Source organism: Crassostrea angulata, chromosome 3 (genome assembly GCF_025612915.1).
Source record: "Crassostrea angulata isolate pt1a10 chromosome 3, ASM2561291v2, whole genome shotgun sequence".
Classification (NCBI taxonomy): Eukaryota; Metazoa; Mollusca; class Bivalvia; order Ostreida; family Ostreidae; genus Magallana; species Magallana angulata.
Window position 1 is genome coordinate 37,276,735 of NC_069113.1, and position 70,477 is coordinate 37,347,211.

General features: G+C 33.7%; 9 protein-coding genes and 1 long non-coding RNA gene across 10 annotated transcripts in view; 2 read left to right on the forward strand and 8 right to left on the reverse strand.

Moving 5' to 3' along the window:
• Positions 1-6,965: 6,965 nt before the first annotated feature.
• Positions 6,966-9,560, reverse strand: LOC128176247 (cartilage matrix protein-like). Its single transcript, XM_052842439.1, has 6 exons — positions 9,376-9,560; positions 9,245-9,263; positions 8,537-9,109; positions 8,336-8,407; positions 7,657-8,247; positions 6,966-7,526 (listed from the first exon to the last, which is right to left on the reverse strand). The coding sequence occupies exons 1-6, from the start codon at positions 9,409-9,411 to the stop codon at positions 7,003-7,005; spliced, it is 1,815 nt and encodes a 604-aa protein (XP_052698399.1). The 5' UTR covers positions 9,412-9,560; the 3' UTR covers positions 6,966-7,002.
• Positions 9,561-11,458: 1,898 nt separating this feature from the next.
• On the reverse strand, positions 11,459-12,587 carry LOC128176287 (neurogenic locus protein delta-like). Its single transcript, XM_052842520.1, has 3 exons — positions 12,428-12,587; positions 11,844-12,006; positions 11,459-11,591 (listed from the first exon to the last, which is right to left on the reverse strand). The coding sequence occupies exons 1-3, from the start codon at positions 12,476-12,478 to the stop codon at positions 11,476-11,478; spliced, it is 330 nt and encodes a 109-aa protein (XP_052698480.1). The 5' UTR covers positions 12,479-12,587; the 3' UTR covers positions 11,459-11,475.
• An 822-nt stretch (positions 12,588-13,409) lies between these two features.
• LOC128176286 (universal stress protein YxiE-like) lies at positions 13,410-27,401 on the reverse strand. The gene is made up of 4 exons (XM_052842519.1): positions 27,101-27,401; positions 16,368-16,454; positions 14,500-14,609; positions 13,410-14,148 (listed from the first exon to the last, which is right to left on the reverse strand). The coding sequence occupies exons 1-4, from the start codon at positions 27,174-27,176 to the stop codon at positions 13,957-13,959; spliced, it is 465 nt and encodes a 154-aa protein (XP_052698479.1). The 5' UTR covers positions 27,177-27,401; the 3' UTR covers positions 13,410-13,956.
• Positions 16,799-21,833, forward strand: LOC128176288 (uncharacterized). The gene is made up of 3 exons (XR_008242772.1): positions 16,799-17,297; positions 20,317-20,428; positions 21,696-21,833. It is a non-coding gene; the product is annotated as an uncharacterized LOC128176288 (long non-coding RNA).
• LOC128176285 (uncharacterized) lies at positions 21,726-23,403 on the reverse strand. The gene is made up of 2 exons (XM_052842518.1): positions 23,156-23,403; positions 21,726-22,914 (listed from the first exon to the last, which is right to left on the reverse strand). The coding sequence occupies exons 1-2, from the start codon at positions 23,386-23,388 to the stop codon at positions 21,726-21,728; spliced, it is 1,422 nt and encodes a 473-aa protein (XP_052698478.1). The 5' UTR covers positions 23,389-23,403.
• Positions 27,402-29,956: 2,555 nt separating the features above from the next.
• On the reverse strand, positions 29,957-32,436 carry LOC128177490 (putative universal stress protein SSP1056). The gene is made up of 4 exons (XM_052844209.1): positions 32,269-32,436; positions 32,111-32,194; positions 31,476-31,585; positions 29,957-31,011 (listed from the first exon to the last, which is right to left on the reverse strand). The coding sequence occupies exons 1-4, from the start codon at positions 32,321-32,323 to the stop codon at positions 30,838-30,840; spliced, it is 423 nt and encodes a 140-aa protein (XP_052700169.1). The 5' UTR covers positions 32,324-32,436; the 3' UTR covers positions 29,957-30,837.
• A 619-nt stretch (positions 32,437-33,055) lies between these two features.
• LOC128177845 (universal stress protein Sll1388-like) lies at positions 33,056-35,212 on the reverse strand. Its single transcript, XM_052844732.1, has 4 exons — positions 35,062-35,212; positions 34,770-34,853; positions 33,634-33,743; positions 33,056-33,514 (listed from the first exon to the last, which is right to left on the reverse strand). The coding sequence occupies exons 1-4, from the start codon at positions 35,114-35,116 to the stop codon at positions 33,320-33,322; spliced, it is 444 nt and encodes a 147-aa protein (XP_052700692.1). The 5' UTR covers positions 35,117-35,212; the 3' UTR covers positions 33,056-33,319.
• Positions 35,213-40,648: 5,436 nt separating this feature from the next.
• Positions 40,649-48,992, reverse strand: LOC128178115 (universal stress protein YxiE-like). The gene is made up of 4 exons (XM_052845125.1): positions 48,773-48,992; positions 44,411-44,497; positions 42,005-42,114; positions 40,649-41,447 (listed from the first exon to the last, which is right to left on the reverse strand). Exons 1-4 carry the CDS (start codon positions 48,882-48,884, stop codon positions 41,256-41,258), a joined length of 501 nt encoding a protein of 166 aa, XP_052701085.1. The 5' UTR covers positions 48,885-48,992; the 3' UTR covers positions 40,649-41,255.
• An 8,862-nt stretch (positions 48,993-57,854) lies between these two features.
• Positions 57,855-63,215, reverse strand: LOC128176612 (m7GpppN-mRNA hydrolase-like). Its single transcript, XM_052843056.1, has 9 exons — positions 63,047-63,215; positions 62,713-62,864; positions 62,141-62,268; positions 61,746-61,844; positions 60,971-61,123; positions 60,478-60,587; positions 59,490-59,835; positions 58,850-58,964; positions 57,855-58,602 (listed from the first exon to the last, which is right to left on the reverse strand). The coding sequence occupies exons 1-9, from the start codon at positions 63,124-63,126 to the stop codon at positions 58,406-58,408; spliced, it is 1,380 nt and encodes a 459-aa protein (XP_052699016.1). The 5' UTR covers positions 63,127-63,215; the 3' UTR covers positions 57,855-58,405.
• Positions 63,216-63,302: 87 nt separating this feature from the next.
• LOC128176614 (lysosomal acid glucosylceramidase-like) overlaps positions 63,303-70,477 on the forward strand; it is a 9,683-nt gene continuing 2,508 nt past the window's right edge. The window contains exons 1-8 of the mRNA XM_052843059.1: positions 63,303-63,674; positions 63,885-64,577; positions 65,244-65,275; positions 65,703-65,888; positions 66,088-66,231; positions 66,507-66,640; positions 66,858-67,030; positions 67,197-67,434. Coding sequence (XP_052699019.1) covers positions 63,442-63,674; positions 63,885-64,577; positions 65,244-65,275; positions 65,703-65,888; positions 66,088-66,231; positions 66,507-66,640; positions 66,858-67,030; positions 67,197-67,434 — 1,833 coding nt within the window. The 5' untranslated portion in view covers positions 63,303-63,441. The remainder of the gene's footprint in view (positions 63,675-63,884; positions 64,578-65,243; positions 65,276-65,702; positions 65,889-66,087; positions 66,232-66,506; positions 66,641-66,857; positions 67,031-67,196; positions 67,435-70,477) is intronic.

Sequence of the window (70,477 nt, forward strand, 5' to 3'; positions counted from 1 at the left end):
AGCATTGTAATAAACAGTGTGTACTCATGTGTCATGTCAGGAATTGTGGGGTTTTTTTAAAAACCGAACCCGTTTACAAAACACGTAACCTTTTCTCTAAGATAACTTCTTTATTTAAATATTTGTAAATTTTTGAAGACAATGTGCAATTTAGAATTGTTGCGTGCTGACAAATTTTACAGACCCTGAAACGTACTACTACAACAAAAAAAAGCGTGCGACTTACGTGCGAAAAACGTTTTGTATTAGGCCTAACCGTTTAGCGTTTCGTGTGAATCGTGAAGCGTTTCGTGTAAACCGTTTAGCATTTCGGACAAAGCGTGCAGAATTTCGGACAATGCGTTTAAATCGTTTCGAGCAAAGCGTGCGAGAACCATGTGAAACGTTTATCAGATTTCATTCGGAACTCTCTGACAATTTGTTTCAAAATGGAGCCCGTGTTTTACATTACATGTACTTTAAACTGTTTGTGATTGGCAAAACTCTCTTGTAGGTATTTTCATGAAAAAAAAAATCTAGAAGAAATGATATACTTATCTTTTAACAAAATTGAATTTATTTTTAACAAACAAAAGAAAGGTATATGTATTAAAAGACGACTAGTTACAGAGTACATGTATATATAACGTTTTTATACGATGTTTCAGTACTGGTACAGTTTTACCGGTAACGAATATTTGCCAGTATCGAATAATTTTTAGAAAAATTATCGGTGGAAGACAAAGTTGAGGTTTTAAAAAAATTCTAGCTAGGTGATTATAACACAGAAATAAATATTATAGCAGTGTGTGAAGTTGTTTGCCATTTGCACGATTATTTACCGAATTGTTTACAAATTAAAAATGTGCCCCAGATATGAGCTGCCGGATGTTCAAAGCAGAAAAAACGAAAGTGTGAAAACAATTAAGCCTAACTATGAAAATAAGTTTTTTATTGATCCCTATTTAGTGAATAATTAGTAAATATAATTCATTTAAAAAGATAATACATCATATCAAATAATAATGGAGCTTTGAATGAAATTACGACTTCAAATAGAACCACATGTAGTTTTCCTAGTTACGGTTCATTGCGACAGAAGTATTATTTGGCTGCAAAAATTGATAGATATACGAGAAAAACAAAGGAAAATGGCAACTACTTATCATCAATTACTATTATAAAGTGTTTTTATATGAAAATTCAATATTATAAAGTGACGGAAATGAAAACTGTTCAAGTCCAGTTTCAATTTGACCGGAAAACGGTATGATAAAAATAACGATCATATAATTTGTTTAAATGACATATTCCCACAATCGTTTTTCCTTGTTCATTTATAAGTCCATTAACATGTACCTCTAGTATATTTTTGAAATTAATTCGCCTCAAAATATTCGGTCAGAAGTGATAAAGGGCGCTTAATTCGATACTGGGAAACGAATTCGAAACTAGGAAACTGGAGGGGGTGTTGAAATTACTGTCTCCGTAATTCATCCTTTATATTTTCGGAAGTTTGATACAGTTTAGAAGGACAAAGAAACGCGATTTAAACAAAAAATAAAAACATTTGGAATTTTGATAATAATAATTGCATGCACGAGAAACCGCATACTGATTCGTTACCGGTAAAATGACTGTACAATATTAAAATTGGCTATACATAAAAAATATTAAAGCTGCTTGGTCCGATTTTTTATCAAATTTTATGCACGCTTTTAAACGATGGTTATGCTTAGTATATGTATAATAATAGACATTGCAGTTGTTTTCCCAGTCAATTAAGCCAAATTTCAATGAAGAAAAATACGTACACATTATTGCTAACAAAACAAACGACATAAAAGGGTACCGCGTTATTTCGCCTCATGTTAAATTTCACCCCTGACGACGAGGCGGGTATAGTTGTATTACGACTTTGTCATCGCTTTGAATAAAGGTCGAAATGATCAGACAAATTACAAATAAACATGTGTACGTTTTGTTCGCTAATATTTCTGAAGTTTGTTTTCTTTACAATCGATGCAGAGCATGCGTGTTGAATGACCCCAATCATTCGGGGGACGAAACCAAATGGTTTCTTTTTCTAAACATTCCCGTGATGCATTTTGGTTTGTTTTTTCGTTTGCCCAAAGAGAAATTATTTTTATTTACTTTGAATATTTCTAACTTTGAAAGGAGATTGATTCTGCTGGTGTAAATAGGAGAAAGTCCATAACTTTCTACGATAAATGGTTTGTATGGAAAAAAATTTGATACTGTAATAACAAATAAATCGGACCAAGCAGCTTTAAATACAGTTAGCAAAACATGATTTCTGTTGGAACAAGCCTTAATCAACTTTAACTTACACGAGCATGTTTTGGTAAGTATGTATCTTTTTTAATTTATTTACATCGATAACTCTTATTGAGACCACTCGCGGCACACATAACCTCGGACATCGGGTGAGACCTGCACCTGGCTGAACCTGTCAATCAAACTCTGTGTATTTGTTTTCATTGGATGGTCAAGCGTCTCTTTTTTTGTCAATAGCCAATGGAAAAATTAATGACTTCAAGGTAATTGGAATCAGTATCTGATGAAGCACACAATTTAAATGATAGAAAATTTATTAATTATTTGAACAAAATTAAATGTAAACATAGAAAGAAAACATACTGATCATTTCTATGAATTGCGGGAAGTAAGTTCTTTGGAATCCCGATTATAGATATTTTTACAAGTAATTATTTTAATTACTTAAACCAATGTTAACGGAAAACAAGACGTAATTAACGCACAGGGATTTGCCTACAATGTACACAGTCATGCAATTAATTATTAAGGGAATCTTTACGAATGGAACTTAATTCAAATAGATCATGATAATCTATATACACTGTACGCCGTTATACATGTAAGGAGCGCCGGTAATATATACGAAGATTGAGTCAAAAATTTAAATCATTTTTATTTCTTGTTCTTTTCAATACAATGTTAAATTACTTTGAAAAAAATCCGAAATAGTAATTACAACTTTCTTTTTTGTTTAATCATTTGAATTTTTTCTGAGGTACATGGATATGTACAGAACATATTTATTTACGCGAATGATACGACATAGGAAAAAAATTATCGGATGTTTGTATAACATTGTTTTCTAACGAATGTGACTAATTTAATTTTAAATATTTTTCAACATTATCAATGTAAAAAATATCAGATTTATTTCCTGTTTGTATTTTTACATAGTATTCTCTGAAACCAATAAAAATACTAATGTTAGAAGAAAAATCAAATCCCGCCGAATACTGAAAAACTGATTTCAGTTTGTAATCATACGGATTTTTATTTTTGGTATTGACTATTGAGTTACGGTAACATTTTTTTCTGGATGATTTTTTTATTTATATTTTATGTAGTAAAAGCACCATTCCAACTGTTACTCAATTACATAACAATTGATGACCCGGGGCTATATATGTTCTGAGCTGTGTGCGCTGAAGCGACACAAGATTCTCGGTCGCACGTGGCGATTGAATTAACACAGACTGACCGAATAAACAAACGGTTGGGAAAGTGAAACAAAATGTTACACATAAGAAGAAGCCACCAAAAATGATTTTCGACAGATCTTGATATCGTTTCGCTCAAAAAAAAAAAAAAAATACAGCGCGAGCTCCTGTCAGCGGGGCGGGAGGAGAGGGGGGGGGGGGCAGCAATGAGTTCGCTTCCATAATGAAACGAACATGTAGAAAAACTACAGAAGTGATTAATATGTGACCGACAGAATCTAATCTAAAGTTGTTTAAAACTCCTGTGAATATTCTTTTAAATAATCATCGAATGCCTCAACTCAGGACATTCTTTTATCGTGCTAGCACCTACCGCAAACATGTAACATGGAACTTTGATTATAATTTGATTTGATTTTTAAACTACCTTGTACGCTATCGTATACACCAATGCTTAATCAACTGTACAAGTAAAATAAATTTATCTTTTCATCTTAAACCAATATAATAGTTGAAAACACAATGAAATATAGTTGTGTCCGTGCAAAATGCCAAAATATGAAACATGAACGCGTGATAAGGTACAAGATCACGAACCAACCGCGGATCACTTGTCCAATCGTGCCGGATCTCCTCAGCCATGGGCGGTGGATGATCATCATTTAAATGTTTAATATTTAGGGGGGGGGGGGGGGTTGTTGTTGATTTAAAACATTATTTGTACAGTTTATAAAATATTTTATATAAACAAACCAACCATTAATTTATGTCTGACGATGTTTCGGATTTGGAGTAATATCGTTCATTAATATTCATTTACACTCAAATTTAAGTAAATAAATACAAAATGGACAAACTTTTATAACATAAAATTAAAACAGTTCTTGTATTTACGACTATATTAACTCAAACACGTTCATATGCATGGAAGTGTGCGTCTCGGTGTGCGAATCTTGTGTATAAATAACCGCTATGTAGTGCAGCCGTGGCTGAGATCCTCGGCCGTGGGCGAACGATAGATTACGTAAAGGTACAACGCACAGACCCACACAGCTCAGAACCCAGTAAGCCTTGAAAATTGCAGTATAATGACCTTACTCTATCATATAGAAGTTATTTTTTTTAAACTTAAAACCCACAATTTATCTATATCTATTATTGCTTTAGATTGAGAATGACATTGCTTTTATTATTTAACTGAACGATTTCTTAATTGACACTCAATCGTTTAATCCATAAAAAACATGTGTAATCAAAACGAAAACAATTCTTGGGTTTGCGGATAAATAAACTCATATATGAGAGACGCAACTCTCGTGTATTAGATAACCCCTGACCGCTAGGTAGTCCAGCCGCGACCATGGTGACCGATTTTCTCGGCCGCGGGCGAGGGAGAGCTTACGTAATGGTACACACCAGCTCTGATTCAAGGTAGATTTTAAATGTATGGAGTTAATAACTAAAATGTAATGCATAGATTTTTTTTAATTCCATATTTTGTGGTTTACTAGAAAAGAAAAACAATGATATGTTTTCCAAATCCCGTTTTTAAGGGTTGAGCATTATAAGAACTTAACAACAATGACTTAAACTCCTAAAAAAAAGCACGTATATTCTAAAAAAAAAATTCTTATGAATTAATGCCGTTTGTATAATCCAGCATACTTTCTGCGGTGACTTTATGCCAGTTGTACGCGCAAAGACTTTCGTTAACTTGTCAAATGAAAACAGGTACATGTTAACATGTAAAGCTTTTTACACTCATACTACACAAATCACATACAAAATAACATTGTAACGACCTTTATGAGATCCCAACAAACAACTTTTCCAGCGACAGCCATATCAAAATCCTAACCGTATTTGAGTTATTAAGCAAAATTTTTTAGGGGCCATTGGCCCTTAATTTAAGGGGCCAGTCCTTTCTTATTGGTGTCAAATGAAAGCCCTCTATATTTTGCACAACTTTTATTCTACATGTCTTAACAAAATATTTTTCGTTTAAAAGATATAAAGGAAAATATGTCTAAATTTTCGCACTTTTTTGAATCCTGTTTTTTGACCCCCTACCTTTTCCTAAATAAAAAACGTAATCTAAAAACAAAAACAGATGTGCACAACTACAATGTCTCTGTTATTCAAATTCGTTGGATTCCCATTCCCTGCTATCATAGTCTCGGAGCCTTTGTCTGGAAACAAAAGGCCCTAAAAAATTTTAAAAGGGGAATAACTCTTTAACGGAAAGGGAATTCTAAATTTTATGAATTGCTTCAGATAGTGTTTTATAAAGTACATTTGCCCTGAAAATTTGAGCAAAAACCGTTCAGAAATAAGCAAGATATGAAGCCTCAAAGTTCGCGTCTAGGAAGAAAAAAAAAAAAAAGAAAAATAATCTTTCCCGCACAATAATAGAAAGGTCTTCCGTTGGAAACGGAAGACCTTAAATAGAAGTTTATGCACAGGGGCCTGTGTACAAAACGCAAGTTCATCGGAGAAAAATAACGAGAGGGGACGCCATTTTGGATACCGCCTCGCTTCATTAGCTGTTTTCTTATTGTTAAACTATACGTTCATGTATGCATCGATTTTGTATACATGATTTCTTCATTCATACATGTAGCTCACCTCTGCAGAAATCATAATTTTAGTACGGTAGGTGAGATTTCTGTGAGTTTTATTTTTTGTGGGAGAAGTCATGGATCGAGTTGTCGATATTGATTGTTTACGCGAGAAATAAACAAAGTTTGTTGATATACATTTATACGTAAATGGATAAAAAAAATATGGAGATGGGATCTTACAGAAATAAACAATAATTAAGGAAAACGTTCTTGCCTGTTTTATAATCCAGTGTAATATAGAGTAAACAACCTTAGAAAGTTATGATCAGTTACTGCCGAAGAAACAAACTTCTTGTGCACCACACTTTTACAATAATGAACATTCTGAGTCGTTAGGAACGGCAAAAACCAAGACTGTTGTAGATTTTAATAAATAAACACCTTTAACATATTTTTATTTGAGCTACAATCCTTACTAAGTTGTGTTTACAATGTTTACACGTCGATCAATTTGATCGTCATTGCCGACTTCATCGTCGCTTTTTCGGCAATATCATCGTTTTTCATCCGTACTAGTGGCTGAAACATGTACGACTGAATAATAAGATTCTTTTAATTTAGTCAACATGTAAAAAAAAAACAACTTACATGGTGAATGAATGTCAAAATTTAAAGAAGATAATGCTAATCCTACAATTTGTTTACAATCAGCTGTTCGAAGAAGGTCGCATGTGACGTCACTGTACCACGTGACACGCTATCTAATTAACGTGTTTTTAAAAGATCGGGGCTATAATTTAAATTGATATTATGGCTAATTGCCGCTTTTATACCGTTAACAAACTGTTAGGAGTAATTATTAGATACACAAGGAAGCCAAAAAATGTAAAATGTCGTATACTTTAGAAACATGCGATATGTCCTTTAATCATTAATATCTTGAATCGTTGAGTATTATAGTATGGTCAATCGATATCAAAACACAGCTCGTTTTGGAGATAATTGGAGAGATCTTCAGTTTCATTCATACTTTTCATAAATACTGACTGCGCATTCAGCGAGGAAATGGTAAGTGTGTTTTCTTTTGTATGGTTTTCCCCAAGGTAGATCATGTACAACCTATCAACCATGGTCTTAATTTCAAGAATCTCCAGTTCATCTTCATTTGTCAAGGGGCGGTCTATCAAAAGAACCATTACCCGCACTGCGTTGCTTCTAGCACCATTTTCAAAGGTTTTTGCTCGTTTGAGGAGTGATGCGAATTTGTCAAATGATATCAACAGGTTATCGTTGGGGGGTTGAAAGTGAAAGTCGCCATTTGAAGTGCACGAGTAGGAAACAACTCCAACGTGTATGTCTGCTGCATTTTCAAATCGAAGTTTCTGAAAACTCTGGATTATATTCAAAATTAGTTTGGTGTCCTGATAACCTATTGCTGCCGAATCAAATACAAACAAAATGTCGACAGGTTTCTCCATAATACAGAGCGCTGAAAAAAGAAAATAAAAGTGTGATAAAAAAAAATTTAATTTAATTTGAAATGTCAATCTGAATGCTTTTTAAAATGTCGAATACCAACTGCTGGAATTTAAATTGACATTCTTTCTTAAATGTCGTACCGTAACTATCCATTTGCTTTGCAGCAATTTGACAAGTCCTTTTGGCAAGAAGGTTTTCAACAGATTTCAAAGCATCGTACGTAGATACATCGAAGACAAAATTAAGATCTTCTGTTGGAGAACTTGCCATCGATATCAGTTCCTTTTTGTCGATGAAAGGTCCAACACCAATTGCAAAAATATTGATTCCGATTTCTTTCAGCAAACTTGCTTGTAAAAGAGTGTCAGATGGATCACGTGACAGTCCATCCGTTACAACGATTAAAATATGGGCAACATTAGAGCGAGCTAATCTGATTCCGTACTCTCTGATATTTTTAAGGGCAAATCCAGTGTCGGTGCCGCCTCTGAGATATGGAACATTATCGACTGCACCTAAAATATCCTCTTTAGTTGTGAAGTCGTTGAGGTTGAAGACGAGTCGAAAGTCATCGCTAAAAGTAGAAACCCCAACAGTTGTCTTTTCCGGGCCAATGTCGAACGCACTCACGATTGTTTTCACGAAGTTTAGTTGTTTCTTGAAATCATTGCGATGGATACTGCTGGAAGAATCCAACAAAAACAGAACATCTGCTGGCTTTTCATCACAACCTTAAACATATTGTATTATATTGTAATTAAATACCAAGTCATATTTTTCATCTATTCACATATCTGGCGTTTATATGTGGTTACTTACTTTCGAAAGTGGATGATTCGTTATGAGGCAAATCTTTCTGTACAGCTGGAAGACTTGTTGTAATAAATGTTTCTGTTAAGAAAAAAGTTCCACTAGTTAAGTTAATCGATAAATTTAATGATTAAATTGTTCTTCTCAAAATGGTCTGATTAAATGAGGAGGAAACTGAATAGAATGAAGATATCACCTCTAATTACAAACCTGTGCACGTCTTATTTATCAAAGTCTCTGTTATATCTCTGAGATCTTCAAATTTCAACACTTGGTACACATGTTCCGGATTTCCTGTAATAAGGTTCAATTCTCTCACATTAACGTTGACACCAACGCCGATTGCAAGCACAAAGATACCCAGTTCTCTTGCATTTTGAGCCGATGCTTTGGTTGCAGATTCAGAAAAGCTTTCTCCATCAGTGATGACTATGATGATATCTTTAGCTTCTTCTCTAGCACCACTTTCCTCATTGAACATGGTCTCCAAAGCAAGTTGAATGGCAGCTGCCGTGTTCGTTCCACCAGAAAGGTAGTTGATTCTCCTAATTGCCGCGATCAGTTCTGATCTCTCGGTGTACTGATTTAAAGTAAACTCCAATCGTGGCTCATCGCTAAAAGAAATGACTCCAACCCTCGACTGGTTTTGAAGATGGCCGACATCTAGCGCTCCAGCGATGGTTTCCAGAAACTCCAACTGACGAACATATTCGTTTGGGAAAATGCTAGATGATGAATCGATTATGAACACAAGATCCACCGGGTTTTCGACACATTGTAAATCTGAAAATCATAACAAGAATTAAAATCTTGTTCTTGTCAAAACTACCTTAAACTCTGATAACTTAAGCTTATATACGTAAATGCTTCTATGTTTAGAATGTGCTTGTTGAAAAAAAAATATTGTAAATCACCTACCTCCATAGCTTTTTGAGACCTAAAACATTGAAACGAATATGTAACTCTTGGATGTCGAAATTAAAAGTAGTCATTTTATATAAAACAAAAAAACACCATGATTATTTCTTCCAAAAGGGGGAAATACCTACCAATACAACGGTCCACAAAACTAAGAAAGTCAGCATAATTGTGTTCACATCTGAGAAACCACACGTCCAAATGAAGTTACAGCACGGTCAGCTTTCTGTTTTTAAATTGTTTTAATCAAGTACCTAAGCGGGTCGTTCATCACTCCCGGAAAACGAAATATCACTGTTAAGCAAAACGTGACTTTTTTCGATTTACTTAATACGATAAAATTTCAAATCTCAGTGGAGAGTGCAGTTCAGGAGTAAAGAGGGCTTGTTGGTCACGGCCATTTTATTTTTTTTTTTTTAATGTCCTTCAGAAGAGAAGCTCTGTATGAATATATATAGTAAACATTTTAATTTTATGTAATTTATTTTTTTCTTTTATTACAAAGTTTATAAGTTATAAAAGTAACATTTCATGATTAGGGTCGATCTGACGGGTTATTTATTTACCATACAACCTCCTTAGTTGTTTCGATTGATTTTCGTCAATTTGTAGTTTATGGTAAAATATCTCAATCAAACTTCTTTTTTGTTATTTTATCCGTTCTGGGTTTTCCCTGTTAATAGCAATTTGGCACATTAATCATTTCTGTATTTCTTTTTTACAAGATCATTATTATTGTGAAAGCTGATAAGCTATATCGGTATAGATCTGTTGTGCGTTTCTTGTTTCTTGATTATACACTTTAGTTTATACTTCGTTACCACAAAAAGATACGTTTATGATAATTTGCATTTCACCGCATTTGCAAATTGTCAACTTATGGAGTATAACAGGCTACAAGAAATGTGGGGGTTTTTGGGGGTTTTTTTTTTGGGGGGGGGGGTCTTTAGGGAGGGAGTTTTTGTATTTTGTTTTCATTTTCGTTGTTTGGAGGGGAATTCATTTTTCGATTGTCTTTGTTGTTGGTTTGTAGGTTTTTTAATTTTTGGGTTTTTTTTTCTTCTTTATTTTACGGGGGTGGGTACATGTATTTAAACATGTACCATTGTTTCAATAAATCGTGAACAAGGACGAGAGACACGACAGAGCAAAACGGCCAAATATCGTAACATGCTGTTAAAGAAGTCATCTGCAACATGTTTATTGTCACATTGTCTTGGAATTGCAGCAACTGAATCGAATCATTAAGGGTAACAGAGGTTACCTTCCAAAACCATAATGTTTTCACTAACTATCTGCACGTGCTGAATATTTGTCATTCATTGGTGTACTACGGCAACTTCGTCTGCTCTTTGCTTTACTAGTAGTTAGAGTGAAGGGCTCTGATCACGATATTACAAAATTTTACCATTTTATTTTTTTAAAACTTGCGTGCTAATATTGATCGCAATTTCCTATATAACATTCGTAAATTTTTTTTAAAAAATGAGCTCAGAGATGCATTGTTCAATTCGCATCAAATTTGTAGCTTTCTTGGTTCAGTACTCGGTGACTTTTACTTTTACGGCCTATGACCTTTATGCTGGGTTTTTTTAAATCTGCAGATTTATTTCAATATTTAATTGAAAGATTTCTCCTAAGTGTCACTAGGGACGAACAAATGTGATATTTATAATTTTGAAGAGTGCTTTTTACCGCACAAATTGCATTGGTGGTCTAAAGTTCAGATCACTCGAAAACACCTCCAGTGTTTCATTAAATTCCACGAATGAACTCAGTGTACATCATTTAGCAACCCAAACGCCCTTTTACGTCAGTACATGCTCATAATTTATACGTGACATTATTTAAATAGTTTTGGAAAGTAAAAGTTGAAATTGACACCCAGAGAAAACCATTGTCAATCGACGCAAAGCGGAGGTTAAGAATGGTTTTTAAGGGGTGTCAATTTCAACTCTTACCTTCCTACACAGGCACTATATATTTTATTATACTGAATGTCTTAATTTTAAAGAAATTTATTGCGAACCGTACTCGCATAATTTATGCGCATGTAACAATTCGCTGTGTTACCTGTTGCCAATTGTGTTGTTAACGCTGAGGGTAATAGAATGGAATGTAAACTGCGTCTATACTAATCATATTTCAGTATTTAACATGAAAGTATAATAAGGAATGATAACATATGCATACAAGAAATACAAACAATAACCATTTGGCAAAAACAATTTTTATACAACTATCTGACAAGTTCCATAACCGGTGTGTGTCAAAATCTCTTCCACTTGATGTAGTGCTTGTGCAAGGGATGCGTCGGCTGTTAGATGCATTGGTTGACAGGAGTAGCCTACAGAATTTAACGGAATTGATACACAGTTATTTAAACCGTAGAGGCTATTTTCAAAAGTGTTTTTTAAACATTTTAAATATGAACTTTTATGATATAGTACGATGTATGCATGATTTTAACGATTCAAGCTTATTTGTTCCCCCAATGAAGCATTCTTTAATATATTTGTTTCTCTTGCACTCAGATATTTTATTCAAAAAGCCTTACTACAAACAAAACCACCTTGAATAACAGTACTAATTGTTTTACCTGGAGCACAGTTACAGTGGTAAGTATGAAGAGAATGGCCCGGCAGGTGGCAGGGTTGTGATACGTTCTGGTAGGCGGAGCAATACTTGCCGTGATAGTCCGTCACACAGCAATGAGTGGAGGGACAGTCGGGGTCAGACGAACATTCGTTCCTAAGGGCACCCTACATGGTAATATCTCATTACATTGGTCACAAAAACAAGGAAAATACAGTATCAAGACGGTCTACAGTCCCATGACTGTAGAATTTATTCAAAGACAATGTTAATCACGTGTGTGTAAAAATGTTTTGCGTTATTGTCCAAAGATTATATATATATATATATATATATATATATATATATATATATATATATATATATATATATATATATATATATATATATATATATATATATCACAGATTCACACGTGTTCGATTGAGAATTTCCATTCTATAAATGATAACGTGAATCCGCATATAATTAGTATTAACATGTCAATTTGAACTGATATGGTGTATATTTTTCTGCAAAAAAATGGTTAATTGTAAAAATGTTTAAAAGAAAAAAGTTACTTTAAAAAAATAAAAACCATGAACATACCATGACAATGCCAAGAGTAATACAAAAAGCGAGTCCGGTGAGGCAATGCATTCTGTTGCTAGAAATCTTTGATACCTACAATCTTCAACTGGGACTCTATTAAGTCTGGTGGGTCTTATCAAGAGGAACCGGCAGTGTCGGAACTCTATTCTACGTAATACTTTGTGATACTGGACTGTTAGGTTAAAATCTAGACTGGGACAGAAGATCAATCGACCACGGTGCCAACGGAATATAGATATTAGATGTCTTAGTTCAACCTATAAAAAAAGCCTTGCTTTGGGAATTGAACAATTATTTAAAAAACCCTAAATACACTGCAGTCTGACTTTATATTACATTCGGGTAATTAGAGGAATTTGCCAAAATACAATATACAGTACATGGTTGTATATTATAAAATAATTTGAAATCCATTCAAGTACTATGAACTTTTATTTTTTTTTAACTTAGTAAAGTATTTGGAAAAATAATTAGCATGTATTTTTCCTCACTGAACTTTGTTAAAAAGAATTTCCTGTGTAGAAATGGCACGTACTGTATCTCGAAATTGTGCCTTAGATAAACTCAAAATTCATAGTGACAGCATTATGTGATACAATTGTCTCGGATTTTAAAATTATTAAACATTGCTCCAATTTTTTAGCACATATTTGACAAAAATTGCTAAACATATTTGTATTTGATTGGTTAAGAAATAAGTAGTGCGCTGTACAGTAGTTAAGGTATACCACCCCTCGGACAAGAAAGGTAACTCTCAATGGTAAGTCTCAATCGGATCAAGAGTCATAGGAAAAAATTTCCGTCAAATTTCGTCTGCAAGGTACGCTTAACATACGATTTCTAACTTAATTACAACATACATTGACAAATAATCGGCATGCGATATTATTTAGGTGTTCCATTTCAATACATGTATCCTCTGGGTTAAAATTAGAAAATGCTAACAAGCTTTTTATCAAAAAGAAGAAACATTGATACATGTAGTTCTACATTTATATGGCACACTTTTTTCATCCTAAAAAAGATAAACGATTTATACAAAATTATTTGTTTATTGGATACGAACTACAACATAAAGATAATTAAGTACAAATCTATCAACATAAGTGCAACAAGCACAAACCGAATCAGTCTGTACAAATAAAAAAATATGATTATCTGTATAAAAAATTATATGTTTGGAAAAAAAAAAATGAAAATTTAATAAAAAATATGCGTTTTTCTGTGCTCGTTAATTCTAAGCAAAAGATTTTTTTATGATTGTTGTTAGGGAAAAAAGAAATGAAAACCGTGACAGTAATATTGAGGGGATTTTTCACACATTTAAGTTGAAACAGGATGACTTCATGAACATGGTGTCTGACGGTCTATAAAGTTCCTTCCCGTTCTTGTAAAGTTCATTACGTAAATCTTTCAATTCAGACTTATAAAGTTCCATTTTATTCTTGTAATGTTCATGTACGTCAATCTTTCAATGCAGATTTTATAAAGTTCCTCCCGCTTCTAGTAGTTTGTGCGTAAATTTTTCAATGGCGACATACAATGACTGGGACGGACGAATGGTGGACAACGTAATCGCTCACACTTCCTAAGATTGTCCGTCGGATTTTCCCGAGACCTCGTGAGGCAATGATTATCATAGTGACCCCTAATTCTTCCGACTTTTGGATGATTTGCTCTCCGGGAATACCGTGGGCTCGTACAACGTTTCCTTGGACCTGGAACAATCAGTGATATAGCTATATGGATATTGATTTCGTAAAGTCATTCTTGAGCTAAGAAAAAGCAGTGTCTTCGATTTAGGAAACCTCTTCATGCATATTCAATATGTGAATGAAAATTAAAAATCAATCATTTTTGATAAGCGTACTATATAAATCTTTACGTTTCCCTGAGCATTCAACGATATCTTGATGTACGGATATTGATTTCGTATAGCCATTCTTGAGATGAGAAAAAGCAGTATCTTTGACTTAGGACACTGCTTCGTGCATATTCAAAATGTGAATGGAAATTAAATTCTTTATTTACTGATAAGCGTGCAATATCAGTTCTAAGAAACACATTACCCCGGCATCCATGAGGATTGCATCTAGTTTTTTAATGGCGACTTTAGCTTTCTCTTCTTCTTCTTTATAAGCCATGTGAACCATGGTGGGATCAACTGGCATCCAGTTAGCTGCAAGAAAAAGAGACAAATGAAATAAATATTATCTAAGCACGCAGGTAGCTAAAGCAACAACTAATAAATGCAAGCAGGTGATGACACAACAACTCTTTAGCTGTTGACGGAATAGCGAGTTCAGGTTGTATATATGCGAGACATATGTGAGATATGCTGCATATGCATAGTTACAATAAAACAAATCGCGTATCTTGGTGAAGATAGGGAATGCTTGCGATCGGTCACAGATTGAAAAAAAATGTCAGAAACGGAATGGATTTCAGCTCCAATCGCTTCGTAGCCAAAATATTCAGAATGCAGCTCTGGTTTTCATTTGGTAACCCCACCACCTCTATTAAAAAAAATGTGTAACTCAATTTGACGCATGAATGTACGACGTAGTTTAAATAATATTTGTTCGCATTAGGTTACCTTATCACATTGTGCAATATTATGAAACCTACTTACGATATCAAAACCTACTTGTCGATACAATGACTGCAATTTAGTGCATTGAACCGACTATAATTGAACACGTGTATCACAGATATAGGAAATATGAACCGATGGTGTGGAAAAACATGAAGCTGATGATTACATTTATTTTGTCGTTTACGTTATGATCAAGCTATTTTCAGATTATACTTTAATGAGTTTCAGAATTATCTACATAACGGCACCAGATATTTGTTTCCATGTCTCGTGTTTTCAGAATATACGCCCAAGTTAGACACCTAAAACATACTGCGCCCACCCAATAACGAAGCGACTGACGTAAAAAACAAACAACTAAGTAGAAAGATAGAAGTGGGAGACGGCGCAGAAACTTCGACAGAAGGAAATAAGGCTTGTTATAACGAGTATCTTATATCCTGCAGACTAAGTGTAATTGGGGCTTTAACCCCCCAAGCTTCGCTACTTGTTAACTTATTGAACTATATGGATTTGGAACATAAAGTAGCTAGGCAGAAGCTTGCATATAATTTTTTTAATCATATCTATCATCAATCCCAAAAGTGAGAAAAATCTGCCGTTGAACGTTTCAAAATTACATAATCAGGGTAATTTAGGTAATTTACTTTAGTATAATCATTTCAAAAATCACAGGCAAGTGGTGTTATATCAATGGCTATGTGTTTACGACTGTTTATCATGATGGAAATTAATTACTTCCTCGTTATTTATGAAGCTGCGTATGTAAAATGAGAATGAAGCATAACGTTAGATTTGTAATTTTTCCTTGTTTTTTTCCTCAAAGGCATATAACAGCCGTTTTGTTAAGATGTATCTACAAAACATCTTTAGATAATTAGTCTTTCTGCTGAGTGCTCTCTTAAACCATAATAACGAACCATGTAGGCATGAAACAATGTAAATGTATAATGCAACATACATACACGCATCATAAGACTTCAGTTTCCAAGTCGAGGGTTTCTGATCCGCTCCGCTCTACATACATTTATGTAGAGCGGAGCGGATCAGAAGCGACAACATAAAACTGTACATGTGGAAAACGTACAGCTTTGGTTAAAACTAAAATATTATAGAGTTTATCATAGAACAATAAAGCAGAGAAATATGTAGACCAAAATATTTGACGTATTCCTGGCCTTATTTTAACGATTTTGATATTTCACAAATATATATCGTAAAATATCAAAATCGTTAAAAACAAAAGCCCCCAGGAAAACGTCATATATTTCGGACATAGAAATATATGGAGATATGCGCCCCTTTCCTCTTATAGAAGAAAATAAGGTTACAGCAACTTACATCCGAATGACGATGAATTTCTGTGATCTGTGACGTGGAGGACAATGACCTCATCACGGTCTTTTTGATACATGTTTTTCGCAAACCCTAAAATAAAACAATAGACCCCTTCACGATAACTGCAGTGTTGCTATCTTGCAGGGCAAATTGATATACTTTGCCGAAATTTCAGTTGGTAGATAATTAAATGACGTAAATGAAACAATTGACGTTACGTCATATTTTACCAAACTATGTCATTTTGCCCTGCAAAAGAGCAGTACCGCAGTTACCGTGAAGGGGTTAATAATCGAGGAAATAAAATCGAGCAACTTTTATTCATAGGCCTATTTGATAATTTCAGTTGTTTCTATGCAGGATAAGTGAACAATCGTATGCATTGTTTATATGCAAAAGTCCAGTATTTATCAACAATGCGTTTAAACCCTCGTAACACTTATAGTCTGTCCCGGGTTTTCGCTTCCACGATATTTTGACAATATTATCAGTGAAAATAAGATAATATTTCATTAAAATGTGGATATTTCTAAGGTTATAAAATTTCCAGACAAAATTACCGTTACCGGACCGCTTAAATATTTTCTGCTGTTATGTTATGAGACGATTTCTGAAGTCTACGGGATTTTTCAATGTTAATTTCGGCCATTGCAGTCAAGCGTACAAGGGAGTGGTTATTATTTTTTGTTGCACATCGAAATAAAGCGCAAAAATAAAATAAAATATTCAATTTCAACTTTGCATATGTTATTGATAACTCAGCTGTTTGGTAATGTTGTAAACTATCATAAGACAATTTAAAGTCAGGAAAATATAAAATTCAAGCCGAGTGTGACGCGGTACAACCAACGATGCACAGGGCTTGCCTCGAACTGACGTGTCTAAAGTTTACAAGTATACTCTCGTCGAAATATCAGCGCATCTGGAATAAAGGTATGTAAACTGTAATTATTCTATAGTATTTGGGACATTTAACATATATAATAGCAGTTCATAATATCAGTACTTAATAGATCTTTATGAGTATCTTTTTGAATCTGTAAAGCGAAAGTAGGACTCATTGTGAAACCGCAGAATATATAAACATCAACATACGACAATTTGATCTGTGACAGCCAAATAAAAACGTTTCTGGTAACACCCTCATATTTAATGTGACACCTAGTTATGAAAAATGAATTGTGTTTGCTGTAGTTATTTAATGGGTGGTTGGTGGGACCAGAGACATATTTATGTCTCTGGTGGGGCCATGGAAGTGGTGGAGAACATTGAGATTAACCCAAAAATATTATTAAAAAGGAATATCTATAATCATTCCAGTTTTGAGATGTACTCATCTCTAATGCCTGCTTAGAAATGTTTTTGAATTATTCGTTAATCAATTGGTACAAATTTACATAATTTTGATAAAATAGATGTATTATTACTTAAGTGTATAACGTTATTGTTTTCATTTATTTCAAAAAGGTTAACCAGACATACACTTATGTGCATTACTAGGATATGTCCCGTGAATAACCAAGTCTCAGACAATAATTCACGATATGATATTAGCAGTGTTCGATTATGTCCATGATAATTATAATCAAATTAATGTGGAATAATTAACACATCATCACAAAATGGCTGACCGCTGATCGAAACGACATTTCGTTTTATTAAGTGGATTTTATGAACAGTAACATGTAACATACTTCATAGCCGAGTGGATAACATGTCGGACTAATGATCCGTACATCACGAGTTCGAATCTCGCAGGGGCTTTTGTTGTTACTTACTGGATAAATTATTTTAGATATTGATTTTTTATCCCCAAACTGAATGCAATTTTTTCGCTTATTTTACATTTGTACAGTTTATTTATTATATCTTTCATTATAAAAAAAATGCCTGTTAATTTGAGTGACTTTTTCCTTGAACTTGGCTTTTGATTGCATGGCCAAGTGTATTAATTTATTTTATATAATTTACATGCATGAAATGATTATTTCAAAACCGTCCATTTAGGAGATTAAGTTTACTGTGACATCATACGAGTAAAATATTTCCAGAAAACCAAACAGCTCAATTTTAAAGTCCATTCAGGAGTTTAAATATATTGTGACATAATACAAGTAAAATATTTTCAGAAAAACAAATATGCTCAATTTTAAAGTCCATTCAGGAGGTTAAATTTACTGTGACATCATACGAGTAAAATATTTTCAGAAAACCAAATATGCTCAATTTTAAAGTCCATATAATCAGAAATGTATATCATAATAAAGCTCCATGAAACCACTCTATGCTCTCACTGAATTTAGTATAGTTTATCAAATATAAACTACCTGGTATGCTAATAGAATAATCACTATATCGGCTTTTTTTGAGAGTTCCAATATTCATTCATCAATAAAAATATTGTGTAGAAGTCATAAGTAGGTTAAATTCTCTTCACTTCTCAAAGTAAAGTACAGTCAATCTTCGTTATCTCGAACAATAGATGGAACTGTTTGAAAACTTTTAGTTATTTAAGTATTCAAGATATTGAGGGTAAAATACTTAAAAGATAAGTAATTGGGACTTATAAATCACTTATTCATTGTGTTTGAGATATCAGTGTTCGAGAATATAGATAAATAGAACTGTAATAGTATATGGATAGAACTGTATATGGGTTCTTCATGTATTCTTACTCAGCTTGCAATTTACAGCCCCTTTTATATCCATATTGATCTGATTTTAGCATCATGATGGTATTTTTAAATAAAAAAAAATGTAATTATAATTTTATAATGTTTATTTTGCACAAAAGTTCATTCATGGATCTCATAACATGACAGATAATCATTATTATATATCATTTTTAATAGTTTTTTGATAATTATGAGATGTTTGTTATTTTTAATTGCAGATGTTGATATAATCACAGTTTCATGATATCAAATTACAGCTCATTTTCCAGGAAAAAAATCAATAACAAACATTTTACTAGTGATACATGATTTCTCCAAAATGAACACATATACACAGGCACTGATAAACTGTTTCTCAAATTAGCAGTTTTTTAAAGTCTTAGTGTATAATACACTAATTTGAAATAATAGATCCCACAATTGTATTTCTCATGATCATAATAAGAATTATATGCAATCAATTGTAGGCAATCTCCATTCAAAAATGAAATATAATATTTAAGAATGATATACAACAAATCCAAAATATGCACTATCACAGTCAGTACATGTGATTAAATTTAATTTAATGAATTCAAAAGAATTTTACATGTTACTTGCATTTGTAAAATATGCAACAAATCACAGATAGGCAATACCACAGTTATCACATGTTATTTAATTGAAATTAATGAATTCAAAAGTATTATACATGTAATATTTACATTTGTAAAATATGCAACAAATCACAGATGGGCAATATCACAGTTATCAAATGTGATTCAATTTAAATTAATGAATTCAAAAGTATTATACATGTAATATTTGCATTTGTAAAATATGCAACAAATCACAGATAGGCAATATCACAGTTATCAAATGTGATTCAATTTAAATTAATGAATTCAAAAGTATTATACATGTAATATTTACATTTGTAAAATATGCAACAAATCACAGATGGGCAATATCACAGTTATCAAATGTGATTCAATTTAAATTAATGAATTCAAAAGTATTATACATGTAATATTTGCATTTGTAAAATATGCAACAAATCACAGATAGGCAATATCACAGTTATCAAATGTGATTCATTTGAAATTAATGAATTCAAAAGTATTATACAAGTCACCTGCATTATTATTCATATTTAACAACAAATTATTATGTACACATTGTGAGAAAATGGATTGAAAACTATATTTGAACACTGCTTGTGAATAAACATTTTTTTCTTTAAATTTCAAATTAATTTAAAACATGAACATTAGTAACAATTGAATTCCCTATTCCAGAGAGAAAGATGATCACAGTAGAAAGATTGATACTATAGATGAAAATCTGCTGACAAAGCCATTCATAACATGCAGAAGAAGAATAGTTCAAGTTTCACTTCTCAAAAGTCAGGTATACTAGTTCAGTATTGGGACTGCTTTTTATAACTTACCATCTTAATATATAGAATCATTGAAAATCAATGAAAAGGAATTAACAATGAATGGAAAATATCATATTTACAAGTAGAAATCATTTTAAAATTTATTTGGGATTTGTACTAGGTTCAGTCACCCTAAACAAGCGTGCATTCTTAGCACATTGAATTAGTCATACATTTGTAGTCATCATGCAACAGACTGATTGGGAAGGGGGATTCCATACCCCCTGGAAAATGTAAGTTTATTAATAGGCCTTGAATGCATCAATCATCTTTTATTCGTTTGGTTTTGTCTCCAGAATAATTGGGTTTATTCAACCCACGTGTTATGCATTGATTCTAGAAGTAGACTATAAGTGAATAAAATGTACACAGGTAACCGTTTATATCTGGTTTGCCAAAACATTATAACCTTTATATATAGTGATATCCAAGTCGTAATAAAATCATAGCCGCCTCGACATTGGGGGCAAATTTGTTATACAGCGATATAACGCGGTACCTGTTCGTTTGTTTTGTGAACAAATTTCGTGCATCATTTTATTCATTAAAATATAGTTTGAAAGAGAGGTAAAATATACCTGTCAATTGTATAACTAATTACTGTAAAACATTCTTATAACTAAGTGCCAGGGACGGACATTTTTGCTTCGTTATAAGAGCAATTCATTGTATCTGTCAAGTTTACAACAAGTAATAAACCCACAGGGAATTAAAAACAAGATGCTTAGTTATATAAAGCAGTCCCAAGTATAAAGAAATGAAACTAATCACTGATACAAAATATTCAAACAAGTTTTTAATTACCAACTTGTTAATAAATAATACTTATAATAGTATGCAAAATGCAAATGGACAATTATAGATTAGGTTATAGAAAATATTTTCCATTCAAACAATATATTGAAATAGAAAATGTCATGCAAGAAAAATGATTTTGGAATTGTGAAGTGAATATCTTCACATTGCAAGGGTGAGAAAGTGTTAAACTTTTTGCAAAATGATTGAAGATGTGTTGTGTCTTATCTTTAATGTTGTGTTGTTGTCAGAATGATAAAAAGTATGATGCATTAAGTAAAATATTAATGAATATACATTTTCAAACGTGTTTTCCCCAAAATTTATATCGGACTACATGTATAGAATACTGTATTGCCATTTTAGAAAATTGATAATAATTTATGAAGTTGTAATGATGTGTAAATCAGTGATTAATTTTCTTTCTTTTACCTTTAAAAGGGAGCAGTTCTCCAGACACCATGGGAAGACTCATGAAGGAGCTGGATTCAGACCATACAAAGCGTTCCAACATTGGACACACTTACCTGACTTTAGAGAGGGCTTGGTACATATGCGGTGACTCCACCTCTTACACACTTCACACTCAACCCATACAATCTTTCGAGACTTTCCAGGAGCATTGTAATCACCACATATGCAACAAGTGACTTCGTCGTCAGACTCCTCAACGAAGCCCATGGATTCGTCAGAGTCAGAGTCATTTTCGTCATCACCAGAATCTGTGTCCATGTCACTGTCACTGTGTTCCGAGTCCGTCAAGTCTATGACCACAGGAGCAACCTCCTCATCCTGGACTCCGTCGAGTTTCCACAGTTTTTCTTCGACCTCTCTTATCACGTGACTCTCCACCTTACGCCACTTCTCAACCCCATAAGTTGATCTAGCCTGATTAAAGAGTTCCTTCACTTTCTCTTTCTTGAATGTGACATTGCTCCTGGCGACGAAACTTTTTAATTCAGCCCAGACCAACTCAATAGGATTAAGCTCACAGTGATAGGGAGGTAGACGCAAAACTGTGTGACCTGCTTTCGAAGCCAAATCGTCTATTACATATTTAGGACGAGGTTTATGTTGCTTCACCAATGTGATCAATTCAGCCTTGATCATTCCCGGAGTGTAATGAATACCCTTTCTATCAAGCCAAGACTGGATCTCGGCCTTCGATGCCGACGAAGTCGGACACTTAGACTCAGGATCCAGATGACTGTGATAGGAAGCATTATCCATCACTACGACTGAATTGGTCGGTAGGTTAGGGAGCAACTGCTCAGTGAACCACTTCGTAAAGTTTTCTGAGTTCATCTCGTCATGATAATCCTGGTTGCCTGTTTTCGACTCAAAAATGAGAGCAGATCCCGGGATCATACCCACAGCCGAAGAACCTGCATCCACAATTATCAGACGAGAGCCTTTCCCAGATGGGACAAAACGCCCATGACCTCCACGATGCGACTCAAAGGCAGAGGTAGATGTCCTAGGACAGTCCACCCAATCTCCCCTCGCTACATGATTGGTGTTCAACCAAGTCTCATCCAAATACACAATAGGACGACCCTCCTCTCTAAACTTCCTAATGGACCTCAGGTAAGTATGTCGCATACTTACGATATCGTTCCTGTCTCCAATGTAGCGTTGGTTGGAACGAGTTTTGTAGAATCTGGAAAAAAATAGACATGATATTTTTAATACACATACTAGTACCACTTTTCATTATCACATGTAAGCGAATTATTGATGGTATGATCTGTTTTTATATTATGTTAATTGATTGATTGAATTGGGAAACATTTTTTCATGAATATGGCATATGCTCAAATGATTTACACATTTATTAGACAGATTGAAGGTGACTTGGCAGTATTGCAGTAGGAAAATGAGATTCATCTCTATGTGCTTACCTGAACCCAAGATCCTTCACAAGTCTCCCCAATGGAGACTTGGTGATCCTGACTCCCTTTTCTACTAGTACATCTGACAGTCGACGAAGTGAAACGTACTGGCCCTTCAACTGCATATCATGAATGGTCCTCTTCACCAAATCTGCATCGAAGTCATCAAGCTTTCTACAGGGACCACGTTTCTTCTTAGGGACAGGTACAGGAGGAGCTGCCTGAAGATCCTCCACCACCATCTCCACAGGGTCGACAACAACCTTCTTTTTCAGTGTTTTCACACTTATCCCTAATGATGTTAAAAAATATTCTACTACCCATTTGTATTTATTAAGCTACATGTACCTGAGTCACTCAGCCTCACATGATATTTTTTTATGTTGATTTTTGTCTATTATTGTGCACTATCCTTCAAAAATCATCTATAGAAACAGTTTTCAAATAATATCATGGGCAAGTGTATTTAGCTCACAGAGACAAAGTCTTGGGGAAGCTTATGCTATACCCCGGCGTTGGCGTCAGCGTCCAGACCTGATTCAAGTTTTTGGTGCACTAGGTCCTGTATCTAAGTTATTACTATCTTCACCAAACTTGCACGGATGCTGCTTAGGGACTTGAAAGACTTGGATATGATATGTTTTTATATTGTATTATATAATATTATAATGTATTACTTGTATATTGTATCATATAAGATATTATTGTATAATATGATATTGTATTACATAATATATTATTGTATCCCATGATAATGTATCATACGATATTCAATATTGTATCAAACCATATTACAGTTTCTGATATCCAAGATTATTAACTATGATTTTCATATAATATGATAAAGGTGGTCTCATAAAGCTGATGCCTCGTCTCGGTGAGCTTTGTAATAAGCTATATATTACAACATGCAGCAATATACTTTAGGCCACATACTGGTAACAGTATTGTTCTGGTGAGTATTGTCAACCAATATGTAAATGCTGATTTTACAATCACTTAAGGTAAAACACAGTAATTTCAACAGTTGTCATGTTGTAAATTTTGTGTTTACACCCACCCAGTAAATTCAAAATTAACATTACATTATGACAGAAATACCAGTATCGAAATATATCACTTGATACATTTTGTACCATGATTAAAAAATAATGAAATTCTGATTTTCAACACACTATTTTTCCATAGTTATAAATGTAGCCATTTTATGCAAATTTTTTTCTGTTACCTGTTGCTGAAGATAATCTCTTCATGGGGTCGTCAATGTTTCTCACATGGCCTTCTTCTTTTTCTTTTTGAAATTGGATGTAAATCATCTTTAAAATATCTGTTGCCTGAGGAAGAAAATTGATATTGCACATGTGTAATATACTATGCAAGCTGATACAAGCTTTCATAATTACCGATAACATTTAGTATACTGGTATAATGTATGTACCTAGGTATAGGGTTAACTTTAGACTCTACCAGGAGCACTAATTTTAGCCCAACTTTTCCACTAATCATTTTCAGTTGAAAGATTGTCAAGATCTCACATCAATATTAATTTTTCTTAATTGCAAATTTCATGATTCCTTGGTTAAACTTTTACAGAGAAATAGAGAGTAATTTTTTTAAAATCTTATTTTGCCAGAATAGGATGGAACAAAGAATATTGACCTGGGTTTAAAATTGACCCGAGAGTCATATTTCAATGTTGAATACTGATTTGGGGTGCTTTTTTCAATGTTTTCGCAATGAAAAGGATAACAGCAATACATTATTTTGCAGAATTGCTTTAAATGGCTACAAAGGTATAGCTGTTACCTACATATTATTTGGGAAATAAATTGTAAAACTCTTATTTACCTGTACTTTATTAATCTTAGTTATAATGCAAACCCAACTTCTAAGTGCATGACTTGTATGTGTATACTGTATATATACAGTTGGAACTTCGGTATCTCGAACACCGATATCTTGAATACAATGGATATGTCGAAGTGATTTGTAAGTCCCAACCAATTAAATTTTAAGTGATTTACCTTGATATCTCGAATACTCGGATATCTCGAGGTTTTTAACCAGTCCCATCTAGTTCGAGATAACAAGGTTTGACTGTATTTCTGTATTAAGGGGAATGTGGGGCCATCTTATTCCTTTGAAGATAAGAATGTTAACATTTTTAGAACTGGCTTGTTTCTACCCAAAACTGACCAAAACTATTGCCAAAAGATACAAAAGCATTAAATATGAAGTTCAACATGTCATTTTGTTTGAAAAGTATGCGTACGAGAACAGGATGATGCCTTATATAATCACTTAAAACAGCTTTCAAACTGTGTAGGGGATACCAATGTACCCCCTTCATATTTTTCCAGATTTTTAAATCTTCAAAATAAGTCTGTAACTGCGCAGTTTGACAGCCGTTCTAAGTGATTTAAAAGACATTGTCCTGTTCTTGTATGCATACTTTTCAAACAAAATGACATGTAGGACTTCATATTTCTTATCCTCCTCAAATGAACAAGATTACTGCACACCCCCCTTAAAATGGCCTACAGTATAGTGCAATACTTGCATATGATATTCACACCCATAAATTTGTCCATTCACAACTTTCTGGGATATGAAAATTGTAAAAGGCTCATATTTAAACTATATTGCACATAAACGTCCATTCACAATTTACATTTTTTTCACACCCCTTTTGCCCCTCCTCCTTAAAAATAGAAAAAATGTTCTTGGAAATATATCTTCCCATTTTAATTTGCACACCTATATTCATGTTGCAAGTTGTGAATGGCTCATGATATATTATTATAGACTTTAAATTTTTGACTTCACTTTATCATGTAGTGTAAAACTGGCCCAAGACCAAATCAGGCTAGCCTAAATTTATAATAAACATATGGGTGTAATTGAACGGGGTGCAAAATGACTTGGCACCCATTTGTATTTTAAGGGCAAGGTCAAATATTTTATAGTGACATCATACGAAGCAGACAGCAGTGGAAAAGTTTGATTTGGATTAAAAATTGGATTCTTAGCATTCATAAATTCGGGACATTATTTCAAACTGACTATGATATGTGTGTTGATCATGGATCCTTGTGGTCGTAATTTTGTGAAAATGTATTGTGCACCATTTGGAAATTACAGGAAGTTTACATTTTCAATATCAGGTACAGTAGAGTTATCATTTAAACTTATATAGATAGAGTTATACAGGATTGCATATGTATGAGGCATAGGATTTTAACGTTAGGCCCATACAAAGAAAAAGTGAAGTCAAATATATTGCAGTCATCGTAAAGAATCTGAAATGATATGACTGACACAATGAATTATTGTATACCTCCATAGACTTCACTGACTTCGCTGACTTCCCCTTCTTGGAACTCGGCATCTTATTTTGTGTGATGATATATGTATACGATAGATATATATGTTTTAGAATTATATGGTCTATAGTTTATAGTCGAATAGCAGACTATAGGATATGTTTGGTTATCCTCGGAAGCTGTATGTTTTAAACTTGGACAAATACCGAAACATCCCGAAAGCCTGCGCGAACAACGGCAACGTGCTCGACGTCAGCATACGTCATCGACGTAACGTTACGATTCTTCACGAATATCCTCAAATAATTACAGGCCCCTTCCGAAGTGGCAGCCATTTTCTGCAATGTTAAATTCCCGTAAGGTTTCAATTTTCGCTCGTATCATAAACCAGGTGGACATTGAGAAGCAATTTTATGGCAGATAATCTAGGCATTTTTCCTTCTAGTGAATGAAACACTTTTGGGTAAAGAGATAATTATGATTATCGAAATATTTGGCAAAAAGTGGTGGAAGCAAAAACCCGGGACAGAGTATAAATAAAACAACGCCGTAAGTATAGGCCTATATCAACATTCACAACACGACCCGATGAAAAAAAATACTTCAGAAAAAAATCGATAGAAGTACTTACATTTCAACGCCCCTTCTGAATATTCACTGCCATCCATAGCAATCATTATTTTTCGTTTGTTTACTGAATCCGCCATTACTTAAAATTAATGTGCACTCCAAAAAAATGAGGCCTGCACTAAGACGAGATAATTTAATCTACTCTACTATCACTTTACAACATTCAAATGACACCGGGTCACGCTTCGATGACAACCCGAACAGGCATAATGGAAAACTCCAGAAAATACCAGAATGCAGTCAGTGTATGTATGATCGCTTCGCGCATTGAGTTATTTAATCAATAAGCTGGTGCCCCGACAGGGAAGTATCGGCTTTGGGTAAATGTATTTAAAACTACAAACAACCCCGAGTCAATCGTGGAGCTATCTGCTGAGCTGGCACGTACATACACCGAGAGAGAGAGAGAGAGAGAGAGAGAGAGAGAGAGAGAGAGAGAGAGAGAGAGAGAGAGAGAATAACAAAACTTGATTTATCATCATTTACAGTTGTTATAATCATCATTTAACTTTGGGTTATTGGGACAGAATGATATAAAGCCCCAAAGTATATATATATATATATATATATATATATATATATATATATATATATATATATATATATATATATATATATATATATATATATATATATATATATATATATATATATATATATATATATATATATATACACACACACACACACACACACACACACACACACACACACACACAGAGTACCCGTAGGAAGGACATGAAATGTTTTGTACCTAATATGATACCAACCTACTTGTATGTACACGGGGCGTGAATATGATCTTGTTTTTATGAACCCATCGTGAATCCATCATAATTAACCTGCGTAGAAACCGTTAAAACAATTAAAATACCTTGCTCGGATTAGGCGAACTCGGCCATTTTATGTTTTATTTTTTTTGGGGGGGGGGGGGGTGTTGTGTTGTGTTATTTTTTTAAGCAGTTAGCTATTGCAATCCAACATATAACGGTTGTTTTCATCTATTTTTTGGAAGAATGTACAAAAGGACAATTTGTACGAGTATTTACGGCCCAGTGAGCCCCATTGATTTCAGTGGTCTCTTTTTATTTCTTTTCCGATCGAGCACGTAGCATCGTTTTTGATAGTGGGGGGCCAAACTCATCCAAAAAATCTTGACAAGCGAAAAAAGAAAGAAAGGGTACTTTCTTCCAAATCCTGACATTCCTTATCTGGGGAGGGGGAGGGGGCACAAGTATACCTTTAACTTCAATTTCGCTCTTTATGTCCTTATTTTCAATTCAATTTTTACATGGCCCCATGAAAGTGGGGGGGGGGGACTCCTTGTTAATTTAATTTTTTGTATGTAAATTTAAAAAAAAAAAATTCTGCGCAAAAAGTGGGGAATGGGGAGCCCCCCCCCCCCGTGTCCCCCCCCCCCCCCCCCCCCCCCGATGCCGTGCCTGCCTATTGATTATACAATATAGATATATTACTTCGTTACATTACAAAATTTTGAAGGAATGTGACGTTTATGATACATATATTCAACAAAAGGATTATTATTACTGTTTAACAATAAAAAATTATTATTAACGAGTTGATTATTACAGAACATTCCTCTGATGAACAACACTTTGATACGCAGAACAAGGCACGCGCGGATCTAGATAGAAAGTATCTGTGACTTATCAAAATGTATAATATACAATACACCACGAGAAAAAAATACAAGAGCCGATATCGATTAGTCAGTGTATGTGGGAGAGCTTAAAATAATGATGCAGTGTGCTCGTGAAAAACGCAGCAATTTGGGACATTGTATGAACACTCATTGCATTAATTTGTTTCCATTCGGTAATAACTTTCTTTCATCTCTAGTATTAATCGAATTCGGTCAGAACTTAGATATGCATGTTTGAATTGTGTTATTGGGTATTTATTATTAGTATCTCGTTTGACAATGTGTGCTCAAAATTTTAAACAAATGAAAGAAATCATGTAAGTTTCAACTGAAACTTTTTATTATTTTATGTCTAATAATAACAGCACTAACGAGGATAACAATTTTTCATATATGTAGTGCATCAATTGGTTGCTGTGGCAACTACTCTTTGATATCAACACATTATCCTGCACGACTTACACTGCCTGAATAAATTCGATTATTTCTTAAAGAACAACACTTTTTAAAGTTTTCTTTACTTTCATAATCAAATAATTTACTGTTAACTTGAGTGACTTTTTCCAGGTGTGTTATTCCGTCTCAACTCAATTTAGTGCTAATATTAACATCATTCATCTCCAAAAGTATATATATAGAATATTCCAGTTTGCTCACTAGGAAATATAACAAAAATTTAACACGATTATATTCTGCAGATTTTCTCATGCAATAAAAAAAAATTTAAAACAAATTTGAAATTTCAAAATACATGTACCAAAGAGTGCGAATTGCTATCTATTTGAATGAACTTGTTTTTGTGCTAGCTATGGGTTAAAATGCGCGACCCTGTAAGTGATTCGAGGGAAGTTAATTCTTTAAACAAAGAAAACGGCTAGTACAGAAAGACGTTTAATAGGAAACAGGGTTATTTTCAGCCCGTGTTATTGACGTCCTCCTACAGTAGAAAACGTCTCAATTCCGTCTTGAATTTATCCCAATTCAATTGAGTTTAAAGGGAAGATAATTTGATACAGTGAAATATGTCCAATCTTAAATTCTCCTGCTGACAACGAGGGAAAAACAGCGAAAATAAAACGGGGCAAATATTTCCCTGCATACAATATAATTTTTTTGGTACAATGTTAATATTTGGTAACAACTGAAAATTTTTATTTTGTCATAACACTTCAAGACACCAGGAATCAAAGAAACTTCAATAGAAGCATTTATTTAGAACTGCTTGAAGTATAAATGGTACGTGTTCAAAATATATTTTGACTGTCGACAATATAAATTTCCAACTGAAAGGCGACAATGTTTAAAACAGAAGAAACAAGTAAAAGTTTGGCATGTCCAGAGGAAACAAACACAGAATATCGCTGCATATCAACTTGATTAAATCGCAGTCTTCAAAAACAGAAATATTGTTTTGGATAATACATGACAAGTTCAGACTTCTAATAAATTTCGCTCCCCAATGTTTGATTTGAAACGTAGGAGATGCAGGAGATGAAAAGGGCAGACACAAAGCAGGGTCTGACAAATATGGATTAAATGGCTTTCTTGCGTGTTGTAATAGAACGGTTCACTTTACACAAATTGCATTGATTTTAAAAAAGTAGTTGATAACGTAGTCAGAGATGTGTTAAGGAAGAGGATGGACCACAAGGATTATTACGGAAACCAGGCAATATTAACATCAATCACAAAAAATCACAAAGCTGCCAAGTAAGGCATGCAAGATGTGTACATGGAGAGTTCGTAAATCAAATTTTGAATTACACATGTATAGGGCATTGGCTCTATGACTTCAATGGAGACTACAAGAGGAGAAAAGAGGAAGGGGAGGAGAAAATAGAAACACAAAGCGAAAGAATGTTTTGTCTAACTGGGTTTAAAGGAAAGAGAAGACAGATATTAACTGATCTGTATTTTCAAATTGCGTTCAAAAGAGTCTAAGTTGTCAAAAAATGAAACTTTCAAAAAAGAAATATCACCAACAGACATATATACTTGTATGAAGACAAAATATACACACTAGATATACACTTCGGCATTTCAGGTGTTATCACTTTTTTCCCTTGAAACATTTGTCAGTGTAGATTGCTACAGGGTAGGACATACTGGCTGACGCTTCCTAATACCGTCCGTCTGATGACGCCCATTCCCCTGGTGCCAGTGACCACGAGGCATGCGTCGACCTCGGAGGCTCTTTTCACAATTTCTTCACCTGCATCACCATACAAAATGTTTACCTCTCCGCTTATCTTCAAAAGAAATAAACGTTGTCCCAAATGTCACTTTTTTGAATTATATTTTTAAAGAATCTTACTTGCGTACTCCTGTAGGGCGGAAACTAACTTTCTGTTGTGGACAAAAATGACAGCAAAAAATAGCTTGATACTGTTTCATTATATTTGGCAGAGAAATAAGCCGACTTTTTTATCTTTTGCGGAATTAATTTGTGACCATTTTTTTCAAAACCAGACTTTTTTACGATCAACAACGACATTATTGAAAACATTTTATGCATCAGCTAAAAATTGCTTCAATCTACTAAATGATACACGTAGAAGAATCTACCCATAATGATTGAAATGGTTTTTTGAACAAATATTTTTGCACAAATTATGCATTTTGGTGAACGATATTATTCTTTTGTAAAGTTCGGTATCTTTTGTAAAGTCCAGCATATGTCATGTTTTTATTAACCAAAATATTAGAGTCTTACTTTACTGTCTTTTAAAAAGGTCTCCATTTCAGCAGAGAGCGTCTTTGCTTTGTCTTCTTTCTCATTGTGGACCAAAACAAAGAAGTGTTGATCTCCGGGTACTACAGGGTCTGTAGTGTTGTTATAAAAACAGACCAAAAGTGATTACTTTGTAAGATTTCATGCAGATGAATTTACAGAGCAGTTTATGAAAAGATTCGTAAATAAGTTATGTATACTGTTTTGTTTGATTCATGCGAAACAGAGAGGAATAAGAACAATCAGTTGAAGTACTTGACCTCTGGAACATCATACATATAGTTATATTTGAATAGTTTGAAGATGCTCATGTCACGCTTTTACTAATTATATGCAATTTTATAAAAAGGTACATGTATAGTATAAAATGGACTTGGTTATCTGCAAACTTTGAAGTTGCCTTTAGTTTAATCCATTTGTATTATAATGTCATGATAAGACAGAGTACAGTAGCAGTTATGAATTTTTAAAGATTTTTTTATGCGACAAAACCATTAAACATCTAGAGGTTCATTACCGTCGGCTTTACATTGATTTAAATACGTTAGAACTTGACGTTAGCTTGTCATTGCTAAAATATTTATGCAGTTTATTTATAGAGAAGAACTTTAACTCACCTTTGTTTTCAAACCCGTACCGACTGTCGACAACGTGTACTATGTATAGTCTGTTGTCGTCCCTATGAAGGTTCTGTAGGTACCCTGTGTGAAATAGGTCGTGAAGTTTGTTTGCACCACTTTGAAAGAAAATAACCGAGAGTTTTGTATAGACTTACATTCCAAAGCGTCTTTGGCGATTTTGCTGCCATCATTTGCCAGGAGAACTTTCATTTTAGTCGTGGAAGCAGTCAGTCGATACCTTAGATTGTCATTCGTTATACGCAAATATGCAATCTTTTCACACACTGATGTGTACTGATTTTTTTTCTGCGTAATGATTTTATGCTGCGTTTCACAAATGTATGCAAAGATAAATGACCTAGCCGTGAAAGCTCGTGAGTCCTCCTCATTATTTCTATCTACTTACGATAACCCTATGAGGTTCAGAAACTCAAACTATAACAAAGATCATAGCATGACGATGAAGAGCAAATCTGACCAGACAAATCAAATTCATTTTCTGTTTTGATCTGTCAAGTGTATTTTGGTATTGTCAAAGTCGATGATCATATAATTATATTGAAAAAATGAAAATAACTCTATAAATGTAACCTGAAGATTCATTGCATCATCTAAAACATTAATCTAGAATATGATTTAAAATACCGTTGTTTTTCATAGATAATAGGGAATATAATAAAACAAGCATACAGTTCAGTTTATCAAGAGACCTAACCGTTGTCTGCCAGCAAATATGGTTGAACAGTGAGGACTTTAGCAGTGATATCGTATTAGGGGTCAGTTGAACTTGTTCCTCATAGTGATAACTAAATTTGATGTCTGTTATACGTCCATATTTACTATCTTTTTTCTGCATGACCATGTATGTATTCTTCTGACGAATTTTATTTATGTTAATCTTGTATTTATTTTTCCCTTGTACCAACAATTGATTTGAGAGAATAAACTGAACATGAATTATTATTTTTATTGTTTTGAGATGTAAAACTCAGAGCAAAGCATATGTTTCTAGGAAAGACCACAATAAAATTGTAGTTGACAATTCAATTAAGAATAAAAGTATTAACAATTATTAGTATATTCAAGTATATTCTTTATTTGTTTAAGGAACAAAAAACAACAGTTTCAAATTACTTGTATATCACCAAAGAAAAAATATAATAAATATTTTCTTTATTTATTTTAAAGTCTGGAGGTTCATGAAAACTACTGATGTTGGCAAACAATAACTGGGACGTTGGAATGATGGATGACGTAATCACTGACACTTCCTAAAACAGTACGCCTGATGGTTCCTAGGCCACGACTTCCGGTCAAAACTAAGTCGGCCTCAACGTCGTGAGCTTTTTTAACGATTTGATGTCCAGGATGACCGAACACTCGCACAACCTCACCATCAACCTAGCAACAAGTAAAAATCCCTTTAGAAACGATAGTGTCTTGAGCATTTCAAAATGTCAACTTTTTTCATTGTTCTATTGACATTTAGCAACAGAGCGATAAATATTTATTTTACTTGCCTGATTTTTGCTGATGAAGTCATTCATTTCATCCATTATTGCTTTGGCTTTATGTTCCTCTTCCTGGTACGCTAATTGAATTAATTCGGGATCACCTGGTATTATTGACGCTACGAAAGAGGTAATTTGAGCACATTTTATTGCAAACTTTTACAAAATGGGATTGTGCACAAGTTCTGAAAACCTAATTCGCCCTGTGTCAGGTTCAAAAGAGGTACAAATGATTAAAATAACAAATTTTGATAACGATAATCAACAAATAGCTTTTACAAAAATGGCCAATTTCTCTGTTATATGTCATTGACTGATAATCATTATTGTCTTCACAAACGAACAATACAGTAAACGCCAAAACATGTTTAGTTTTTATAATAGTAAGGATTTATTTCAACTTCCTCTTCTGATTCAACTTTTTAAATTATTGTCTTCTAATGTAAAAACCAACAAGATATGGTATTACAATATTAGAATTATCACACACAAAAAATGAACCAAAACTTTCCAAATTCTTGGACTGATGTTACAAAGAAATGAAACTTTTTAAAGACTTTTTTAATTTAAACAATATTTTACTCAATATATCAAATGGGATTAGGCAGCATGCACAGCCTATTTTAGCCCTTTCCCTACATACACTTTCCTAATTTAGTAAATTCAGATTCTGTTAAAAAACAACAGCAACATAATAACAAAGAGCTGAGAAAACTAAACACTTTTAAAAAATTTAGTTGGATTTATACAATTTTTGGTTTAAACGTAAGCAAAAATGTCTCTTAATTTTACCCGAATTATCAGATTATTTGTAATAGGAGCCACAAAGAAACAAAATTAATGCTAGGGAGATAGCAAACAACAAATTCGATTTGTTGGTAGCCAATGAATAACTCGTGTATACTAATATTTGATAAAATTGAGTACGATGTTGATTTGTTCTGCGTATCACCGTGGTGCAGCAAACCTTGATAACCTTTAACTAGAGAAGTGATAATGTTATACAAAGCAAAAGATAAAATGCTACAAATAAAACCTAGATTAAACTTTTTTGTCCAGGTCATTTTTCTTTTAAATTTCAAATACGTCAATTAAGCTCATCTCCTAAAACAAATATGTTATAAATTAGAATGAATTGTACTTGCTGTTGTAGGCAAAATTATGAAGATGGTCCGTGACATGGACCAATATCACTTTGTTGTCTGTCTTGTGTACATTTTTCAAGTACCCTACAAAAGAGAAAGAGATTTTCTTAACATATTTGAAGAATGTTCACACGATTATATGTCAATGTTTATGGTTCACATCTTATAATTTTACTTTCAAAGACAAGTATGAAGAATATTCATCTATATATTAAGAAAAACCTTTTACGAACTTTTTATTTTTTACAAATTTAATTAGGTTAATAAATAACTGAGTTCCAATTATACTCACATTGCAAAGCTTCCTTAGAAAACTTGCTTCCGTCAATGGCTATTACAACCTTCATATTTTTAAAAAAGAAATTGAAGACGGATCCCCTAACACAACGTGGTGATGAGTACGTTACCTCTTATCTTAGCTGACACATTACAAACAAGGTATAAAACTATGTTCAATAAAATATTTCTCGTGATAGTTAAATTCATATCTTTGATCATTGTTAGTGTTAAATAATATATATGAATGTTTTATAGATGTGCTATATATTGCAACTTGAATGTTAATTGGCATTTCAATTCGAGTGCATTTCTAATGTGTTTTAAGTAAATGTATTAATCATATGAAGATTGTTGTCTCAGAGGCTAATTCAAATTACCAACAAAACTAATCATGACAGAGGGAAAAAGAGAGTTTGCACTTTTGCAGTATTAAAATTTGTTTCCTATAGATGTTGCTACTTATTGTATTTTCTATTGATAAGTGTGTACAAAAAAGCCATGTTCAATAACTCAATTCAAATAGATAACTTTACATAAAAAATAGCACATCGTTTCATTGGGAGGGGTTATTTCTCTTGGTTTTACAAATGTGTGGTCACAAAATGATTATGGATGTTTATTTGGAAAATGCAAGCAATTCTCATTGATGAATGTACAGAATTAGACTAATTTTGGTGTAAAGAGAGAATAAATGAATGATGTTCACAAGTAAATGTTTTCTTCACGTATGCAAAATTCAAAATATAAGTTGATAGTATCTTTAAAATATTTGTTGTAAACAATATTTACCTGTGTGCTGATATCTTTTGAAAGATCATAAGATATGTGTACAGGGATCAAGAAAAATCCTTTTTGTTTTCTTCTTCTTTTTTTAAAATAAATAAGTATGAACGTTATAGATGTTTTTATGGACCCTTACTAAAATAAAAATGTAAATGAACTCCATTGCATATAATTTTGCAACTTCTTTACGCTGATACCCAAATAAAATTAAATTGAATTCTCTTTACATTTAATATAAAATTATTTTTGTTGTAAGATATTCACTTGAAAACATCTTGTGTAATTTCATAGTCCTTCAAGGGCCCGATACCTTGATTCTCACGATTAAGGTGAGAGAAAAAACGAATCTAACCTGCCAGCGAAGAAATTTGCAGTCAAACTTGTATGCAGCAAATGACGAGGAATTAAATTATCAAGGGTTGTATGGAATTGAGTTATTAAATGTAAGCATTTCATTACAGTATTTATAAAAAAAAAAAAATGTTACCACTGTTGTGTAAACACACAACAAGAACATTATTTGATTAATTGATTTTTTTACAATTTCAACATTATTGATTTATATTCTCTTTGGTTGTCACCGGTGGAACTATAAACAACACTTTTTATTTCTGTTAATATGTACCAGCTGTAGCTTTACAAGATATGAATCAGTCCGTGCTTTTCCCCCTTAATTCTTGCTTGCAATGTATACACTGAATATAAATCGCTACCACAGATGGTGTAAGTCATGAGTCTTCCTTAAAAGATATAGACAAAATATATCCTTGTGTGATTTATTTTCAATTTTGGATTTTGTAAGATTTCAATATTTTCCCATTGCTCTATTTTCAACCTTGCATAACGTGGACAAAGTTTTATAGAGCAAGGAAATAATAAAAAAATTGAAGCAACGGGCCGATGTGGTTAATTCTGTGTTTCAATACCCTTTAATCTTTAATTTATGAATACAGTAATTCATGGTTTTGATATCGAAGATACTGATTATATTCATATTTTACATATTGTTCAGTGTTAAAAATCATATTTTTTGTTTTCCAAGCATCGCTAAGGTATTTAGAAAACTATAGCTATCTGTCGTTGCCTGCATGTTGCTGTCTATTGCTAGTCAATTGTAGTAAGTTTGTCAAACTAGGAACAAATTTAACCTATTAATTCAGTGTACAATGGAAAGCAAAAATCGGAGAAATATTTAACCCCATTCTTGATGGAGGTTGCATTTGGAAAAAAGATCGTAATTGAAGCAATTATAAAAATTATTTTCATATTCTTATCATTGAGCAGAAAAAGTAAGTACATCAGATGTTAATTTTGGAGACTGTCCTCCTCTAGACATGTCAGTAAATATCCAAATTTTACATGAAAAACAATTCAATTTTTTCTTTTACCAAAGAAAACAAGCCTCCACTTTTATCTGGTTTATTATGCTAAATGAAATATAAAATTTTAAAAATTATCTGAAATAAAAATATTTGATAAAAGATTGGTTTGTGAAAAATATTTTCCCACTGTAAATTGTTTATGTGAAAAATTATAAATTGCAAATTATTAAAAGAAAAGTAAATGGTAATAAGAAACAATGATTTTTAAACTAATGACATCTATTGCACAGACTATGGTGTTAAAAAAAGATAATGTATTTTTATGCAATCTAAAAACTATCAATATTGGATCATCCTGTGCCTGTGTAATTCATTGAATAATATCATTGTACATGTAACTTGCAATGTTATGTACGTAGAATGTTCAAAGTTCTTGGTATTATCATAAACCCTGATAAAGAATTAATACTTTAAACAAGTGCTATTAAATGGCAAAATCATATTTAATTGTTATGCACATAACTTTCCAGTTTAATGTCACGTATTTTTTTAGTTTCAGAACAATAGAGACTACTTTGAAAAGTTGATTTTTCTAATGTTTATTTCTTTGAATTTTTTTCGGCTCGACTATTTAATATATATTTTTTGTATGTATGAATGTATGAATGTCTATGTGAAAAATATATATTGCAAAACATAAAAAGAGTAAATGGTTATAAGGAGCAAAAAATCTATTGGGCTCTGGAGTTAACACAGGGTTCTAATAGCATGTATTGAAAAAGTATTTTAAAGTTTAAATGAAAAGTTTTACTGCACCTTGAAGTAGTAACTCATATCAGCAGAAAATTAGGTAGTAAATAGTTGATAGCATGATGCATTAGAGGTATACATGTCAAGTAGGCAAAAATATGCAATTTTATGAGAAAGTATGGTTTTTACAATTCAACGAACCCATTATATGCTATTCACAAGCCGATACTTTTACCACTGGGCTACGATGATAAAAACCACATCGATTAGTACAAACACTTTAACAATACATTTCTTTGTTATTCAAATGATAAGTTTCAATAGATTTTTTAAAATCTAAAACTATCAATATTCCTAGATCAACCTGTGTCTGTGTAATCGATTGAATAAAATGATCACAACTTGCAGTGTTATGTAAGTAGAATGTTGAAAATTTTTAGTATTTTTGCTTTCAAGATGTATTATAAAACCCTGATAAAAAATTAATTTTCTAAACAAATGCAAAATAAATGGCAAAAAGATATCTGATTGTTATGTACATAAATTTCCAAATGGATATCACGTATGTTTTTAAATTCTGAACAAAATAGACTATTTCGAAAAGCTGATTTTTTAATGTTTGATATTTCTTTGAATTTTTTAGGCTTTTTTCTTTCAGATCATCAGTGTAGGTGAAACATTTTAAATACTGATTAGATCATACAGGGTTAAAAAAAAAACCCACTTTAGATTAGCAACATATTGATGTCTGTAGCAAAGACGAGCCACATTATAGACCTTTCACCATGTGGTGCAAAAAGAGGGCATCCCAACAGTTACTATGTGAACAACCTGTAGGCCAGCCGATCAATCCCCTGTGTTTACTTTGTACAAGGCTGTTTCTCATTGGATGTTATCTGTAAACTCAGTAATATGAATAATTAACAGGAGAAACACGTTCCATCAATAACCAACGCAGTGTTAGGAAGCAATCGTCCACAGTGTTCAAGCCTTTAGATACCTAATTGCAACTATAATCAGGAAAGTGATTCCACCAAGGCTAGCATTTGCTCATGTTGTGGAAGTAAATATAATTTGTTTATTAAATATTCAAAGGGCAAGTGGTCCTTTTCATCCTCCAGTCTTCCAGATTTTTCTTTTTTTTTCTCTCTCTTTCTTTGTATACCATGATCGATATAAATCGATATTAGAACAAAACTTTTCAATAGGATTGTACTAAATGTGACCTTCATCTATAATTAATATGAATTAATTGTTTTACGTTGTAAGAATTACCATCACGTTGGCGCCAAATCTATCAGTTATATGTAAGATGATGTTGCCTCCATGTGGAGTGTTTTCTGTGATTTTTGTATTATTGTCCTTGGACACCCACCTTGATTGTACAAAACATTTTATAATACGTATCAATTTCATTGGGATGGAATGGTACTGTTACATGTAGGAGGCTTCAAGCCTTCACTTTTGTTTGGCATTCGACACTTACCGCTGACATTTCCACATCTTATGTAATGCATGCTTTTAGCAAATAGGCATATGCATAGCCATATATATCCAATGTCTCTCTACATTTTTATCTTATTGCACAATTCTTGATAAAATGTATGAAAGACAGTTTAAATTTGTTGTAGACTATGACTATTTAATCAAAAATTATACGGAGCATCTAGCAATGTTAAAAATGTATGTTATAAAGTCTTATTACACTTATATACTTATATTCTTCACAAATGTTTGACTCATACGATAACATTAATGCACAGATACATGAGACGGATAAAATAATGAACAAATATAGTCTTCCTCTAATAAAATCAATTTTGGTAAATTCTCTTTTCCTTATGATACCTATGAATTAATGCTGTTCCCAGGAGTAAAACTATGATTTAGTGTTTTCCCAAACTATAAGCCCTATGGGGAAACTGAAAAACAATATTAAGATGTATTGTTCCAATTTGATCGAGTTATCGTGAATTTCTCTGTTTGGCTTCTGTGAGAGGTTCAGTCTGAATCGCTTTGTTAGTTATTAGAGTAAAAGTCTCATAAAGACGGAAAAGGAACGAACGAATGAACACGTACGGAGAGCAATTAATAAGTCAAGTTATCTTAATGAAATATTATCAATTATTCAATTATTACAACTCTTTTCATCTTCGCTGCCTAATACCGGTTTATTTGTTATTGTTTAGTAAATATCAAGACAAATGCAGGACTAACCCCTGTTTCTTCACACATCTCTCCAAATACATATATGGCTACAAATATACATGGTTACATTTCGTTGATATGCTATTATGATATCCCTATAGTGACCTTGACAGAGAACTGCTGTTACAGTGTTTGCAAACACGATAACTTCCCATACTGTAAATAGATTGAGGCAGTATCTAAAGTGTGGTTTGTGTTTTAGACTAGAATGGAAATGGAAATGTTTTAAAAAGATAAGTGACTTCTTGAGCAAGTTTTTGATTTCCACACATCTAACTATGTACACAAAATTGAAAGATCAAAATAAAACTGGAGTAGTTAAATTGATTTCTGGAAAAAAAAAACTGGAAATGTATCTATTTACACGTTACGAACGATTGACAGCACACGAAAACGTATATAGCGTTAGATCATCGGGATTTCCTAATAATAAAATATATACCCTCAAATTTAAACTACACTAGGGTGTATTATTAGGTAGAGGGTAAATATAACGTCAGGTTTCTGTGGTCTAGTAATGACTCGGGGAACAAATAAAAAATTTATATAAAAGTTTATTAATTTATCTAAAATACAAAACATTATATTGTTGAATATACAAAATATATATTGCAAAATTTATTTTGCGAATTTAAACAAGTTTTATAAGCAAAAAAAATATTTGCGTAAAATTTTACTTGAACAATCGGTAATACAACATCAAAAAATCAAATTTGCATTTAGCAAATGTCGGGGTATTTATGTCCCGAGTTTGTTACTCATGCATGCATATGAAACTTGAACTAATCAAGCCTAGAGCTAAAGCTTTTAGTCCGGCAAACAAACATACACAGACCGTAAAAAAGCAAACAAACAAAGACTATAAACACTGACTTATTTCACAGATATATAGTTCTATTTTCACGTTGAAATAACTACATTATGCTTCATAAGATTGTGGAATGGTTATACGATCATTAAAAAAAGTGAATATCCCAAGCAAATCCCTCGAAGTGCCTAGGGTTAATAAGTCTTACTATTGTTTCTATTCAGAAATCAACTCCTTTATGATTGAATTTTATTCTGCTTTATTGGTCAATCGGTGTTATTCCATCATCTTGTTGAGCTGCATGGCTTCGTTCTTAGTTGCGTAGGAAGGATGAACCTAACTCCTATAAATGAGAACAGGCACATGGGAATGATGCATCACATAATCACTAACGCTTCCTAAAATAGTCCGTCTTATTTTCCCGTGACCCCTGGTTCCTGTAACTATGTAGGCAGCGTTGAATTCATCCGCTAGTTTGATTAAAGTAGGTCCTGGATCCCCCTTTGTAATGATGACTTGTCCCTCTATCTATGTAACGCAAACATGAAATGTATGTATTTATAAGAACGTAAACAAGTGGCGCTTAAAATTGTTTCTGCAGAATTCAAGCCGCTTATAGTATGTGATACCGTATATTGAAATAACATAATGATGTATGTTAAGTGGTACTGAGTATATGCAGAGTTATACTCAGTGGGCGTCTAATAAGAAAAATATTCCTTTTCAAGTAGTGCTACAGAGATATAGGGAATGGAAATAAAGCTATTGTAACAAGAGCTTGGACTTTTGGTAGTTGTGTTAAACAGCAATGTGACGTAAGCCTGTTTATTTCATTGTTTGCCACTCGGGCATTGCTTTTTGAAATTAATATATATATAGATATATATATAATATAGATATATATCTTGCTTTTAAGCTAATACTACGTAGTCTGTACATATCTCAATTGAAACCAGCGTCAGTTTTGACTTGTTTCATGCAAGAAATAGATTATTACATCCTATCTAAAGTCCAAGGCCATGTTAAAATTGCACTTGTATTTGTAGGACTAGAGACAGGTAAAACATGAAATATTGACGCCTTACGCCAGTCTCTACAAGATATCCCTCCAGCTTTTTCTCCATTTCTTTTGCTTTCTTTTCCTCTTCACGAATGGCATGCTCAACTAATTTCGGATCAGCAGACATCCAGGCAGCTGAAATCATATGATTAATTAATTGAAGCCATCGTATGAGTGATTCCTTATAAAAGGATGGTTTCATTAAGATCAAAGATAATGCTTTTCTGGGGCTTAATGGACCTGTCGAACGGGAAGATTAACATTCTTCTTTTCCACAATGGCCTTTTTAATGAGAAATACATCTCTGTCAGCTTTGGTTTTATTTTATTTTTTTCTTATTTTGGTAAGCTCTGCAGCTTGGTTTCTGTTTCAATGACCTCTTGATGTGGACAAAATGAAACTCAAATTGCTGGTGTAGCGTTAAAACGATAGAAATGTATCAGGAAAAATCTATAAAATGCTTGGTATAAAAATCTATATGAAATCTAATACGGCGCATTTTCATAAAACATCAGGCGACATCTCGTAAATTTGTAGTTTTAATAGTAATTTTCTAGTAGAGATGAAAAATACATGTACGGTATCACAATTTTTCAAAACAGGTTTCATCTGATGCAGAGACAATGCTGTACGATTTATCTAGGGATGGGTATAGAATTTCGAGTGAATGTTTCCAATTGAAAAATGAGGAAACTAGTAATTGAAAGATGAAATGGGCTGGGAATGGGGATATTATAAACCTACATGTACAGGACCAAATAATTTCCCGTCGCAATGGGTGCAATAAAAGGTTACAAGAAAAAGGAATCGGCCATGTCCGTCGCTTCGGTCTTAACATCCAAATAATTAATATAACGACGAGATAATTGTTATGCTTTGGCTACACTTGATGACAAAAACGGAAATAGGGCTCAGTTACGGAGCACTGAAAATCGATCTCCGGCTATTAACTCAACTAGTCGATAAATATCACAAATGATTTATTTATTTATTCACTGTAAATTGCTTGTGGAGTGTACGTTTGACCAAAAATGATTTTTATAACCATTCACTGTCATTTACTACTTAGAAGCCATCAATCGTGCTGGCTTTGTGGAAACTGAAAATAAAATGTATTGAGATATTGCTGCAACTTTGCCTGTACTTATTGGGGTTGTTAAATGATTTTCTATGGAAATGTGTCGTTTTCCTAGAATTTCCTTAGACAGTCAGTAACAAATCTAATCAGTGTTTCGTTTTATTGAGGACCACTGCCAAGCATTTGTATATCAACATATGCACGTAAGAAATGTAATGATAAAAGCTATTTTGTCCGCCATCTATACTACTATATTGAAATAATAGACTCAAGTTTTTGGGCTTTAATACCGAAAAATCGGAAGAGTACTGTCTTTTGTTTTATATATTTTTAACATCATTTGGACTTGGTGAATACCAATTTGTTTTTATTTTTTATCAATCAGGCTTCGCTAATTAACAATCAACGTAAATTCCTTTAAAAACCCCGGAAATCGTCTGAATTTTTCGGATTTTACAATCTTGCGCATGCGCATTAAATTCACGCTAAATCACGGGATGCTCTTTAGTTTATGCCAGTTTCCACAATATCACATTTGCATGGATAAACTTAAAAACGATAATACGTGTAAATTTTCATTAAACATTTGCTATAAATTCTGTTCATGAAAGAAAATACGGGAGATAACTCTAACTCAGTGCGTTTAATATGAAAAATTCCGAGAATTCTGAATGACACCATGGTGTGCAAATTTGATGTATCTATTTCGTTAAAGCACGACATAATATGCAATGTCAACCCGTGCACGCACGGGTCAAAGTCTATTATTGAAGTATAAATCTTTTAACTTGCCCACAATAGAAATTTATACGGCGATCACATTGCATGTTTTATTCAATGACAGGTTCTCATACTTATCCGAGGAAAACAAATAATAATATACTTATAGTATCTCTGAATGACTCTGATGTTTTCAAAACGTCAGAGAAGCAATTGTCTCTATAGGTTTTAATTTGCTTAACGGCATATTCCACGTCATTTTCTCTCCCTGAGAACTCATTGAACTATTTATCATAAGCAATGTGGTTTCTTTGCAAACTCTTTATCAAAATTGGTTGGCATCGTTGGGTATTTAGTATATGAACAAGTCTATCAATACTTGATATAAATGTATGCAATATCACAGTAGCGCAGTTACCGCTATCAATGAGACTTAACTGCATGATCAGGGTGACATGTATTTGTGAATTACACCCAAAAGTATAAGATACCGTGATATGCTGACTTGTGTATGTGACTTGCGTCCGTGTGTTGATGATTCCTCGGTCAGGTGACTTGTGTATGTAACTTGCGTCCTGAGTTAATGATACCCCGATCAGGGTTAATTGTGTAATACTTGTGTTCGTGACTTACACCCGTGAGTTAGGCTGTGGCTGTGGTCTGCAATGTTCACAAGGAGGGCGTGGTCTTCATCTGCCCGATGGACATGTTCCATGTACCCTGTAAAAAGACGATAGCGTTTGTAACTCTCTAAAAATAGACATACTGTCTTTAGACTGTCATACTTTGATTTAGTTGGATGCCATATTTCGTGGATCTTTGTGGAATTTACTTTTTTTTCTCCAAATACATGTACATCTTTCTAAGAAATTGTCGATCATAAAGCTATGTTTCAAAAACCGGTGAATTCGGGGCATTCCATAACTAATACATTATACATCCCATCGATTTTGCTAATTCTTGAGTGTCCATGCCATTTGTGTAAAACATTGCTCAGAAATCATAATATTCAGCGATTCTTCATTTTAAACAGACAATCCATCTTCCCCTCCTTCAAAAAATGTTTTAAAATAAATGCAGTACTGGCATTCAGACATAAAACAAAGTCAAGCCTGTCTGCCAATACAGGTCGGAGGCTTGGTTACTAGTTTCAATATGGTAGTTTGTAAGACCTTTTATGCTTATGAGAGTTTTGTGTTTTTAATTTTCGACCAGCAAGCACTTGGTCACCGCTTTACCCCGTTATATGGTATAGTGTGACTATATTGATTGTTGGCAGCTGACTCAACTACTTAATTGCCATTACACCAGACCCTTGCCACTGCAGATTGATGGTTTCCAAAACGGTTCATTTTACAAATAAAACGACATCTCTTGCAAAATACAGACAACTGTTTCATTAAAAGAGGATGCGAATAGGAACAGTTGAACTCCTACAAGTAGAATGCAAATAAAAATAATCTGATAGTTAATATTCTTTTGATTTCGTGTTTAACAGACATATCCAGCGCAGATTTCATTTTCCCATTGATTTCTTCATAAGATTTAGCTGCATGGATTCTTTTAAAAAACGTCTTTTTTAAGTACAATTAGTCTTACGTGATTTTGCAAATGCACAAGGATTGCCTTCGTTTAGCAATGCTAACCAATGTATATTTCACTGGATTTGACATTTCCTCTTGCTGGGTTGATTTATATCGCAGTTATAAACAGATAAATCCGTCACGGGTAAAAAAAAAGCCACACTCGAATCTCGGTCATAAGGCGCAGCTATAATAATCCTACATTAGTGAGCGTGTATTTGATATCGTAAACCCAGAATTATGCACATTTATGAAATACCGCTAAAATTAACGTGCCATGATGCGATAATTTTTTATCTATGGCACAATCTATACCAATGGCTTGTAGGAGTATAAACCGTTTGATTGATTTGACTATTTTAAAATTAATAAAAAAAAATTATTCTTTAGACTCGTTCTCACCCACACTTCATTCTAAGCAGTTTGATTTCTCTCTCTCTCTCTCTCTCTCTCTCTCTCTCTTATTATCTACTTGACACGATACATGCATTTCAAGTAACACTTAAGCAAAAAGATTAAAAAATCTTGACACCTGACTTATTCCAGGACGAGGTAAATATAGCAATGCCCTGGGTTCAACTTTTATAATAAGGAATTATAAGTATGTAAAGTTTGTATTTTTAAAAGTGGATCGGTGGTCCTACTACATTTCAAATATATTTTCAATTAATTTTCTCCATATCATTTTATATGTTAGTATTCAAAATGTGTTGTGTTTGTTAAAATACACAGAATATACATGCATGTATGTGCGATCGCAAATGAAACAGGGATATGATATGAAAAACAGGTGTTAGCTGATTACACAACTGTAGAGCGTTCTTTGTTTTCACGTATTCTTATTTCCATAGAAGAGAGCAATATTTACCATAGAAAAGGGGTTTTTCGAAATCAAGCGAGCATTTCAAAACACAACATGAAAAAGTGAGAAGAACTTTAATATGAGTAATTCGAAATATTCTAAATTAAGAACCTCGATCTCCAGTAATGCCATCGTGATAGTTATATCCTTGCGGACTTATTCCATCCTATTTGAATGCCATAAAATTATTACGAATATTCATATGAGTGAATGTCGAATATGGCATATTTAAGGAATAACTTGAGAACTTAATAATATGTGTGTCTTTAAACGGTATTAAAATGTTATATAATTCAATAGAAGTAAAAGATATATTAGGAATAGTCAAATCTTACGTATACGGATGCGTCAAATGATCGTGCATATGTAGTTTCAAAGAGGTATAAATCAAATAGTTATAGAGACTACTGTGACTTTTTCTCTCCCTGGTCTATCGGGACAACCAAAATATTGTAAACAGAAATTTTGTCATCATCTCAAGCCAAGGCCCGGAGTCCGCATAGGTTTCTATAATACTAACCGGGCCAGATGCTAACTGAACCCACTTTTGAAGAATGGTATAAAAGCAAACACAGACTATTCTCAATTTTCCGTCTATAAAACATTAACCAAATCAGTTTCAGATATTTGTCAAATGATCTCTATGAGGATTTTTAAGTCTCATTAATGTCGCTTAGGCCATCAGATTTGATGCTGAATTTGCTGCTGGTGTTCTTGATGAAAAACAATCAACAAAGAGATCAAATTCAGCACTATTCATATAGTACATTACATTAAAATACAGGAAATATATTATGTATTTTTTCCTTTTATTGCCCAAGGGACTCGTCAAATATCGATTTCTATATTTTCACGCCTAGCTGTTTCTACAATACCGATATACAGCGACGTCATTTTTGTTTCTTGGTCAGAATATATGTTATAATATTGCTTACTTAGAAAAAAATAATAATCCAATTTCTGGATTGATTTATGAGAAAAAGCTTACATAATACCTCTAACGACCAAGCCCTTCGATACCCTTAATCTTTTTAAATGTTAATTTCCCTTGTAACTCACGATCGTTATGCTACATGTATGGAAGTATGAAAAAACCCTTGGTGATTTGTAAGGAAAAAAAAAAAACAATGTTATAAAAAATTCATCGATATCGAAATGAGGTGTATTGCTTATCCTCAGTGGCATTAAAAACGTGGGATCAATGAAAACTCGTCAACTGTATATTTGTATACAACTCGAACTCACTACGCATCGAAATAGAATGCAGTCTGATTCAAATCATATCCCCTCTCCTGCTCCTTATTTTTTTTTAAATTAGCGACAATAAAAAAATAAGGAGCGGATCGAGGATCTGATTTTAATTAAATTGATTTAATTAAGGTGCTTATCAATTTTTGTCAACACAAGAAACAAATCATCGCTCTGATTAGATTTTATAGAGTTCATCGACAGAAAACTGCTTTAAAGTTCAAAAGATAAAAATGAAAAAAGTTCAAATGAATTTAATTTCACACAAGCTCTGTGTGCTATTCAGACAATACAGATAATAAAATTAAACGGAGAGTCTGCTTAGATTTTCTGTAGCCTTCCAATCCTTTCGGGATATGTATAAGACTGTATTCTGGAATTTTCAATCAGTTTCATTTCGCAAGCTGACATTTTTATTGGCTTCGACAGACAGGAATTGAATTCTGAAGACGACTGGATACTTGGAGACGCGCGCTTACTTTTAATTAAAGTGTTTATCAATTCTACTGAAAACCTTATGCTTGGAATAATTTTGTCAATCCTCAGTTACATTAAATGCATTAATGAGCTCATTAATAGTCTTTTTTTTAAAATTCAGTTAATCTTTGCATTTATTTATAAAGAAACATCACCCTTTCTTATTTTTTAAAGATCAATGTTTGATTATTTCATTGCACAGAATTCCGAATTTAAATGATTATGAACCTCAGCGCCATGATGATATTCGCCATTTAATTTACAATGCTCTTACATGCAGTGTATAATTTTTGTAACTTCATGAATAAGACATGCTTTAACTATATTCATAGAAAAACAAAACAAGGTAACAAGAACTAGGCCAGTCGAATTTTAAATAAAATATCTTCCTTTTTTTTTGTATGCTGAATGCGTCTTCTATGTAGGCCTATAATATACATGACTGATGTTTGTTTTTTAAGTTGCACTCAGTGCGTCCATATCTAGGTCGCATTGACTTGGTAAACATTCACTATATCTAGTTTAAGAGAAGGAAAAAAGTTGTGCATAGCTTTAAATCATCCCGAAGAGGTCATTAAAATTCTATGGAACAGCTAATTATATAGGAAACTGCACACCGTTTCAGTTCTATGCACATTCGAAAAAATGTCAAAGGTCTACCTAAAACCCGTAAACAATATGCTTAGAGAATCATACACAGCAGATAAGTGCTTTTATTAAAAACACCTGCATTTACGCAGTCTAAAATCATTTGACAAGATGTTACATTCAAACCACCGTACAATATACAAATGGGGGATATATTTGATAAGAGAGTTACCGTACAATTGAATGCTCCTTCCGCGTAGTCGCTCCCGTCCATGGCGATAAGGACATTCCTCCTCTCTCCAATGTTCGGCCCGATGTTAGCCATCACACTCTCAGATTCTGAGCTCATCTGAGAACTTTCATTGATACCACCTCCGCGTCTCTCTTGTTGTACGATGTTGTTGTAAAACTCTGTACTACCTTGCAAAGAATGTGGGCATAGTGTAAAGCCTGGCTACGCCTTCCGCGTTGTGTGGCGTGATCGACCAGGTTGATTCCGGGGTATTTTTTAAATGTCGCGCAATCTTTTGTACATATCCGGCTAATTTAGCATTTTATCATTTTATTTTATAGTGCAAGTTTGGTTGTGTACGAACCCATTTGTTGGAGGGAAAATGACAGAGATCAGTGTACTACAAAACTTTTCAAGTTGTTCAATAAGTTATACTTCCATTTTCCAGTGTATCTGTGATAACACTATAAATCGTCCAATACAATTCATTAATTGTTATTTAAATATTTCACAACTGCTTAAATTTATATAAACACATGTAATAAGGATTTCTTCTCTGAATATTATTAAGTGGTGAAATACAGTCGGGCGTGATCAAATCTATCATTAAACAATTCGGGCTTTATTGGATTTGATTACCACCATCTCTATTTGATCACCTCATAAACCTCAACGAATTATATTCCTTATCCCTTTAAACAAAATAAGCAGGAAAAAAATAAAAAAAAAAATACTGCAGTACACGTTTAAAGACGTTCTAAATATCCTGTCAATTTCTAATGTTGTTCAAAACGATGATAATTTTTATGTAGACAAAGAGAGAATAAGTTATTAATCAATCAATCAATCAATCGATAAACATACTTTGGCCTCCCTGATTTCTATTTCATCGCATTTATATACTTGTAAATCTATATAAAATCATTGCATATTTATACAAAACTGTCCTACTGTTTGTCTATTTATATGAAATCATAATTTTTATATGTCATGTCCCATGAGGCCATAATTTGAAAATAACATTTATTCTATTCTATTTTAGATTGATCTATTCTATATACAATGGATCAATTCAAGCTTGTACAAAGTATATGGATGATACAATTTACAACATATAGTTTTGTATTGTGGAGAGCAAACATCTTTTTTACATCAGCAAAAGAAAAAAAAATCTTTAACCCTTTCAGATCAGCGGGATTATTTCCCGAATACTGTCAATCAATATTTGATATATTACTTTCAATCTTAATCTAAGATTATATACAAAATTAATGTATTTACATACTTGTTTCGTACTTCATCAATTAACAAGATATAAGAAATATTAAAGCTGATTTAATAAAAGGACATTTTTTTTTTATCTAATCTTCATTATAAAGCGAATGTTTATTAATTTAATTTGATGATACACTGTAAGATAATACGATGGAATCCCATCGACAAGATACATGTATTAAGTAATTGAATCTCCTGCGCAAAAAAAAATAAATATGACAGTTGTCGGTCAAAAGACGTGACATTAATGTAATACCAAGAAATTTTACACGACGATCTATACATCAGACTGATCCAAACAAGTACTATTGGCGAAGATCTAATTCAGTTACTGACTCTATAGGGAGGAAGACAATTGGTATAGCACCGGAGGGTAACATATGTATATTATATCAGTGACGGTCGCCGAACTCTGTATCTGTAGGATGATCTATGACCAGGCAACAAATAATAAACAGGCAGACCAAACTCAGCATACACATGTATTCGGGGATCCAAACAGTGGGATTTTTGCTACGTTTTTAGTTTGTTATAAAATCGCCTTTTCTTACCATCCTCATTCCCCCTTCCTGAAAATAATTATTTGTAACCTATAGTTACCCCCCTCCCCCTTCAGAAATGAAAATGAAAGTTTTGATCTATCCTGTTTATTTATCAATTGGAATATATGTTACATACATAAACTTATCTATTAGAAATCTTCGATTTTAAACTTTTAATGTAACATATATCTCATGGTCATATATGCTGTGTCGGAACTTGTTACATAAATCCGTCTTTTTCAAAAGAGCAACTACATCATCAAATAGTCTTGTATCTCATCAATTCTCACTATATCGTTCTCATGAGTTTTAATTTGGTTGTCGCAGCCTTCGTTAATAGGGGTGAAAAATTGAATATTTGTAATATACAAGATACTGTGGAATCATTAAAATTCGTGGTGGCTCAATTTTCGCGGTATTCGTGTGTAGACCTCCTTCACGAATTAACATCTTCGACGAAAACAAATTTTAAAAGAGTTACATAAGTTTAAAAGTAGTTTTCTCACTGAAACTGAAAACAGACGAAATTACATCACGAATAAGCAAAATACCCGTAATCAACGAAAATTCGACTCACGATTTTTATTGTGGAATCATTAAATAAATACATCCTCTACCTAATAATACATTATATGTATTATTAGGTAGAGGGTATATTTTTATCATGAGAAAAATAATTTAACGTCAGATGCCTGTGATATTCACAAATATTAATCATATACGCACCTGTGTAAAATGCAAACATATTTGGGCTTTGATCTGGCAAAATAACAAGAAACTGTGGATCATATTCATGGAAAACAAATCGGTTATATTATACCATTGCATTCATTCACATTTCCTTCGTATAGTGTTTGTTTCTCCAAGGAGAGATTACTGTAAATGTCAGACAGATCATCATATCTGTGAACGTCGATATAATCACCCTCCCTGTCATTTCCAAGCATACAATACAAGGTTTAGCGTCTGTTAACCTCATAGGCTTATCTGAATGTCTGGTATACTGCAAGAAATATACAACCAATCCAACCAATTTACGTGTTTATAAACGAGATGCACTTCTGCGAATGGAAAAGCATATATGATATTTAATCGAGCTTTTAATTGTTTTAATTTGTTTCAATCTAAAATTTGTTAACATACTGAAAGACTAATACTAGTTTCAAGAGTTCACGGTTGTTGTTTCGATTCGTATGCATTTGGAGCGGGAAATCGTACAATGTAGGTAATAAGATTTTGTAACAGCTGTTTCATTATTCTTTCATCGACGTACGCACTGAGTATAATCATAGATTAATACAGCATCACTGCAGCTTATCATCTCAAATGATAAAAAATATTTTTTTTAATCTTTGACGCGTTTCTTGGCCTGCCCCCCCCCCCCCCCCCCACTTTTTCTCGCAGCAACAAATTTTTTAAAATTTACATATAAAAAAAATGAATTATAATGGAGTTGGCCCCCCCCCCCACTTTTTTGGAAGTTAGAAAAAAATTGATATGAAAATTAGGAAATGAGTAGTGAAATTGAAGGTCTCCCTCCCCCCCCCCCCCCCAACGGAATAGGAAATTCATGATTTTGAGGGAAAAATTTTTTGGTAGGGAAGATTTTTTTTTTGGAAGTATAGTTGAGTCTACCCCCCCCCCCCCCCCCCCCCCCCCCCCCACGGATTAGGATTTTGAAGAATTTTTGAAACGTTAAATTTCCCTTTTTTTTCTTTTTTTCTTTTTTTTGCTTGTCAAGATTTTTTGGATGGGTCTGGCCCCCCCACTTTCAAAAACGATGCTACGTGCCTGTCAGAGTTTATATATCATTTTTTTTTCCAGAATAAGATTGATGTATGATGTATGAAAAATACACATACGATTTGTGGATAAGTGCCATGTTCGCTGTGATATCACCTAGTCGATGCCATGAATAATTTTGAATCTGTGTTAAAACATTCACATTGTTGCAAATAAACGCAAAATTTATTAAATGAACGAACAAAATCCTGATTAAAGAAGTATCTAACGTTATTAGGAATCGGATGATCATCGTCAATCACTTAAGTTTATTTAGAAAATTTCCTTAATTGGTTGATATGACAGAATTGAAATTAAAAATATACCAAAAGTGATTTAAAAAAAAAAAGAAAGAAAGAAAAAGAATCAGCTGATGACGCAATAATATATCTGACAAAGTAGATTCAAATTTTGGCGAATTATTCATCTACCCTTTACATCGGTATTTTATCGCAATATAAACAATTTACTCAATTCCCAGCTAATTAAACTATTCGCAATCGATTCTCAACTGTTCCAATCTATCAATTATTTTAACGTAATGGGAAATAAAAGGAGTAGGAAAATATGGAACAAGCTATAACAAAACAGAAAAATATATCACAATTTGTTACATAAACACAGCTGAAGAACACCCATTAAACATTTACAGCACCGGTAATGCATAAATCTATCTGTCTATTTCAAAAGGAATCGTAAACATTTGAGTACTTGATTGAAGAACTCTTAATGCAGAAAGGAACCATGCAGTAAAATAACCAAAATAAAATGCTTTTCTAAATTGAATGTTTAGAGTTGGTTGCCCCCCTGCTAGTGTTTTTATTCACCGCATCGCTCTCTGTTGAGCTTCCTTTCAATAAACAGAACTTTTGTGTGCACTTTTTCAGAAACTGCAAGCAAATGTAAATTTAACAGCTGCAGACGAGAGAATTTCTCTCTCTCTCTCTCTCTCTCTCTCTCTCTCTCTCTCTCTCTCTCTCTCTACAAGCAAGTTTTGTTGGTTTATTAGATAATTTTTATCGTAATAATAATTCAATATACAAAATGTGCGGTCTATGGAGATAAAAATCAGTCGCTGTACAAACAATAACCACCGTGCACTGCTTGTATAATGGTGGCCGGGGCCAACACGGGACTGCTTGCTGTTCCCACATAACTTAATACTGAATCGTCAGAACAATCGTTTTAATCTCCGCGTATCAAACATAATCCCAAGATGTACATTTGTATAGCAAAATGGAATCAATACGTGATGAGGTTGAATGCTTCGAGAATTCTAAGCTAAAATGCTAAAGGGACCGCGTAATTTGATGAACCACACCAGCCTCTCTCGGCCTCGTGGGCATTTAGCTCTTAATGAAGCTTCGAGATTAAAAGGTATTGAAATAATATCATTTTTATTCTCGCTGACAGCACTATTTTGTTCAAAGAAAAATCACGACTATTTCAGTTTGATCTGAATACATGAACATTTATATACTCATGCAAACTAAAATTATCCTTGCCCGTTCTATACATGTAATTGCTTAGAAAATTAGCAAATCATGCCGTGGTGCAAGCGAGATTCTGCAATGCGAAAGATAATTAACTAGTCGGTAAGTATGGCATGATTGATGAAATGAAAACTTCTCCCCTCAAACAAGTTTTTCTGATGACCTGAATAAATATCGTGGATCGACAATACACTGCATGCTAATGAACATTATAACTGTCCTAGTTCCATTCCAATACAGCCAAAAATCTCCGTTCCAGTAGGAATATTGAATATAAAAATCTATGCAACTGGTTTGCCTGACAAATTCAATTCATCTCTCTTGATTGGTCTCTTCTGGATTTCTGAAGAAACAAAATAGATGGCGCCTTGAAAACCCGATGAGCTGCTGCATGCAAAGTAATTTTGACAGATAATGGAGTTTTGGCACAAAAGGATAGTAAAAAGTCTCCCCCACCATCCTAATCCTCCGAACGCTTGCTTTCATGTTGTTAAATAGGGTGCGACTTGGTTACCACAGCATCCATAGTCGCACAAATAACTCATAAATCAAGCCAAATGATCCAAGAGTTAGGCAAAACAGTTGGGTGTTCAAGTAGCGTAGTGGACGATGCACTCGCTTCTCATCGCTGCGACCAAAGTTCGATCCCCGCGATCGACAGTGGTCGTATGTTAAACAAGAGGCCCAGGGGCCACATCGCTCACCTGAGCAAAAATTGCCTTAATTCTGATCAAATTAGCATTACAGTATCAAAATATCTTGACAACTGAGTACAGTAGATCTTGCTAAAAAAATTGAAAATCTGCCAATTTTTATCAACCTCTTATTTTTTGGTAAATACCAAGCCCCTTTTGTTGTTGTACCTGTAAGAAGATTTGTCTCTATTCCTATATACCCCCCCCCCCCTCCCCCCATTTCATGGCCCCATTTTTCTCTAGGGAATCATGGTTTCATCAGACTTAAATCTGCATAACCTTTGCTTTCACACTAAGTACTGAGTTTTGAACCGAACACTTTCCCAGAATAGTTTTAAAGATTTCCTCTTCATATTCCTATGTAAAAATTCAAACCGCCATCACGGTCTCGCCCTACCACTAGGGACTGTGATTTTGCAAACTTGAATTTACACTACCCGAGGATGCCTCTACACAAGTTTAAACCCTTTCTGGCCAAAAATTCTTTAAAAAGAAGATTTTTAAAGATTTTCTCTATATATTCCTAAGTAAAAATTCATCCCCCATTGTGGCCTCACCCTACCCCTGGACTATTATTTAAACAAACTTGAATCTATACGATCTGGGGATGCTTCCACTCAAATTTGGGCTTTCCTGGCCTAATAATTTTGAGAAGAAGACTTTTAAAGATTTTCTCTATCTATAAAAATTCATCCCCCATTGTGACCCCGCCCTACCCCCAGGGACCATGATTTGAACAAACTTGAATCTACACTTCCTAAGGATGGTTACATGCCAATTTGAGATTTCTTGGCCAAATATTTTTGAGAAGAAGATTTTTAAAAGATTTTCTCAATATATTCCTATGTAAAACTTGATCTCCCAATTGTGGCCCCACCCTACCCCCGGGGATCATGATTTGAACAAACTTGAATCTACACTACCTGAGGATGCTTTCATTTCAATTTGAACTTTTCTGGCCTAATAGTTTTTGAGAAGATTTTTAAAGATTTTCTCTATATATTCTTATGTAAAACATGATCCCCCTATTGTGGCCCCACCCTACCCCCGGGAACCATGATTTGAACAAACTTGAATCTACACTATCTGAGGATGCTTCCACTCAAATTTGAGCTTTCCTGGCCTAATAGTTTTGAGAAGACTTTGGCTCAGGTGAGCTAAAAAAGGTTAAGTTTACAATGCAATAAGTTGTTAAAGTTGGTTTCTGGAAGAAGAGACTTTGAAAATTTCCTTAATAAATATTGAAATTTTTTTTAGTTTTTTAATCTTTAGTTTTTAAGATCTGTGTACAAACATAGAATTGTGAGCAAATCTCTGTATCTTGCTTATAATTCGAAGCTTAACACTCAAATATGGTTAGTAAATAGAAATTGTAAACAATTATATAAAACACAAGAAACATGCACTATAACAAATAAAGAACACAATTTATTTTTCGAAATGAATCATATATAAACATGTACATATACCTACATATTTCCGACAGCGATATCAAACTCTATTTAAACTGAATAAACTCGAAAAAATGCCGAGCATCTCAACAAAACCTATTGCATTAATATACCATTACGCAAAATATAATGCCGAATTACCGATAGAATGAATTGTATTTCAGTACTTTTTTGATACATCAGATTTTGCTTAATTTGCGCAGGTAAACAGTTAACTGTTTGATTTACCGAAGTCTCTGTTTGATACGTAAAAATCACGAAATACAGACGATAGTTCCCAGGTTACAAAGCATAAATAATGAAAACGAAACGAAATTCAGAACAAGCTAACACCAACGTCATGTGTGAAAACTGTCAACGCATTGAAATATTTAGCCTCAATTTACTTCACAAAATCGGCACAAATACATTTTGCATGTTTCAAAACTCTCCCTTCATTCGCGAACTGTTGCACAACAAGCAAATTCATCATAGTCAGATCGACCCTTTTTCGTATAATGTCATGGCTGCTTTAAACAAAGAACCTCGTTTTAGATGTATGGAATACGAGTCTTGGTAAAATGGGTACGCAAACCTGGGCCGTGGCAAAATAAAAGCCGGGGCAGATCGGCAATCGTCAATTCCAAATACGCATTATTTTGCAGCAATATTTACAGCAAATACAAATATACTGGTCCATCAAATATCCTGAAATTTTAATGAGATTGGCAGATTAATAACTGCCAATCTTTTGTTTTGCCCAGGCCAAGTCTTGTCTACCCATTTTACCGAATGCCGAATCCGAAGCTATTAAACTGATTGAAACACGCCTTTCCTTTATTATTATTTTCGTAATAACTCAGATTTGAAACATAATTAGACCTTAATTTTTGCAATTTATATTTTCCTTCCCATAAGGATAATTTATGCTAAACGACGTTGAATTGGAATCAGTAGTTCTTGAGAAGAAGATTTTTTAAAATGCACCCCCCTTTTTTTACAGTTTCAAGGTTTTCTCCGCTTTGAATACAGATCTGACTTTTATTTCTGCAATTTATATTCGCCCTCCCATAAGGATGCTTTGTGCCAAATTTGGTTGAAATTGGATAAGCGGTTTTAGAGAAGAAGTTCAAAATGTAAAAAGTTTACAGACGGACAGACAGACGGACGGACGGACAGACGGACGGACGGACGGACGACGGACAAAAAGTGATCAGAATAGCTCACTTGAGCTTTCAGCTCAGGTGAGCTAAAAACCATCTGTGTTCAAACTTGTTCAGTTATTAAGTTCGAACAATACCAAAGAGTTATGTAACCTTGGTAAATATCTTCACTATGCAACTATGTTCAGAAATTCATTGCTCTAGTTAAAATTATAGAATTTTTTTTTTTCTATTACAATTGGTAAATCATAATTTCAGTATTATATATATCTATTGTATCTCACAATATCTTATATGATGTAAACATATATGAAATCTGTATGTTGTTCTCCATAGCGAGAGTGCACGCTCTGCAGAGACTCTGAAGCCTACTGGCTTAGCATTTTGCGTGCCTCGCATATGTCTATAAATGTTATTATGTTTAATGCTGATGAGCTTACTGCTCAAAGTTGAAATAAATAATAAATAATGTAATAGAGTATGGCGGTCGCCCGTTGGGACAAGTGGGTTCTCTCCGGGTACTCCGGCATCCTCCCACATCAATGACTCCCATCGCGCTAACATCCGTGTCAACGAGAGATATTAATTTAAGTTGTAGAACTTGTTTATCAATCTTTGAAAAAAAACCCCCAAAAAACAGCAAAACAGCTTAACTATATAACAATGAAATTTTAGATTGATATAGCATAAATAAAAGAAATGGAAAATATAAAAAGAATATCTTTAATAAATTTGTAAACAACAATAAAAAAGACACATGTAAATGGACATGTAATCAAAGGTACTCAGGAGTCTTCTTTTGAGTTTTAAGTAGAAAATTGTACCAAAAAATGGGTACATGTGATGGTGTTGACTAGAACCAAGAGCTTCAATTATTTCATTTGTTCCCTACATACATGTATCTCAAAGTACTAAAGACAACTGCATGTCTCTCTTTCCTTCATAAATGTAATTCAGTACATGTAACTAGTTTGTTAAAATACCACAGTTAAATTGTGCTCTTACATGCATATACACTGCATACTTTGACATCAAATATCAATTATGAATAAACATGTACAGGTAGTCTCTTTGCTGCCTACGATTCAGTGACCAACTGAATACCTCATCAATGCCCGACATCGATATTTCCTTGATATTTTGTCTAAAACAAAACTGGGAATCATTGCCTATGACTTCTTATCCTTGTAAGCATTCATGAGAAAAACTTTAAATCGCCAAAAGAGTTTCTTTAAAACATTTAGCCAAGTCACAACTATCAAGGCAGACACGCCATGATGGCATTCACATCCAGTTGGAAGTTTAGCCAGGCTTCTGACCCCAACCCATCAGGGTCTGTGATTTTTTTGTACTTTCTGGGCCTCTGTTTCACATCTTGGCTCATGTTTCCTGACATGGGGGATTTCGCTGAGTTGTTGTTGTAATTTGACAGTCTAGGTCCCTGCATGTAGCCACCTATAACAATATGTAAAGATTTACATGTATTACACACAGACTGGCAACTACAGTAAAGAGAAGCAATGCCAAAAGCCAGATTCTGGAGTGCAGCCTTGCATGCTTTTGAAATTTTATGATGCTGATTGACATCTCAGGTACAGGTGAAAATGGAATATATAAAGCTGACAATATGTATACTGAGTGTCACTTTTTATGTGTAGTATTATGTATATATCAGTTTTATTTTTTTCTACAATACATATACCTGGACTATTAAATGGATTTCCCAGGTTCCTCTTGGGCTGACCAGTGACCTGGTTTGGACCCCAGGTATTCTGAATTAAATTGGGCTGGGTACCTGTGACAGTCCCATCTCGGTTCTATTATAAAATAAAATCATAAACAGCTAAAAGGGTCTATAAGCTTATCTAACATACCAGTACATGTTTGTAAACTTTCAAAACAAAAATTCTACATGAATTTAAAAACGCCTATTCATCACGGTTGCAATTAAGTATTTTTAGCAAACTACTTTCTTCTGCGTGCGCTCAATTAGACAACAATTAAATACTGCACTTTTGAATATATTACAAGTAACCAATGTTTAACTCCTGCCGTTTTATTTAACAACATGATTCCGCTGATGGATTTTGCAAATTACAAAAGCCTAATTTTTAATAGCTTTACTTTCAGGAGGCGTTCAGTTAAAGATTGTTCAACATTTTTTCTTCTAACTCAATAAAGTGAGAAAATAATAGGCTATAACTGATTTTGCAAGGTTTAAATTAAGTGCGAGAAGTATTCACTCTTTTAGAAACACTTGAGACTATATGTACATCTAAATGTGTTTAAATGTCCACCTAATTAAGAAAAAAATCAATTTTTATTGAAATTATCGTACTTACCAAAATAGAATAATGCTGCTTCTTATTAGGTTTGGGTGATTTGTTCTCTATCCCTCTGACTTTTCCAGCCTCCTTTCTTGGAGAGTCAGATCTTTGTTTCTTCTCTTTATGCTGCATATACTCCTGGAATTCATTGTGATTCTGCTGGGCAAAATACTGCTGGACTTTTTGCTTCTGTTTCTCCCTCTGAGTGGCCCTGCCCTCGTTGAACTGTCTGTTATTGCCCTCTGGCTGGTCTCTTGCTTTCATCTGTTTTTGCCCTGACAAGTTTCCTCCCTTGATATCATACTCAGCATCTAAAAGATATGTCTGTCCTAACTTCTTAGAAATCCATTTTCTAAGAGGTCTACAAGTAATAAAAAGCTACCAGTTATAAATATGTTGAACATTTAATGTTCAAGATTTTGTCATAAATATTTACTTTTATATATTTATCTCTATGCAGAATCACAAGGACCAAGCCTGTTTAACATTAATATCCATGTAACTATAAATAAAGATAACTTAATTCTGTCAATTAGAAAAATACAGGTCAAAGATTATTATTACATTCATCAAAGAATCAAAACACTTAGAATCTGAGCTAATTTTGTAAGACCATGGATGTTCAGTATAATGTCGCTTTCTAATTCACCAATCACAGCAAGCTAAAATTTATGCTGGCCTGAAATGAGATGTAGTGATTATTGTGGAATCATAAAAATCTGTAGGGACCAATTTTTACGTTCATTGGGATGTAATTTCTTAAGACTCTCTAGTATAACTACATAAAAAATAAATTCTATGCTTCATAATTAGTTGAGGATGTTCATTTCTTGGTAAAAGGTATGCACAAATCCACAAAAATTAAGCCCCTAGAATACAGTAATAATGATGAAATAGAAGGCTAAAGTCAAATAAACTACTAAAAGGTTTATTAAAATTCCTTTCTCTGAAATCTAATTTGACATTAGTTCATACACCAAGTCTAAAATGCTTACAAACTTACTTGATGAATGGTATGACCATGAAGAAATTGTTTGGGTTCATGTCGAGTGATTTTGGGGTTTGGTCCCGTCTATGGGCAGGCAAGGCTTCTACTGGAAACCACTGCAAACTCTGTACAACATACAAAAAAGTCAATCAGTATCAAATACAATGGTTATACACACATTTATTATTTTAAATCTATACTGTGTTTTCATTAGTATTAGTTGAATACCAATTTTCATGGATTTTTTTGTTGAGTTGATCAACAAAATTAAATGCAAATTGAATTGCAATTTTTAACAATAAATTGCATTCATAGGATCAATCTCCATGAATTAACGTGTCCTTGAAAGTGTGATTTTCATTAAATTCCCAAAAATTGATGCCCACAAATATTGATGAAACCACAGTACAAGTATTTGTGCGATTCTGGTACACGTATCTTTACAACCACACATAAAACTTTATGGTTTTAAATCTGAAATTGACCTTTGAAATTAACATGTCCCCACCTTGATTTCCTTCCGAGTCTTTGGCTGGAACTTGGTGTCAAGCCCCACCCCTTTGATGATGTAGAGTCGGGAAAGCTGGTCATTGAAGTAATTCTCTATAAACTCGTTTTTGTCTATCAGTGGAGTGATGTCGAATCCTGTCTCCTCATCCACCTTGTGTACATAAGAGATCAAATGACTAATTTCTTAACTTATTCAAATTGGTATTATATCAAAGATTTATATAGATAAAAACTTTAATAATTAATAATGGAAATTAAGCTGCAAACAAAAATGAAAATTTAAGGGAGCTTTGTAAGTTAGAAAGTCTAAAACTACTGTGGAGTCATTTAAATTCGTGGGGGCCAATTTTCGTGGATTGTGACTTTTTTGCTCATTCGCGGGGATGTAATTTCGTGGATGTGTCAGTTACTGTTTCAGTAACAAAGATAACACATTCTAAAATTGTTTTTCGTTGAGGATTTAAATTCGTGGGGGAGAGATACCCACAAATACCACGAAAATTGAGCCACCACGATTTCTAATGATTCCACAGATACAAATTCAAAAAAGCCCAAAATTCTCTTTACAGTTTAAATCCATTTCATTATAATTAAAAGATATACACTGTAATTAAATCATAAAATTAAACTGCAAAAATTCATTAGTTTTTAAAGAGTATCTCATTTTTGCATTGATTTGGAATAGATCTTTTCACCATCTTGTAAAAGACTAAGTGCATGGGCTGTGTGAATCAAGAGAGATAAATCTTAACCTATGTTTTGTGACTTTTTACCTCTCTGATAGCACAGTCATGTGGGGCTTCATTTTCGTTGACTTTTCCTTTGGGGAATCCCCAACTGCTTTTAGTCCAGAATCCTTGAGCTAACAGACACTAAAGGAAAAAGGCCCCAGATTTAAAAATATTATACATGCAAGTACATTTATTTAAATATTGTATTCATACGGGTATTCACATGTACTTATATACAAGTACATATACCATTTGTACATATACGAATTTCAAAATAATCTTTGAATATAACTAAAAGGAAAAACTGAAATTAAATCACTCCAAATCATTTCTTCTAATATAATTTAAAATATTCATAAATTTGAAATATAATTTCATAAACTAGATTAATATTTTTATATGGAAACAATGTCTATCTGTTTTATTAAATAACTTACATATTTCATCTCTGGATCTAACAGAATGGCTCCATAAGTTGGCACACTCATCTTGTAAGACTTCCAGTTGTCCAGGATTTTGTCCACCTCTCCAGCATGTCCGCTTAGAAATGGACAATGTTTAAAAAGTGTGATGGTTAAGGTTCTAATAGTATTAATATAAAAGATCTGGATTTTAAAGGAAACTAAACTTAATATGGGCGATTCCTCTTTCAAGAAATATCATTATCATTGCAGCTACTATAGACTTTTCTACATGTACATTTTTAAAGTTCAATATGCCCACTAAAGTTCTGAGGTGCATGGATTAACAACAATCACCAAAATAAAAAAAATTGGGAACAGTTAATTTATTGCTCCGTCTTAAAATGTTCCAATGACAGTTCTACCTTGGATATTGGCATTTTATGGCTAATTATTATCAGTAAACTGATTGTAGGCCTAGCTTCTTATATAAGCCTTACATATTAAGTCAGCATTATTTATAATTGGCCTTTGCCAATTATTGTAATCGTGTTTGTGCCAATAAAATATTTGTATTTGTATTTATTGACTTATAAAACTAAGGATATTCTGTGCAGAGAAATCTTTGATCCCACATGTTCTGAGTTCCACGTTTTCTGCACAGTAGAAGTCCAAGTAGAACCAGTGAGCCAATTCTATCTGGAAGAACACTCGGATGAGGTCCTGCCTCTCTTCATCCGGAATATTGATGATGAATCGACTAGAAGACAAAAATGACAGGTGTATATTACAATGTAAATGAAATTTTGATCTAAAATGTCACTGACACTATAAATAAAAAGAAAAATCTAAAATGCCAGGGTTATCTGCATGAACAATTTTTCTCTTTCAATTTCATTTACTTTTTAATATGGAGGAAATTCGGAAATAAAAACATATTACCTGCACAAATCGTCTAGAACATATGTTGGAATAGGACATCCTTGCGAAGCTGCAAGGGCAGTGTCTTTGATTGTCTCCATCTCACCAAATATATTTCTTTTTGGAAGTGTTCATTTACATTTTTGGTTTCAGTTTGTATATTTCCGGAAGTTATAAGGATTTGACTAATAACCCCAAAATTAATGTTGTTATATTTTTAGATGATTTGCAAAATCCCTTATAAAATTATGTTTTTTAATATCATTCATATTGCTATAATTCTCGTTATTTTCTGTTCTGTTTTGAAAGCTTAAGTTTCGTTTGACCTTTAAATAAAAAATTAAATTAAAAACCTATGCAAAGTTAAATTGGTTCACTTCAGCTGTTGAAAGAGAACCAAATTAAAAACACTGAGGATGATGACCACATGTGTTGGGTTACTAAAATTAGGAAGAGGGGTACGATTTCCAGTAAGATTTTTAGCCTCTAGACCAGATAAAAAGCAGCATGATAGGTATGCCGAAAGAATTTCAGGGAAAACGGTTTCCAGAATAGTCAAAGAAACGAAAGAAGATGAAATGCTTGAATATGGGGGATCATACGAAAAGGATCCTATGGATGAGCTTTTAAACACTTACGAACATGTAGGGTAGGTATTTTTAAAGTTTTTATGATATATTTCTCTCTGATGAAGAATTTGCAGGTATGCATACAGGATACACAGACTACAAGTACATGTATATGGTATTACTGTATACAAATATAAGATATATAAGTCCTAGGACTTATGTGGCATTGATATTTTAAAAAATTGTGACCAGGTGATTATTTGTAATGTCTATTTATTTTTTTTCTTCAGATATGAACGCAGTAGGATGAACCAAAAAATTTTCCACAAAAAATACGTAGAGAGCACCCGTGAGGCCAACCTCCTAACATGGCAGGCAAAGCAACAAATCATTCACCTGTGTACGAAAGAGGATTGGTCCCCTCAGGAGATAGCAGAGAGCTTTCCCATCAGCGCAGGGAACGTCAGAAAACTTTTGCACAGCAAAAACGCAACCTTAACCCCATCAGAAATTGTACAGCATGATAAGAAAATTATGAGGAAGTGGCAGAGACTGCTGGAGGCGGGAAACAAGTTGGGTAAAGGTCCCATTGACCCGGAACTGAAGGAGATTGTTGAGAGTGAAAGAATTAAACTTCTCCATAATGCTGCTGGAGCATCAAATCTTCCTGTTCCCGTTCCCAAGGAAGAAGAAGCAAGAGAGGAAAATAGCCATCTTGATTTATACACATTTCATTACATAGATGCTAACATGAAAAAGAGGGATTTGAAAAAGCACAAGAAATTTGAAGGACAATTCATGAAACTGTACCAAATATGTCACAAAGATTCTCAACCAGTACAAGATGCAAGTGTAGATCAAAATGAAACCAAACTTTTGGAAAAGGAGTTGGAAAAGCTGAAATTACTTCAAGCCCTGGCAAAAAATTATGCAAATGAACAAAGTGAAGATAAGGATGAACAATGTGATGCTTTGTCAAACAGGTATTCAGATCAACATGGTTTGAAGGATGATGCTAAAACTCAAGACCATCCTGAACAATTTAACAATGAATGGTTCACTCCACCTCAAATTAAGAGACAAAGTTCAGATGAATAAATCAAATGTACATGTTACTTATTTGTACAATAAAGTTAATTGAATATAATATATAGAATTTGCAAGATAATATAGTGATGTTTCATTAATTGCAATTTAGTGAGATTTTAGTTCATTCAGTACTTTTTCAGTAAAAATAGGATAATGTGAAGTTCTAGAGACCAGTAGATTTACCTTGCTATATCCACAATTCTTTGTATCCGTATAATGAATTCATAATAACAGATATAGCAAATTTGCTGTATACATTTTTTTCCACATCACTACCATTTTTGCTCTGTAAGGCATACAACAAAATATACCTTGACCTTCCCTTGAAAAAAATAGAATAAAAATACAACACTATAGAAAGTTATAACAAAAAAAAATGTCATGCGCTCTCGAATTAAAGTCTCCGGTAACTCAACCTTTGGCCTGATGATAGAGTTCTCCCTTTACATAAACAACCTATACCAAGTTCCATGTACCAAACTTAAAAGATAAATTAACTATGCTTCATGATTAATATTGTTACATGCAGATTTATTTTGATAGCTTATCAAGTTGCATAGATATGGAAGTCACAACTTATCAAATAAAGTGGGTATATATTTATCATCCAGAGCTAATCCAGGGCGCTGTGATATTTAACATACTGGCATGATGTATACCCTCTGTCTCCTATTATTATTTATTGCATGCTACTTAATACAGGATATAATTGCAGCCCAAGGTAAGATTATTCACTTGCATGAGACCAAGTGCAAATACTAACCACGCGCGGATCCACAATTTTTTTTTCCAAGAACGAGGTTCTAGAGAGATTTTTTGTTTGTTTGCCATTTTAAAAGTAATTTTACAATGCGAATGAATAACTTGATAAGTTCCATAAGACTGAATTTTCCAGAAGAGGGGGTTGAGGGTATGGACCCCCCTCCCCCACTTATCCCATGTATGATAGCTATTTGAATCTTTGTTTTACATGTTCCATCCATGAGCATGCTTGTGTCAATGACATGCTAACATTTAAGGTCGCCCTTGCTCCAAGTTATCGTTTGGTCCGGGAAACTTTGTATGTCGCTGCAATGCCTCATATTGTGATACAGTTGAACCTATAGAGCCCCTGACGTCTGGAAGCTTTGCTCTGTACACGTCCAACAGCAATGGAAGTCGATTGGTAAAAAGCGTGGGTAGCCTCTCCAAATCTACAGCGGGTGGTAAGATGCTAGCTTCTGTTTATTTATTTTCATCTTGTGTTTATAATCCATTGTTTTCAAGAAACGTTACCTGTTTTTAGATAAACCTATTAAAAAACTTCATAGGGTAGATATCGCCTTAATAAATTAACGTTTATTGTGATTTACCTATACTTTCATCCCCTTGGTTGCTGTCTATTCGTAACTCTTTTTTTTGAAGTTGTGGTTAGAATAGACACAAACACTAGCTACCAGTCTCTGTTTGGTTTTGGCGGGGCTTTCACTGATGCTGCAGCCATCAACATTGCTAATTTGTCATCTGGCGCGGCAAATTACGTCATTGACTCCTATTACGGGCCCCATGGTAAGCGGTTGATGTACTTGATGTTTACGTCTCAAAAAGAGTTAATACCTATCGAGCTTCATATACATGTACGTCGTAATACTGTGTTTTCAACAATGTACGTATATCAGCTTAATTGCACCCCCATTTGCCTCTCCATAAAAAAGTTTCCATGCATGTACATGAAGGTGTAGTTTGACATTTCTTGGTATTAAAAATTAAAGAAACTATAAAATACAAAAACATTTGTTACAAGTTACAAAAAGGTTAGATATTTGATTACAGTCCCTTTTCAGGGATAGAGTATTCCGTCGGCCGGGTGCCTATAGGAAGCTGTGATTTCTCTACACATCCCTACTCGTATGATGATGTTGACGGAGACTTTAATTTGACCAAGTTTCAACTCGCCAAAGAAGATTTGACTCTAAAGGTGCTTAATTAAATTACGTCGTTTCTTTGTATGCATATTGCCGTTTTACGACACAGAAACACTGCATTTTATTTGAAATGACAAGTAAAGACAATGATAGTAAATAAATTAAAAAAATTAATCATTTATCGACATAATGTTAAGCATTTTCGTAATTATTAATTACACTTGACCTTTAAATAACAAAACATGAACCTTATATACACCTTTTAATCAGATTCCACTTATTCAAAGAGCGATATCTGTCAGTAAGAGGAACATCTCGTTTTTCGGAAGTCCTTGGACAGCACCTGCATGGATGAAGACGAACAACAACCTGACTGGGAAAGGCTCTATACGGGGAGAGGCGGGCAACTCTTACCACAAAGCCTGGGCTCTGCATTTTGTCAAGTATCTCTCTCTCTCTCTCTCTCTCTCTCTCTCTCTCTCTCTCTCATCCATCCATCCCTCCATTATGAACCGCTATTATTAAAATGAAATAATATAAAACATATTTAAACTTTGTATAACGCTTAGTATTTCCTAATTCCGACATGGTGCTCAATTCACATTTAAGATTCCTCGATGCATACAAGCAACACAACATCAGCTTTTGGGGACTGACTGCCCAGAATGAACCAACAGACGGGAACATTGACCATTTTCCATTCCAAGCCACTGGCTGGACGCCTGAGCAACAGCGAGACTTCATTGCCAAGGACCTAGGGCCGACGCTTCATGCGAATGGTTACAAGGACATCAAACTAATGATGCTAGACGATCAAAGGCTTCTGATGACATATTGGGCTGACACGGTAATCAGAAAATTAATCTGATTTTAATTAAGTTCTCTTAGAAATGAGATTCCTTAGCCTTTACCGGTATCTATTTTTGTCAACACTGATTTAGAAAGATCTTTCTTGAATTCGTTTTTTAAGTTAGAATGCAGTAAAAATATGTCGTGGGTTTTTTTTTTGGGGGGGGGGGGGGTGTTTTTTAAAAATGTTATTAATGTTTGTAGTCAATAGAGTTTGCTACTTACCATGAAATAATTTTTATTTATCTTTTAATTTGTTCTCGACTTTTATCTTATCAGATTACAACATACTATTGAAATAAAATCTGATTTCTGGTGTTAAACTCTCATTTTTAATCTAAAGCCTTTTTGAATATGAAAAATCATTTAAAATCATTAATTGATCTTGTTTTATTTTGAAAGAAGATGGGTGGATAAGGCGTGTAAAATGCCCATACACGGTCGGACAAACTACAGAAAAATCAAAATATCAATAAATCTGACATTAAAAAAAAATCATTTAAAACAATATATATTTAACATATCATTGATTTTAAACCTCTAAATATGTTCAATACCTGGAATATGTTAACCCAAACAGGCGTAAACGTATAAAAACCTGCAAATAGTGTCAGATATTAGAACTTTAAGGCATTTTCTTTTATAGAGTGGGTCTGTGCTCCATTTTTTTTCATAGTCTAAATAAGGTCTATTGGAAAAACAAACCGATTTCAATCAACAAAAACGTGGAGAGATGACCCACTATACATTAAAAGTATTATTTTGTATCCCAACAATCGAACGTTTTGAAAAAATAATACAAGTCCATAAATTCGTGGCCAAAATCGCACAAAGTATTTAAACAGCCTTCTTTGATATGTCTGAAATTGCTCAGTGGTTAGAGTTCCTTGCATAAAGATAACCTTATATATCTAGGGTTTTTAGCTCACCTGAGCTGAAAGCTCAAGTGAGCTATTCTGATCACAGTTTGTCTGTCGTCCGTCTGTCTGTCCGTCCGTCCGTCTGTCTGTCTGTCCGTAAACTTTTCACATTTTCAACATCTTCTCAAGAACTACTGGGCCAATTTCAACCAAACTTGGCACAAATCATCCTTAGACAAAGGGGATTCAAAGTTGTGAAAATTAAGGACCACACTCGTTTTCAAGGGGAGATAATTAGAAATTAATGAAAAATTTCGAGAAATTTTCAAAAATTTTCTTCTCAAGAACCAGAAAGCCAGGAAAGCTGAAACTTGTGTGGAAGCATCCTCAGGTAGTGTAGATTCAAAGTTGTGAAATTCATGACCCCCGGGGGTAGGGTGGGGCCACAATGGGGGGTCGAAGTTTTACATAGGAATATATAGAGTAACTCTTTAAAAATCTTCTTCTCAGAAACTAATCAGCCAGGAAAGCTGAAACTCGTGTGGAAGCATCCTCAAGTAGTGTAGATTCAAAGTTGTGAAACTCATGACCCCCAGGGGTAGGGCGGGCCACAATGGGGGGGGGGATCGAAGTTTTACATAGGAATATATAGAGTAAATCTTTAAAAATCTTCTTCTCAGAAAATAATCAGCCAGGAAAGCTGAAACTTGTGTGGAAGCATCCTGAGGTAATGTAGATTCAAAGTTGTGAAATTCATGACCCCTGGATGTAGGGTGGGGCCACAATGGGGGGGGGGATCGAAGTTTTACATAGGAATATATAGAGTAAATCTTTAAAAATCTTCTTCTCAGAAAATAATCAGCCAGGAAAGCTGAAACTTGTGTGGAAGCATCCTGAGGTAGTGTAGATTCAAAGTTGTGAAATTCATGACCCCTGGATGTAGGGTGGGGCCACAATGGGGGGGGGGTCGAAGTTTTACATAGGAATATATAGAGTAAATCTTTAAAAATCTTCTCCTCAGAAACTAATCAGCCAGAAAAGCTGAAACTTGTGTGGAAGCATCCTGAGGTAATGTAGATTCAAAGTTGTGAAAATCATGATCCCCAGGGGTAGGGTGGGGCCACAATGGGGGGTCGAAGTTTTACATAGGAATATATAGAGTAAATCTTTGAAAATCTTCTTCTCAGAAACTAATCAGCCAGGAAAGCTGAAACTCGTGTGGAAGCATCCTCAGGCAGTGTAGATTCAAAGTTGTGAAATGCATGATCCCTGGGGGTAGGGTGGGGCACAATGGGGGGTCGAAGTTATACATAGGAATATATAGAGTAAATCTTTAAAAATCTACTTCTCAGAAACTAAACAGCCAGGAAAGCTGAAACTTGTGTGGAAGCATCCTCAGGCAGTGTAGATTCAAAGTTGTGAAAATCATGACCCCCAGGGGTAGGGTGGGGCCACAAGGGGGGGGGTCGAAGTTTTACATAGGAATATATAGAGTAAATCTTTTAAAATCTTCTTCTCAGAAACTAATCAGCCAGGAAAGCTGAAACTTGTGTGGAAGCATCCTCAGGCAGTGTAGATTCAAAGTTGTGAAATTCATGACCCCCAGGGGTAGGGTGGGGCCACAAGGGGGGGGGGGTCGAAGTTTTACATAGGAATATATAGAGTAAATCTTTAAAAATCTTCTTCTCAGAAACTAATCAGCCAGGAAAGCTGAAACTTGTGTGGAAGTATCCTCAGGCAGTGTAGATTCAAAGTTGTGAAAACATGATCCCTTGGGGTAGGGTGAGGCACAATGGGGGGTCGAAGTTGTACATAGGAATATATAGAGTAAATCTTTAAAAATCTTCTTCTCAGAAACTAAACAGCCAGGAAAGCTGAAACTTGTGTGGAAGTATCCTCAGGTAGTGTAGATTCAAAGTTGTGAAAACATGATCCCTTGGGGTAGGGTGAGGCCACATTGGGGGGGGGTGTTAAAGTTTTACAAAGGAATATATAGAGTAAATCTTTTAAAATCTTCTTTTTAAAAACTAATCAGCCAGATGATTCTTTATAATTGTTAAGACTTTGGCTCCAGGACAATTCTTCGGCCTCACAAGAAGGTTCAGAGTTAGATGTAGCTTAATATCCCATATATAAACAATTGTAAAGGATCTTTTTGAGGACTGCAATACTCAACATGTG

Excerpts from the sequence above, each read along its gene's own strand:
- LOC128176247 (XM_052842439.1), bottom strand. The coding sequence starts at position 9,411 with ATGCTGACTTTCTTAGTTTTGTGGACCGTTGTATTG. Across the intron at positions 8,248-8,335 it reads CGAATCATCCACTTTCGAAA|GTTGTGATGAAAAGCCAGCA; the intron begins GTAAGTAACCAC and ends AATATGTTTAAG. Across the intron at positions 7,527-7,656 it reads AAAGCAAATGGATAGTTACG|CGCTCTGTATTATGGAGAAA; the intron begins GTACGACATTTA and ends TTCTTTTTTCAG.
- LOC128176287 (XM_052842520.1), bottom strand. The coding sequence starts at position 12,478 with ATGCATTGCCTCACCGGACTCGCTTTTTGTATTACTCTTGGCATTGTC. Across the intron at positions 12,007-12,427 it reads TTACTCTTGGCATTGTCATG|GGTGCCCTTAGGAACGAATG; the intron begins GTATGTTCATGG and ends ATTACCATGTAG. Across the intron at positions 11,592-11,843 it reads CCACTGTAACTGTGCTCCAG|GCTACTCCTGTCAACCAATG; the intron begins GTAAAACAATTA and ends TAAATTCTGTAG.
- LOC128176285 (XM_052842518.1), bottom strand. The coding sequence starts at position 23,388 with ATGGTGGTGGAGGATCTTCAGGCAGCTCCTCCTGTACCTGTCCCTAAG. Across the intron at positions 22,915-23,155 it reads GTGAAGGATCTTGGGTTCAG|ATTCTACAAAACTCGTTCCA; the intron begins GTAAGCACATAG and ends ATTTTTTTCCAG.
- LOC128176286 (XM_052842519.1), bottom strand. The coding sequence starts at position 27,176 with ATGGCGGATTCAGTAAACAAACGAAAAATAATGATTGCTATGGATGGC. Across the intron at positions 14,610-16,367 it reads AAATTCATCGTCATTCGGAT|CTAACTGGATGCCAGTTGAT; the intron begins GTAAGTTGCTGT and ends TTTTTCTTGCAG. Across the intron at positions 14,149-14,499 it reads CAATCCTCATGGATGCCGGG|GTCCAAGGAAACGTTGTACG; the intron begins GTAATGTGTTTC and ends TGATTGTTCCAG.
- LOC128177490 (XM_052844209.1), bottom strand. The coding sequence starts at position 32,323 with ATGAAAGTTCTCCTGGCAAATGATGGCAGCAAAATCGCCAAAGACGCT. Across the intron at positions 31,586-32,110 it reads GTACGGGTTTGAAAACAAAG|ACCCTGTAGTACCCGGAGAT; the intron begins GTGAGTTAAAGT and ends ACAACACTACAG. Across the intron at positions 31,012-31,475 it reads CCTTTTTAAAAGACAGTAAA|ATAAGCGGAGAGGTAAACAT; the intron begins GTAAGACTCTAA and ends TTTCTTTTGAAG.
- LOC128177845 (XM_052844732.1), bottom strand. The coding sequence starts at position 35,116 with ATGAAGGTTGTAATAGCCATTGACGGAAGCAAGTTTTCTAAGGAAGCT. Across the intron at positions 33,744-34,769 it reads TCATAATTTTGCCTACAACA|CGTCAATAATACCAGGTGAT; the intron begins GCAAGTACAATT and ends CCTCTTTCGTAG. Across the intron at positions 33,515-33,633 it reads ACTTCATCAGCAAAAATCAG|GTTGATGGTGAGGTTGTGCG; the intron begins GCAAGTAAAATA and ends ACTTGTTGCTAG.
- LOC128178115 (XM_052845125.1), bottom strand. The coding sequence starts at position 48,884 with ATGAGCTCAGAATCTGAGAGTGTGATGGCTAACATCGGGCCGAACATT. Across the intron at positions 44,498-48,772 it reads CGCGGAAGGAGCATTCAATT|GGTACATGGAACATGTCCAT; the intron begins GTACGGTAACTC and ends GTCTTTTTACAG. Across the intron at positions 41,448-42,004 it reads GATATCTTGTAGAGACTGGC|ATAGAGGGACAAGTCATCAT; the intron begins GTAAGGCGTCAA and ends TGCGTTACATAG.
- LOC128176612 (XM_052843056.1), bottom strand. The coding sequence starts at position 63,126 with ATGGAGACAATCAAAGACACTGCCCTTGCAGCTTCGCAAGGATGTCCT. Across the intron at positions 62,865-63,046 it reads GTTCTAGACGATTTGTGCAG|TCGATTCATCATCAATATTC; the intron begins GTAATATGTTTT and ends TTTGTCTTCTAG. Across the intron at positions 58,965-59,489 it reads AGCAGCATTATTCTATTTTG|AACCGAGATGGGACTGTCAC; the intron begins GTAAGTACGATA and ends ATTTTATAATAG.